This window comes from Telopea speciosissima, chromosome 10 (assembly GCF_018873765.1).
Source record: "Telopea speciosissima isolate NSW1024214 ecotype Mountain lineage chromosome 10, Tspe_v1, whole genome shotgun sequence".
Lineage (NCBI taxonomy): Eukaryota > Viridiplantae > Streptophyta > Magnoliopsida > Proteales > Proteaceae > Telopea > Telopea speciosissima.
In genome coordinates, this window is record NC_057925.1 from 40,058,341 (window position 1) to 40,130,429 (window position 72,089).

Here is a 72,089-nt window from a genome sequence, read left to right on the forward strand (position 1 = left end):
CCTAATGCAGCTAAAAAATAAACTAAAAAGCACAGAAGAGTTCTATTGCAAAGAAAAAAAAATAATAAAAAAGAAAAAAGTTACAAGATAACAAGGACCACTTAATTCAAAAGTTAAAGAGGACCACTTATTTCTAGAGTCATTTGCGGACTCATTCGTCACAATAGAACCTCAAACTCTAAGGGTGTAAAAAAACCCAGCCAGTCTGAGCCCGCTCTAACCTGGGCCGGGTCTATGTTTAATACAGTATCACATCCCAAACCACCCCCTGGGAGGATTAGGTAGGTGACCCAAATTGCATGACAGCAATCCGTCAAATTCCACGGATCTAAAAGCAGTTAATCCATTCACAGACATACACATCCACCATAATACATCATGTAATACTCAGAGTGCTGCGGAGACTATAATTTCATTAAAACATTTTAAAAGTAAGTAGTACAGGAAATGATAATATATACATAACTGCCTTTGATCATTCCCTCACTCACTCCCACAAAGAAAACAGTAAAACCTATATCTACCATATACAAAAAATATATACAGGGCAAGGTAACCCGAGCCCCAAAAAGAAGAAAGCTAGAAGATGAAACGGGGAAAAACTCCTGTCAAAAATAAAAAGGAGTCCCCAAGACAAAAAGCATCAACAACACCTTTCACGGGTCATCATCAGTAATCACCGAGAACACTCGCACCATCGGTATGACCTCCGTCTGGGTCCACACCAATATAGTCATAACCACCATGGCTCTCCTCTGGGTAATAAGTCTCCCCGCCACAATGACATCCACCTGCAGAATCATCTAACAAAAAACATGTATAACAGAATGTGAGCTCCACCGAGCCCATGAATGAAACACATCATCATGCATGCATATGCAATCACAACCATATGAGTCCTACATGAGGTGCAGTTCATTTTATTTATTAGCCACTTAACATCACAACTAAGGCAGGTTAGTGCTACTACAATCCCCAGCACATTTATCCCTGGTGCAGGCTTTTAACCCTTCCTGCGATACACCCATTGAGTTGTCGAAGAGGACCAGTCAGCTCCCGCATCAGTCACCAAGGTCAGCCCGACCAGCCCTCTGTGATTAATCGGTGAGGCATCCATCCTTTTTCATCACTTTTCTTTTCTCTGGCTTATAGCCCATAATTCACCTTTTCGGTGCAATAACATTTCTTTCTTTTCTTTTCTTTTCCTTTCTTTTCCTTTCTTTTCATTTTTTTTCTTTTTCTTTTCTCATTCATATGGTCACTCCCACAGGCATCCAACACCTTAACCCCTGTTGGCAAGGGTGCGTAGCACGAGTGATGAAACTCTAGCCCAAATGTCTATATGGCATCGTATGAGTCAGGTGGTGTCAACCGCATCCCATTCTACAGGTTACCACAAGCCTCATTTCCAAGCCAACTACGGGATCTAGTCTAACAATCACATACAACATACAATATCCAAACATGGATTCTAGCAGTCACCACATGGTTGTTTCCAGATTTCAAGATTTATGAATTTAAATATTCAGCACAATTTCATTATGTTATTATTCAATTCAGCATATTAGTTATGTTACACCTACATACACGATGACATTTCACTCACCTTGGTCTGGTCCTACAGGTTCAGTTGCTGGTTCAGTTCCGGCCGGTATCTGGCAGTGTACCTCGAGCATGGGATAATCCTAAAGTAATAAATCAAAAATATGTTATTTTAATTATTCAAAATTGTTTTGGATAACCTAGGGTTGGTCTAGGCTCACTGGTCTAACTCAGTGTTCAGTCTGGTGTCACTTGGAATTCTTCGGGCCTTGTACTGGGCCTTCGGGTCCATGTCCCGGTGCATCATCCGGAGATGTGGATCAGGGTCAAATCTGGTATTTACCAGTGTAATCATTTGTACATAGTCCTGATAGTCTTACAAATCAGTCCTCAGGTCAGCAGTTCAGCTAGAGCATCTCTGGCAGGGTTGCTAGGCCTTGTGGGGCCCACTTGGGTACCCAAGGTATGAATATCAATGAACTGATGTGAAAAGGGGTATTTTGGTCATTTACCACCTCCTCATAATGTATATGGCCCACTGGTGAAGGCCCACAGAGACAGGACAGCTATATAGTCCAAATTAAATCTCTGGGTGATTCACTGGGTGATAGGGCAATCGCCCAGTGCATCGCCCAGAGCCTGTTTGAGGTGTGAACAGGCTCAAATTCTTGGATTTTTCTGCATGGGCAGTGCCAAGGTCGATTCTTCTTGCATGTGGGGTTGTTGTGGGCCCCATTTGGATTGGAATCCAATGGTTCACATGGATCATGGCCTGGATCCACCATTTAGAAGCCAGGAGCTGTCCAGTCAGCTCAGAGAATAGCAGCCCAGCTGTGTTCCAGCTCAAGGCCACGTTTTGGGCTACATGCAAGGACAGATTTACGTATATAATCATGGCAGTAGGTTGTTCCTACATAAATCCAAGCAAGGGCTAGCTTGTATGCACAGATCCAAGCCCAGACTGCCTGTTCTGGGTGCAACTAGGTAGTGCAGTCTGGCACAGAGACTGATCTCAGTCTCAGATGCAAAATAGCAGGTATACAATGCATAAAACTTTCAAATCTTACCTGCAACCAGTTTGCATGTCAGATCTGAGGCAGCACAAGGCAGCCCCCAGGTGTTTTGGGCTGTCCTTGGCCAGTTTTACCCCCACAGAGCAGAGATCCTTAGGAGAATACAGGGAACAACAGCATATAGGGGTATAGATATATACCTAAGATTGGTTAGGCTGCAGCACATGGGCTAGATGCAGGGCAGTGCTGTGTCCTCCTTCCCCTCCTCTTCTTCTCCTTTCCTCCTTCTTCCTTTCCTTCTCTTTTCTCTCCTTTCTCTTCTTTCTATTCTCAGTTGGGGGCAGTAAACGAAATTTGGTACTGCTTCCCCTCCTATTTATAATGCTGGCCCCACTGGGGTCAGTTTGGCTGCCAACCCCTCCCCCAGAATGCATTTTTAAACTGATTTTGGGCCATTCTGGCAACTCAGGTGGGGTCCACAAGGGTCTAAGGGTAGGTAATGGTTTCTAAAATTCCCTTCTACCCCTAGAGGGTGTCCATGGTCTGTATGGGTGGTCCCCACATGTCTGGAGTCCAAAATAATCAATTCAGCCACTTTGGGTGATTCACTAGGTAATAGGTCCAATTGCCCAGTACATCACCCAGAGAATACAGCAAAGCTGTAATTCCTCTGTGCTTGCACAGAGGCTTGACCCAGGGCTTGAGCCTTGCATCCACATCACACCCAGAGCTTAATGCACATCTTTCCAGTTGTGGGCCCCACATTTATGGGTAGGAGAGAGAATACCTGGAGTTTATGCAGTACATTATGCTGTGGGCAGTGCAACTGCATGGGTCTGCAATCCATCTTCTGACAGGTATGTAGGAGGACATCCTTAGGGGTTCTCCATTAAATTCAATCACTGGAGTGATACTCCAAAGTGTGTTTGGATGTCTTGTTAGGGGTGCCTATCCTTCATTCAAAATTTGTAGCCAGTTAGAGGCAGGCTTGGCATTTCTCCCCACCTTACAAAAATTTCGTCCTCAAAATTGGCTTACCTTGTAGCTCAAATAGCTGGGGATACTTTTCCTTCATTTCCTCTTCGCGTTCCCACGATGCTTCCTCTATGGGATAGTTTCCCCATCGAACCTTGACGAATGCGATTGTGCAGTTACGGAGGTTATGTTCTTTTCTGTCCAATATCTCTGTAGGCTATTCTTTATAGGTCATATCCGCATCCAATTGTTCAGGTTCAACTGAGAGTACATGTGTCGGGTTGTTGATGTTCTTCCTTAGCATTGACACATGGAAAACATCATGGACGCCTTGCAAAGATGGCGGTAATGCCAGTCGATAAGCCACAGGTCCCACTCTGTTGAGGATTTCATAGGGACCAATAAATCTTGGGCTCAGTTTACCCTTCTTGTTGAAGCATAGCAATCCCTTCGTTGGAGACACTCGAAGGAATACCTTCTCTCCGACTCTAAATTCAATATTCTTCCTTCGATTATCGGCATAAATTTTCTGTCTTGATTGGACCACCTTAATCTTCTCTCTAATGATATCTACCTTCTCACAGGTTGCTTGTATCATTTCGGGCCCAAGGTACTTTCGTTCTCCGACTTCGTCCCAATATAACGGGGTCTGGCACTTCTGACCATAAAGAGCTTCATACGGTGCCATGCCAATGGTGGAGTGGTAGCTGTTGTTGTATGCAAATTCTACTAAGGGTATGTGGGCATCCCAACTATTGTTCATTTCCAATATACAGGCTCTGAGCATATCCTCCAGAGTCTGGATTGTTCTTTCAGACTATCCGTCCATCTGAGGATGGAAAGCCGTGCTGAGATTTAGTTGAGATCCCAGTGCCTTCTGTAGACTTTTCCAAAATCCTGAGGTAAATCGGCAATCCCTATCAAAGACAATGCTGACAGGCATGCCACATAAGTGGACTATATTTTCGATGTATAGTTGGGCAAGCTTTTCCATTGAATAGTTTATTCTGATGGGAATGAATTGAGCCACTTTCGTCAGTCCGTCCACAACCACCCAAATTGCATTCATCCCTTTCCTGGTGTTGGGTAAATTGGTTACAAAATCCATGGTAATTCTTTCCCATTTCCACTCAGGAATAGGGAGTGGCTACAACAATCCATATGGTCGATGTCTCTCCGCATTTATTTGCTGGCAAGTGAGGCATTCGGACACGTATATAGCTATGGTTTGCTTCATCCCAATCCACCAATAGTACTTCTTCTGGTCCTTGTACATCTTTGAGATTTCGGGGTGGATCGAGTAGGGTGAATTATGTGCCTCCTTAAGGATTCGGTCCTGTACCTCAAAATTGTCAGGCACGCACAATCTGTCTCTGAACTTTAACACCCCGTCATGGGCCAATGAAAAGTCTGGGTCCTTGTGGACACCATGCTGCACTTCCCAGATTATCTTGGCCAGTTCGGGGTCATAAGGCTGCTTTTTGATTATCTCTTCCAGGATCGACGGTTGTATATCTATGGCTGCTAGTTGCGTAGCTGTTCCTTTGATCATAAGCTCTAGATCAAACTTCTGAGCTTCTTCTATCAGTTGCTTGCTTACAACCAAGGAAGCGAGAGATGCGGTTTGGGATTTCTTGCTTAACGCATCCGCCACTACGTTGGCCTTATCAAGGTGGTACTAGATCTCACAGTCGTAGTCCTTCACCAACTCTAACCACCGTCTTTGTCTCATGTTCAGTTCCTTCTGGGTGAAGGGTGAAGAAATACTTCAGACTCTTGTGATCATTGAAGATCTCACTCTTTTCACCATAAAGATAATGTCGCCATATTTTCAATGCGAAGACTATCGCAGCCAACTCCAGGTCATGAGTGGGGTAGTTCTTTTTGTGTTCCTTCAATTGCCTTGAGGCATAGGCGACTACTTTACCTCTTCGCATTAAAACGCCACCCAATCCTGTCCGGGATGCGTCGGTGTATGCCACCATTCCTCCCGTGCCATTTGGAATGGTCAGAACTGGCGTCGTTAGCAATCAGTTCCTTAACTCTTGGAAGCTTTTCTCTCAAGCATCGTTCCACTCAAACTTTGCACCTTTCTTTGTTAGCTTTGTCAGGGGCACCGAGATGCGCGAGAAGTTCTCAATAAATCGGTGGTAGTATCCGGCTAAACCCAAGAAGCTTTGGATCTCAGTGGCATTCTTCGGAGTCTCCCACTCGAGAAGTGCCTTTACCTTGTATGGGTCTACCTTGATGCCATCTTTGGTAACGATGTTCCCAAAAATCCAATTTGGTGAAGCCAAAATTCACACTTGCTGAACTTGACGTACAATTGGTGCTCTCACAATCGCTGCAACACAAAGGTAAGGTGTCGAGCATGCTCCTCTTCACTCTTGGAGTATACCAGAATGTCGTCGATGAATACGATGATGAACTTGTCTAACACATCATGGAACACTCTATTCATCATATCCATAAATGCTGTCGGGGCGTTGGTTAACTCGAACGATAGTACAAGAAACTCATAATGTCCGTACCGAGTTCTAAACGCTGTCTTGTGGATATCACCGCTTTTGATCTTTAGTTGGTGGTATCCGGACCTAAGATCAATCTTGGAGAAAACTCTTGCTCCCTGCAGTTGATCAAATAGGTCATCGATGCACGACAACAGGTATCGATTCTTGATCGTCAGTTTATTCAATTCTCGATAGTCGAAGCATAGACACATACTACCATCCTTCTTCTTTACGAATAACACAGGTGCTCCATAGGGAGACACGTTAGGTCGTATGAATCCCTTCTTAAGCAAGTCTTATAGTTGGACCTACAGTTCTTTCAACTCAATAGGTGCCATTTGGTACGGTGCCTTGGAAACCGATATCGCACTAGGAATCAGATCGATTGTGAATTCTATCTTGCGATCAGGCGGTAGCTGGGTTAGATCTTCTGGAAAGACGTCAGAAAATTCTCTAACGTCAAGCTCTTCCAAAGGCTTTATCTTTGCCTCGGTATCCATTATCGTGGCCAAATAGCCTTGACACCCATCGTCCAGTAACTTCCGCTCTTGGAGAGCGGATAAGGTTATTCTCTTGGTCTTCCTCATCAGTTCACTTTGGTAGATGAAAATAGAGCCGTCATCTATCTTGAATGTGATCTTCTTCTCCACACACATAACATTCGCTCCATAGGCGGATAGCCAATCCATGCCTAGTATCACGTCAAAATCCTTCATATCGAACTTGATCAGCCATGCGGCCAAGTTCTTCCCATAAATTTCTACCAAACAGGGGTCATAGACTTTCTTCAGGCTCACGACATTACCAGTCGGTGTACTGACTACTAAATCGTGCCTGATGTCTCTTGGTTGTATAGTCATCCTACTTGCAAAGGCAGTGGAAACAAAAGAGTGGGATGCGTCCGAGTCGAATAATACTCATGGGGGGATGGATGAGACAATCAGAGTACCTAGGGTTTTGTATAGATTTTAAATCTCTTCCATATACCAGAGTATTTTCTAGAATTTAGTAGTGTTCAGTGGACTGACCTGTCATTACTTCAGGGTTCGCCTCCACTTTTTCATTAGTCAGCGCGAATACCTTTCCTCGAGTTCGATTGTCTCGTGGCTGAAAAGGTCGAGCGTGGGACTGGTTTGGTGAGTAAGTGTTGTATCCACGGTGCATGCATTCCCTGGCCATATGTCCTGCCTTGTGGCACACGTAGCATCTGTTGGACAGCACGACTGGTGATGAGGCTTGGCTCACTTGGCTAGTAGCGGGTCGGGCTGGAGAAGCTGTTGTTGTCGTTTGACTCGCAGTTGGTTGGGTAGGCCGGTTATGAGCGGGGTGGAAAAGGTTCTGGCCTACACCTGGCCTATGATACGGATTCGGATTGGGGCTCGAACTAGCTCCTCAGAAAACCTTGTTCGGCCAACCGAAGTTTTGGTAGTTGCTTGGCCTCTTACCCAATCCGGGCGACATTGTAGCTTTCTCTTTCTCTTTCAGCCTGTCTTCCATAGTCTTCGCCTTGTCGACCATTTGAGTGTAATCCCGAATATCCATAATTGACAAGACGGACTCGATCTCTGGTTTGAGTCCCTTCTAAAATTTCTTCATCTTACTGACTTCCCCTTTCAGGTGTTCCGGAGCAAAGTGGAACAGATCTTCGAACTTCTGCTGGTAGTCCAGCACTGACTTGGTTCCTTGCACAAGTGCAGAGAACTTAGCTTCCTTCCTGTCCCTAAAGCTCTCTGGGAAGTAGTTCTTGAAGAAAACATCTTTGAATTGTTCCCAGGTAGGATTCGGATGAGCGACTTCAAGATTGGGCTTGGTGGCCTTCCACCATGCTTTAGCCTCATTCTGTAGCTAATAACCTGCACATATCAGCTTCTGCACATCCATACATTCAAGCACGTCAAATGCCTTCTCCAGGGCACTAATCCACCGTTCCGGTTGCATTGGCTTAGAAGTTAACTTGGAAAACACGGGCGGTTGGAGTTTCTTGAACCTCTCCATCACCTTGGCTGTAGAGTTTTCCGCTAGGTGTTGAGGCACATGTGGTGGAAAAAGTATTGGCCAGTTGGGTGGTGGCGGTGGTACTGCTCGCTCCTGCATCATGGCCTCAAATTGTGTAGACATCTGGCCCAGTAGCTCTAGTTGTTGCTGCATGGTCCGCATCATGGTGGTCATGGAGGTATTCACCTCTCCAGCTGCTATACCTGGCTGAGGTGCAGCTGCAGTGGCTTGGGCAGCCATCAGTACCCTCGACAAGGTAGCCGACACTTCAAAATTTTGAGCTTCGGTTCTGTCCGGCAGCTCAACTTCCAGGACATTTCGAGGGCGTCTTCCTCGACGACCACCTCGGTTGGTTCTAGTGTTGACCATGATTGCTTTTCTAGAAGAAGCTACACATTCAATATTCCAACACTCTTATCGAGGTCAACATGTAATTTCTAACTATCACATGTACATTACCTATTCCACAATTCCAGTGAAAACATGTTATCATCCCAGTAAGGTGTGTTATTTATTTAATGTCTTATCTTTTTTTTTTTTTTTTGTTATTTGTTTTATGTCTGAGGAGTGCCTTATGCTATGATATATTATGCATGATATTATGTTGAAAATTTATTTTAACAAAAATTTCTAAATTTTATACCTGCGTCTAGCATGCAAGTCTCTCCAACTTCGTTCTGGTGATAAGAGCCTGCACGTAAAGGTATCCTATATCACCCCTAACCCTGTCAGCTAGGGAAAGGTAGATGGCTCGACCCTCGGGTCCACTAGTATCTACAACTACCAAGTAGACTACTAATTGGTTCTCGGCCCGGGACTGTATCTCTCGTATCCAAGCTAATCTCTTCCTTAGTCGTCTAATGTAGAGGATGTTGCTGGGGTCTCCAAGCCCGAACAATGCGATAAGGTCTTGTCATGAAGAATTTCTAAGTATCAGGTCACTATGGGTACTCAACTTAAATTTTAGTGCGACACTATAGGTAAATTAAGTAACTTAGGCAGGAAATTAAATAGGTCAGCTCGAGGTTGCACACAATGTTTTAGTACCTGTGGGGTTCTCATCTTGCTCGGCAGCCTATTAGGTCTAATCCTTGTTGAGCTAGGCTATGGGCATGGTAGGGCTTACTTATAAGCATAAAATTCTAGGTAAAGCCTAAGCTTTCCAAGATTCTACAACCACACAATTCAACATGCCCATGTATCTATGTTCAAGTTTGCACAGCATCACTCATATAGTGGTTCGTACACACACGCATATAACATCTAAATATTTAAATATATAAACTATATTTAAAACAAGCCATCTTAAAAGAAAATTCTAATTCCTCAAATCACTTATTGTTATTACATCTATATTTTTTTCTTACTTTGTATACCCTTATATAGTCTTACTTAATACTACTTTATTTATTCATGATTGTTTATTATATATATTTTTTATAATTTTGTTTTATTAAAATTTTTTTTTATAATTATTTGAATGCCGTATTTATGTTAATCATACTGTTTTAGGATGGAATCAACAAGTCCATAGTGTTTAGTTCAAAGCTGCTGCAGATTTCATTCTCTGGGCGTTAGGCCCCATCGCCCGGTGCATCGCCCAAAGAATCGGGGCCTAGGCTATTTCAATCCGAGAGTTGTCATTTTCAATGCATTTTCAATCCTAAGCCTCCCAAACCTCTAGGGCAAAGCTCCAAGGGCTTCCTTGACTATTTCTACACCAAATCCACGTGTTTTCACGGGTCCCCCGCGCTCCTACGCGAATCTAGAGTAAGTTTCTCACACTTTTCCCCAATTTTGGACTGTTGTCCATAGTTTTCTTGTCTTTTTGGTTTAAAACTACAAATTTTTATGCCCTAATTTTGTTTCTATTCTCTTTTCTTGCTTGCAGCACTATGTCCACAAGTGGTAGGCATAGTACGGCAAGGAAAGCAGTGACACGCAAGTGGCTGCGGTCTAATCCCGCACCTTCTTCACCATCTACGGTACCCGCTGCCTCACCAGGAGAGGATTCATCATCTGAGGAACCAGAGTTCGATCGCTTTTGGTTCTCTAGATTTGAGCACTCAAAGGACTGGGCAAAATTTAAGTCCAAAAACATAGTGAATGAGAGGATGGTGCAAGTGGATGACTTCCACCAGTACGGCAGTACGGGTTGTATGCTAGGTTTAATGCCCTAGGCTGGGCATCGATGCTGTCAGCCACATAGCCATGCTACCCGAATCTGGTTCGGTACTTTTACTGTAACCTTGTACCAGCCTCTGGGGTGCAAGGATTTGGTCTAGAGAGCAGGGTGAAGGGAGTTGACATGAGGTTCACCCCTGCCATCTTGGCAGAGATATTGGGACTGCCCAGCACAGGCGATAGATGTTATTACAAGCCTCGGGTAGATATCTCCGATATGTTTTCTCCGGAGACCAGGAGGATAGTGTTCAAGGCATTAACTGTGTTAGATGGGGTTCTAAAATCTGAGGCTGACTACAAGCCTACACCTAAGATTATTAGCAGATGCATCTCCTACAACATATATCCGAAGGGCTGTAACCGGGGTAGTATTTCTATGCTCCGGGCTTATATCACCTATTGTCTGTTGGGGGCTGGTAAGGGGGTCCGGTGATCAACCTCCCATATTTGTTGATGCAGGTGATGCTCTATCACGCGCAGAACCCATCTGATGGGAACCTACCCTATGGGAAGTTCCCAACCCTAGTGTTTCAGTATTTTGGAGTTCCTCTAACTGGAGAGTATATGGATGGGGACAGGTCAAGACCCATTAGCAAGACCTCGATCCAGAAGATGAAGATGCAGGGGGAGCCTGAGAGCAATCCGGAGGGTGGAGAGGAAATGGAGATGGAGCAGGAGCAGGAGCACAAGGTTGGCTTAGATGAGCAGGGTGATCTAGAGCGTACTGGGGTACAGTTTACAGATTTACCCTCCTATGAGCCGACTGGTGCTACTAGTTCCCAAGTGCCGGAGTCCTATGGGTGGTTTGACATGATGGCACAGTTTCAGGGCCTCCGCACCCAGCTTACACAGATGTCGACGCGAATGGATCAGGGCTTCACTTCCCTGGAGGGGAGAGTAGGTTTTGTGGAGCAGCACTTAGACTTCTAGGACTCCTACTATCGCATCGACTCTCTACAGACTCAGCCTCCACCGAGCGACATACCTCCCCAGGAGTAGCCTTCCAGCACGAGTTCATATTTAGCCTGACTTGATGTAGTTTCTCTTTTTTTTTTTTTATCATGACTTATGTAGTTTCTTTTTTTTTTTTTTTCCAGTAGATGTATTTGAAAGTAGTACTTCCACTAAACTTATGTAGTGGCTTCTGCCAGTTAACTTATTAATGTTCAATGTGTATGTTCGTCCTTTATTTACATGTACCCCCTTGTAGCTTTTAATTATTGTGTGTTTTATTTTCTTGCAATTTATTATTCCTATTCCGTGGTCTGTGAATGTAAAAAGAGCTTCTCGCTCTGATACCAAGCTCTGTCACACCCCAAACAACCCCCTGGGAGGATTAGGTAGGTGACCCGAATTGCATGACAGCAATCCGCCAAATCCCACGGATCTAAAAGCAGTTAATCCATTCACAGACATACACATCCACCATAATACATCATGTAATACTCAGAGTGCTGCGGAAACTATAATTTCATTAAAACATTTTAAAAGTAAAGTAGTATACGAAATGATAATATATACATAACTGTTTTTAATCATTCCCTCACTCACTCCCACAGAGAAAACAGTAAAACCTATATCTACCATATACAAGAAATATATACAGGGCAAGGTAACCCAAGCCCCAAAAAGAAGAAAGCTAGAAGATGAAACGGGGAAAAACTCCTGTCAAAAACAAAAAGGAGTCCCCAAGACAAAAAGCATCAACAACACCCTTCACGGGTCATCATCAGTAGTCATCGAGAATACTCGCACCATCGGTATGATCTCCGTCTGGGTCCACACCAATATAGTCATAACCACCATGGCTCTCCTCCGGGTAATAAGTCTCCCCATCATAGTGACATCCACTTGCAGAATCATCTAACAGAAAACATGTATAACAGAGTGTGAGCTCCATCGAGCTCATGAATGAAACACATCATCATGCATGCATATACAATCACAACCATATGAGTCCTACATGAGGTGCAATTCATTTTATTTATTAGCCACCTAACATTACAACTATGGCAGGTTAGTGCTACTACAATCCCCAATACATGTATCCCTGGTGCAGGCTTTTAACCCCTTCCTGCGATACATCCATTGAGTTGTCGAAGAGGACCAATCAGCTCCCGCATCAATCACCAAGGTCAGCCCGATCAGCCATTTGTGATTAACCTGTGAGGCATCCATCCTTTTTCATCACTTTTCTTTTCTCTGGCTTATAGCCCATAATTCACCTTTTCGGTGCAATGACATTTCTTTCTTTTCTTTTCCTTTCTTTTCATTTCTTTTCATTTCTTTTCTCATTCATATAGTCACTCCCATAGGCATCCAACACCTTAACCCCTGTTGGCAAGGGTGTGTAGCACGAGTGATGAAACTCTAGCTCAAATGTCTATATGGCATCGTATGAGTCGGGTGGTGTCAACCGCATCCCATTCTATGGGCTACCACAGGCCTCATTTCCAAGCCGACTACGACATCTAGTCTAACAATCACATACAACTTACAATATCCAAACATGGATTCCAGCAGTCAACACATGGTTGTTTCCAGATTCCAAGATTTATGAATTTAACTATTCAGCACAATTTCATTATGTTATAATCCAATTCAACATATTAGTTATGTTACACCTACATACACGATGTAATTTCACTCACCTTGGTTTGGTCCTACAGGTTCAGTTGCTGGTTCAGTTTCGGCCGGTGTCTGGCAGTGTACCTCGAGCGCGGGACCAAATCCTAAAGTAATAAATCAGAAATGTGTTTAATTATTCAAAACTGTTTTGGATAACCTAGTGTTGGTCTAGGCTCACTGGTCTGACTCGGTGTTCAGTCTGGTGTCACTTGGAATTCTCCAGGCCTTGCCAGGCCTTCGGGTCCATGTCCCGGTGTATCATCCGGAGATGTGGATCAGGGTCAAATCTGGTATTTACCAGTGTAATCATTTGTACATAGTCTTGATAGTCTTACAAATCAGTCCTCAGGTCAGTAGTTCAGCTGGAGCATCTCTGGCAGGGTTGCCAGGCCCTGTGGGGCCCACTTGGGTACCCAAGGTATGAATGTCAATGAACTGATGTGAAGAGGGGTATTTTGGTCATTTATCACCTCCTCATATTGTATATGGCCTACTGGTGAAGGCCCACAGAGACAGGACAACTGTATAGTCCAAATTAAATCTCTGGGAGACTCACTAGGAGATAGGGCAATCGCCCAGTGCATCGTCCAGAGCCTGTTTGAGGCGAGAAGAGGCTCAAATTCTTGGATTTTTCTGCATGGGCAGTGCCAAGGTCGATTCTTCTTGCATGTGGGGTTGTTGTGGGCCCCATTTTGAGTGGAATCCAATGGTCCACATGGATCATGGCCAGGATCCACCATTTGGAAGCCAGGAGTTGTCCAGTCAGCTCAGAGAACAGCAACCCAGCTGTGTTCCAAGTCAAGGCCACGTTTTGGGCTACATGCAAGGACAGATTTAGGTATATAATCATGGCAGTAGGCTATTCCTACATAAATCCGAGCAAGGGCTAGCTTGTATGCACAGATCCAAGCCCAGACTACCTGTTATGGGTGCAACTAGGCAGTGGAGTCTGGCACAGAGACTGATCTCAGTCTCAGATGCAAAACAACAGGTAAACAATGCATAAAATTCTTAGATCTTACATGCAACTAGTTTGCAGGTCAGATCTGAGGCAGCATAAGGCAGCCCCCAGGTGTCTTGGGCTGTCCTTGGCCAGTTTTACCTCCACAGTACAGAGATCCTTAGGAGAATACAGGGAACACTAGCAGCAACATATAGGGGTATAGATATATACCTGAGATTGGTTAGGCTGCAACACAGGGGCTGGATGCAGGGCAGTGCTGTGTCCTCCTTCCCCTCCTCTTCTTCTCCTTTCCTTCTTCTTCCTTTGCTTCTTCTCTCCTTCTCTTTTCTCTCCTTTCTCTTCTTTCTATTCTCAGCTGGGGGCAGTAAATGAAATTTGGTACTGCCCCCCCTATTTATAATGCTGGCCCCACTAGGGTCAGTTTGGTTGCTAGCCCCCTTCTCCAGAATGCATTTTTAAACTGATTCTGGACCATTCTGGCAACTCAGGTGGGGCCCACAGGGGTCCAAGGGTAGGTAATGGTTTCTAAAATTCCCTTCTACCCTTAGAGGGTGTCCATGGTCTGTATGGGTGGTCCCCACATGTCTGGAGTCCAAAATAATCAATTCAGCCACTATGGGCGATTCACTGGATGATAGGTCCAATCGCCCAGTGCATCACCCAGAGAATACAGCAAAATTGTAGTTCCTCTGTGCATGCACAGGTAAGGGTGTCAACCAGTACGGTTTCGATACGGTACAAAAAATAGGTACCTAATACCGTTACCGTACCGTACTGTTTAGGAATCTTATTTCCAATACCGTTACCGTACCACTAGGGTACGGTTTCGGTATGGTATATAAACGGTATGCAAAACGGTATGAAATCGGTTTTTAGAAAAATGGTATTAAAAAATGGTCTAAATATGGGATCTTTAAAACAAAGAATGCCATATTAGTATTAGTATTTAGTGTATCACCGTATGGTGTATACTCTTTTATTTTCCATTTTTACATGTTTATACCCCAAAACGGTACGGTTACGGTACAAATTCGATAAAACGGTACGGTTTTGGTACACGGTACAAATTCGGTAAAACGGTACGGTTTTGGTACATACCAACGGTATGAACGTAAAAACCGTTACTGTACCATATCGTGGTCAATACCGTTTGACCATACAGTACCGTACCATTTGTGCAACTGTGCGGTTTGGTACAGTTTTACGCGGGTGGTTTCGGTTCCAGATTGACACCCTTATGCACAGGGGCTTGACCCAGGGCTTGGGCCTTGCATCCACATCACACCCAGAGCTTAATGCACATCTTTCCAGGTGTGGGCCCCACATTTATGGGTAGGAGAGAGAATATCTGGAGTTTATGCAGTACATTATGCTGTGGGCAGTGCAATTGCATTGGTCTGCAATCTATCTTTTGACAGGTATGTAGGAGGACATCCTCGGGGGTTCTCCATTAAATTCAATCACTGGAGTGATACTCCAGAGTGTGTTTGGATGTCTTGTCAGGGGTCCCTGTCCTTAATTCAAAATTTCCAGTCAGTTAGGGGCAGACTTGACATATAGGGGTCGTGATTGGGCTTAGGTTTTGTGTTTTCCTGGCCAGCCTGGCCTTGTATTTTATATATATATATATTTATATATATATATATATCATAAAACCCGGGCTTTATTAAGTGGGTCGTGATTGGGCTTTATTAGTTCCACGACTCAATGGGCCAATATATTCAGGTTTAAGCAGGGCCAGGCCCAATATATATATATCATACTATATTATAGATGTAGAAACTCAAAAGTCATGGCAAATCTTTTCATACCAAAAATACCCTTCAACAATATCAATAAGCCCAAAAAAAATACCCATCATTAATTATTAATTATTAATTGTTATAGTTTTTAGTTAAATTAAATTCTTCCTCCATTAATAAACCCCCCTCAATGTTACATTAATTATTATTTTATAAAAATTAATGGACCAATCGTTTCCCTACTCAGTTTTCTCACGTTTTTTTAGATAAATTCAATAAGAGATAATTATTATTAATTATTAATTAGGAATTAAAAATTATAAAGAGAGAGTAAAATAATCCCATTTTTTGTTGAACAATGTATAAAACCCCACTTTCCAATGTATAAAATTATCCCATCTTATCTTACCAAAACAAAAAAAAAAATTACAATATTATCCATTATTCCTTGAACAATCGATAAACCCCCCTCAATTAATTGTTATAATTTTGAAAATACCCTTCATTAATTATTAATTATTAATTGTTATAATTTTCAGCTAAATTAAGTTCTTCCTCCATTAATAAACCCCCCTCAATGTTACATTAATTATTCTTTTATAAAAATTAAGGGACCAATCGTTTCCCTACTCAGTTTTCTCACGTTTTTTTCAGATAAATTCAATAAGAGATAATTATTATTAATTAGAAATTAGAAATTAGAAAGAGAGAGTAAAATAATCCCATTTTTCGTTGAAAATTCTATAAAACCCCACTTTCCAATGTATAAAATAATCCCATCTTATCTTACCAAAAGAAAAAAAAATTACAATATTATCCATTATTCCTTGAACAATCAATAAACCCCCCCCTCAATTAATTGTTATAATTTTCAGCTAAATTCAATTCTTCCTCCATTAATAACATCTTATCTTTAAAAAAAAAAAAAAAAAATATATATTACAATATTATCCATGATAAACCCCCTCAATGTTGCATTAATTATTCTTTTATAAAAATTAAGGTACCATTCGGTTCACTACTTAGTTTTCTCACGATTTTAAAGCTAAATTATTCTTTTTAAAAAATGGATTACTATAATGTTTATTTATATAAAAAAATTTATTATTGAAGTAAAACATCTAAAATGATGGGTGTTCATTTTGGTGATTCATACATGAAAAAAGCATATATATATATCACAAAGCCTGGGCTTTATTAAGTGGGTTGTGATTGGGCATTGTTAGTTCCACGACTCAATGGGCCAATACATTCACGTTTAAGCAGGGTCAGGCCCAATCAGGGTCAATCAGGGCCAGGCTGGCTTGGAAAAACCCTGCTAGGGTTGGGCTGAACTTGGGTTTAGATTAAGATATCTAGGGTTGGGCTGCCGTTTAGGCCAGGCCCGGCCTAGCCCAGCCCGTTGACATCCCTATCAAACTCAAATGGGGACTCATTCACTCAGGATTGGACCTCTCTCACCCCTAAAGTTACATTGGAAGCAAACTCTTCTTTTTCTTACAAACCAAAAGATCATATACTTAGGGAAAAGGGGGGGAAAAATTTAGTATAGAGCCATTGAAATAAAGTCGTTGGAATATAACCATTGGAGAGGAAGAGAAAAGTGGAGTCATGAGAAATTACTCATGATATCATGTTGATGTCATAATTTTCCCTTGCTTGAAAGAACTTATCCTCAAGTTTGAATTGACCTTTTTCGTCCAAGTCTTATGGTCAAGCTTCTTCAACTCATCATCTACCTCTCAGCACCATTGCTCAATAACCAGAACTTACTCACCGTAAGAATCAGAACTTGCTTCAATATCAAGTTTATGTAGCTCAAAAATAAACTAGAAAATACAGACTAATTCTATTGCAAAAATATGGAAAGTACAAGATAAAAAGGGTCAGAGAGGACCACTTAATTATGGGTCGCTTGAGAACTCACTTACAACAAGAGAACCTCAAAACTCAAATGAAGACTCACTCAACTCCTATTTTTCTTGCAAATCAAAACACACACACATTGAGGCATTGTAGAAATCTCATTTGGTCATCTTGGAAGTTGCTTTGATAATGATGAATATCCTTTGAGGCGTAGTGGTCTTATATCTATAGATTTGGGAGGTTTTCTACGTTTCCTAACACGTCTATAAATCGCCCATGAAAAATGACTACAATAGTTCTGGAAGGGAAAATCTGAAGTACCTGCTAATCTGATCCAAAAATTTGCCAATATATTTGAATGTCGAATTATTTTGTCATATCTCAATTTGGTATGAAAACAAGCTCATTTTCCCTTTATTAGGAGAAGATTCTATTTTGATGAGTGAAATTTACATTGGAGGCAGTCCTGACAGGCCAGTAGAGTCCCCAATTTCTGCAACAAATTGAAGTATGCAAAATATGTGAACAACGGATTTTGAATCATCCGAATCAGACATATAAAGCCTAAGATATAGACATTCCAAGATTCTAAACTAATACTGGATGGGTCAGACCCAACCTAGATCTATTTGAAACTGCCCAATTCAGAAGGGAACCAGCTAAAGCGACAAAAGAATACATGGACTTTGACTTTTCAGATGAAAGAAGACCTGCCTTTGTGTCGAGCCAAGCCTGATTGGTGTCAATTTCTGAGATTTTTTCTGAATACATGGACTCTGACTTTTTGGATTTTGATTGCTATTACGTGTTGAGACTCATCCTTGGAGGTCAGGCACCCATAGAAGTTCATTCATTGATCCCCAAGTCGTAGCTAAACACAATTATAATATTTGGCATCCAATTGCACCCTAGAGGAGTAACCAAATCAAAGGATGTATCTTGGACGATTTAGGTTGGGTCTAGTCATCCAAGTATGTGAAAAAGATTGGTAGACCTCCTAAAGTCTATATACAAGCCCTCTCACATTGAGAGGGGCTTTTGATCTTGGACTACCTTGAGCTTTGACTAGAAGTGGAGTCTTAGAGAGAGAAAGCAAAACCCTAAGTCCGGATAGTTGGAATTTGAGATTGGGCTTTTCTTGTGAGTCAAGAGCATACTCTAACCTTCCATTTTTCATGATTCTTCAATAAAGTAAGGTATTGAATCCCTTTTTCAAATTATTTCCATTGTGTTCTTCACTTCTTTGCTTGTTTTGCATACCAAAGGGTGTATGATCCTACCTCTTTAGATGGTGGTCATATACCCATGTTTGACTTTCTAATATGTTATTTAAGTTGTGTTCATGTCTTCTAATCATGCATATTGTTCTTTGTTTTTTCTCTTTGCATTCCTAGGTTAGGTTTTGCATGTTGATTCATAATCATATGCATGCTTAGGCTAGGTCATGTTTTTCATTCCTTTCATGATGATTCCATGGTAAAATCTTTAAATCCTTCATGTTGATACGTTATAGTCTCTCCATAGATGATGTGTTGGATATTTTGACATTAGAGGTTTGTCCGTCAAACATAGTTTAATGAGATTAAATTAATAAATTATAATTTTATTTTGTGTTTATTATAATTATTATTTTATTTGTAACTGCTCAATTGCTACATATTTGTTTTCAACTATGGACAAACTTGGGCACTCTATTCTAAGGTTGTCATATTATATATTTTCCTAATGGCTATTAGAATGGAAATATAAATATAGGCATATTAATGTGTTGAACACCGATCCATAAAAATTCCATAATGGCTCACTGCCTTTTTGGCAATAGGAATTTCTAATTGTTTCTTTTTCTTGTACCTGAGAGGCACTTATTGTTGCTGTCACACCCCGCCTTGGGCAGCCCAGGCATGGTATGAAGAAATACAATCTTGCACCCAACCTAACCAAAATCTCAATACAGCACAATTACCAGGCAAACACTACAGAGAAATAAAGCAACGAAAGATTATAAGAACTATAAATATATATATACAAAAGGAATCCGTTAAGGACTGAGTAGTAATTTATATATATAAAGTGTTTGCTGTTAACCCCAAGTTTCCATCTTTACATTTATCCAAAAGTTAATATTTACATATATAAAGTATCATGTATACAAAAAGAGTAATAACAAAAGAAAAGGCCTAAACCATAAGGCCTGCCTCTAAGAAGGCACACAGGTCACAAATGCAAGACCCATTGTGTTCCTCGGGCTCTTGATCTGCGAGCTCATCACCACCATCGTCCATTTACTTGTAAATAAGTAGTCCATCACCTACACAAACATCTAAAGAGAGGTTTTCCACGAGTGTGAGCTCCACTGAGCCCAATGAGAGGGGAAACACACAGCATTCAAATGATGCATGAAATATATATTATTAAATATAAATATCAATCACATGACATCCCACCTTTAACTTAATCACCTAGCAAGCATACTAAGTCACTAAATTCAAGCTACAGTACTGACATCGGGAAGCATCTTGGGTCACTTCTTTTTATCGCCGCTATGCCCCCTCAGCCAATACCGAAAGGAGTCCACCTCCACGCTTGGCACCCAGTACCAAACTTTCGGGCAGACCCTGATAATCAGCACACCCGATCCTTGTATATCCCTTACTTCAACCATCTAGTGTTTGATTACCCAGGATCTAAATCCCTATTGGTAAGGGCTGTAGCTTGGGGTTTCCAACCTAACCATGTATTCTAGGTGATGACATGCTGTATCCAAGAGTACACCGTGCTTCATATATACGTCCACTCAAGGACACAGGGTCTCACAAGCATACGTCAATGCATAAACCAATCATAGTAATTATCCACAATACATGAATCCACAACCAAACATCTGTAATAAAATAAACCATAAGAGAACTAGCATTTCATATCACATAATTTCAGCAAACATAATTAATCATCTCTGATAGTAATAACATAGCAATTGACATGAAGGAATTATAGGAAGGTGAATAAATTATAGAGAAAATTACTTGGACACCCCCTGTACTATGGCCATTGTGCTTACTATTACCAACGTTTGAAACAATTACTTGACAACCCCGAAAACTGACGGTGTTAGTCTGCTGTTAGTGTTTAATTGGAAATGTCCATTTTACCCTTAGCACCTATTCAACAGAAAATAGTGAAATTGACAGATTTACCCCCTTCTCCTTCTTCTTCTTCTTCTTCCTCATGCAACCCCACCGCCCCTACCCCTACTGATTTCAAACCCTAATTGATTTCAAACCCTAATCGATTTAGAAAATTTCTCTTTTCTTAAACAAATTTCAGATCAAAATAACGAAACCCTTAATCGATTTTCAGATTAAGGGTTCGAATATGATTTTTCCTTTTTCTCTTCTACAAGATGGAGTTTTGGAGAAACCAATCTGTTCTTAGACCAAACATTTCTCTCACTGCTGTCCAAACCACCTGAATCCATGAGAAGAATGGTTCTTGAGATAGAAACAACTTCAGAGGAGGTTCTTTTGTAGGTTTGGGATCGATGTCTGCACTAAGAGTGAGTTTAATCAATACATCATTAAATAAGCAGGAAAGGTCCACGGTCTCACCGCCACCGCTCATTAATCATTCACTGTATCTGAGACGTACAACTCGAATGCGTGGTGATTGGCGATTCATGGAATGGAACAGAGATGTGAGAAGATGACCAATAGCTAATTCAATTCAATAAGAGAATGCAGAAATCGGAATCATAAGTAGGAGTCCACTATGCACAACTCTTCAATCTATCTCCATTGTTGGCTCTCACAGAATCTCACCCTCCAGGAAGGAAGAAAGATGGAGCTCTGTATCAAAGCTCAGCCCTTTTGGGTTTTGGTGCCCTTGGTTCTGGGTTTCCTCCTAGTGCTCAAGTCTGCCTTAGACTCCCTCAAATGGGTTTACATCTACTTCTTGAGACCTGCAAAGGATCTCAAGAAATACGGTTCCAGGGCACTCGTGACCGGACCTACAGACAGCATCGGAAAGGGGTTGGCCTTGGAGTTGGCTCGAAAACACCTTAATTTGGTGTTGGTGGGTCGCAATCCTGAGAAGCTCAAGGACGTGTCCGATGCAATTAAGTCCAGATATGGTTGCAGGAAGAAGAAGACGAAGGAGGGGGTAAATCTATCTTTTTCTTTTTTTGTTTGTGGAAAAGGGGTAAATCTGTCACTTCAGTACCCTTTATGGGTAGTTTAGGCATTACAAAAAATTTAACCAATGACATCATCACTAAACTAACGAACTTGACCTACTTGAAAGAAATGGTAAACTGCAAGGGGTTCAAGTAATTGTTTCAAACGTTGGGAAGACTAAGTAATTAGACCATAGTACAGGGGGTGTCCAAGTAATTTTCTCTATATTATTGCCAATCAAGAAATCAGATTCAATGCTATTTAAGATAATGACTAAGAGTATCATATATAGTTATAGCATCAAGTACAAGAAATACAATCATGCAACAAAAACCCACTCACCTCAGGTTATGGAAGGGTCAAGCAAAGAGTAGAGTTCTCCAAACTTCAAGAGAAGGATCCAAAATAGTACAAAGGCCCTAAACATGTCATTACAGAGGGTTAGGAAGAGTCACACATGGCCAGTATACAAATCCAGCCCAAACTGGGTCAAAATCCACATTCAGCAGGGGGCCTGATCTTCAAGCCCAGCCCACACCCGGTTAACCTCCCTTGAAGATCCGGGTCCTGGAACAGAACCTAAATTTTGCAGGTTTTGCTGAGTTTGGCCTCCAAACTTAGAACAAGGGGTCCAGAGGGTTTGGGGAAGATGAAGTATACTTCATTTGGGTTGATTAGAACCATTTGCATGTATGATCAAAGGCATAAGAATCCCATCTTAAGATCAATTCAAGAATTAAGCCCAAAATTGGTAATTAGGTTGAAACAATTGAATTTCAGCAAGAGAAGAAAGAAGGAAGGGCTGTGGAGGGATGCATGCTTACCTCAATAGTCCAGAGGGGACTATATGCATGCATGATCAAAGAATCATACATGGAATTACAACTCCAAGTAAGAATTACAAAGAATTGAAGAGGACTTTGAGAGATTGAGTTGTAGGAACTCAAGAACTATGCATGCAAAGTTTAATTAGTGTCTAACAATAGAATTGAAAACCAAAATAGAGTTAGATGTTATCTATTGAAGAACCAACATGATCTAAGGAAGGATTGGTAGTTTGAACTCAAGCAAGGGAGATTTCCAAGCAACATCCTCTTAGGTCTTGTTCTTCTTCTTCCAAAATCGATTCTAACCTTAGCATTTGAGAAATGAATTCTCAAAGCTAAGCATGGCTATATATAATCCAACCCTAAAGGCATGTTTGGCTAGGGCGCTTATGAATAAGTTATTGTAAAGTGTTTATTAAGCTCTTAATAGATTCCGATACCGAATTAGAATATTTAGATCAAGGTATTATTTGGATCGTGTCGATATGCAACACGGGGTCTTAAACAAAAAAAGGATATGTGGGGCCCGTGGGGTAAAACAGAATATTGAGCCGGTACGACCAGTCTACAGTGGCAGTCCGATAAACATGACCGATTGGCTCGGATCCAAAAAAGGAATTTTGTTTAAATAATTAGAGAGGGTTTGTTCGTACTGGTCGACATCTGAAATTGACAGATTCTTTATATGCTCTGTCCCACGTATGGAAAATGTGCGAGGCTTAACTGAGCTCCCTGGATTCCACAAGGGCTATTATAGATGGTTCTCCAGAGTCTGGTATTAGTGAGACGGGGAATTGATCCATTTCCTCGACAGATAATGCCCACATCGTGGGGGCATATATAGTAGTTGAACTTGAACCATACGTCGCAAAAGTTTGGATTAGACCTGCTTTAGAGGTGGGTTTTACACTCCCCCCTCCTTATAAAAATTTCGTCCTCGAAAATATCATACTTGGCAAACTGGAAAGATGAGGGTATCCCTCCCACATGGAATCTTTCCACTCCTAGGAGCTTTAATGATTGTATTAAGTTTGAAGATTTGTCTTCAAAGTTGGTTTATGTACCTCATGTGATTAAAGTACAAATTATTCAAGTGCCTTTTTATTTATGTATTGCTGAGAGTTAATATAAAATATTCACTCCTACCCACGTATGTTTGGTATAGGAAATATCTTCGTTCTTCAATTCTACAGGCATCAGCCCAATCTAGCTGTTCTCAGTTGTCTCTTTGCTTCAGTGTTTAGATCTTTCAAGTTGAATTATTTTCCTTCAAATCTGATCATTAGTTTAACATAATATCTTAAAGACTTGCTCTCCTCGACAAATAGACTAACCAAAATTCCTGCGGTCCTGTCGCAAGCTAATTTCCCATTGGGTTTTACTGGTTTGAGATTAACATTGCCATAGAAAGATCATCAGGTTTTTTATCCAAACACTAAGGTTCCTAAGGCAAGCAATCACACCTACTATCTCAAAGAGTACTTTGCTAGACTATGATAATTATAGCTTTTTCCTCTATTTTATATTCAACTTGTTCTTCCTGTTCTTCTGTGTGCATTTCTTTTCTTCCTCTATCTTATTGTATTCTATTCGTGACATATTCTTATAATTTGATCGTTATACTCTTATCTATATTTTTGTGCTCTGTTCTATTAATACATTATTGCAAACCCCTTTTTCTCTTGAAATTCATCCTAACACCTACCACACTTGTCTGCTGGACTCAGAAATCAGTACGTTCACGGACCGCTCCACCAAAATTCTAGCCAGCTCCGACTTAAGAATTATTTAGTGATGTAGGACAATAATAGATGGAGGTTTATTTTAGTGAAAATAAGGTTTGGGATTGGGTTGCATATGTTTTGGCCTTTGGTCCAAGTAGTTGGCCTCTTTAATATGAGCCCAAATTATTGGTAGAAACTAGACTACGAGATTAGTCAAGTAAATTTTTTTTTGTGTCCAAATTTGTGGGGTTATTTGAGTCCCTTTTCATGTTAAAATTTAGCCAAGTCCTAGAATTATTAGAAACTTTAATCCAGATATCCTTCTAAATCTTTTTTTTTTTTTTAAGGTCTTAGTTGGAACACAAGGTCAAATACCAGTATGTTTTGGCTTTTTCAAGTAGTAGTTTGAGTATCAAGTCATTATAGAATTATTAAAGAATTAGTTTGACGAATCTATATATAGATGTAGTGGCTTATGTCCTTGCCGATAAGAAAAAATCAAATTCATACAACCCGACCATTGCCTATTGCAGAATGGCGGCTATTAGCCTATTAAACTTAAATCAAATATCCTATGGTACCAATAATTTCGCATGGTAGAGGTATTAAATCTGAAAATTTGAAGCTACAATATACCTCATCAACAACTTAAATGATCCTTATCTCTTGTAAGCAAGGAAAATTTTACAATGTGGATCCCAAATATCTTATTATAAAAGAGGTCTAATAAAATGATTTTTTTTTTTATCAAAACATGCACTGTTTACTAATTCATTGGAAGTGTTTCAGGGTGTGGGGTCCACAACAAGAGGGTCCCAAAACAAAAACTTGTCAAATTTCCCAATTCAGGCCATCCGGATCTTGAGACCCAGATCTTCTGGGTCGAGTGACCCGGACATCCGGACCTCCTGTACTGGGTTTAAAAAATTCAAGCCAGGGGCTCTTCTACCTTCTTATTTTCTCTTGTTTTCAACTCCCAAGAGCTCCAAACTTGGGGATTTCGACCTAAGGCATTTTAAACACATTTTCAAGGATCAAGGCTTCATTCCAAGGATCTAATCCTTCTTGGTAAGCTTTCCAACCCTCATTTCTTCGATCTTTTGAAATTTCTTGTTAATTTTCAGTAACTCCTTTTGTTTCCCAACTTTCTACCCTATGCCTGCTTTGTTTTTGAAATTCCCACTTTACATTTTACTGCATTTGCTATTTGGTTTGTCATTTAGTTGGTACTTGGATTACTTTAGACATTTGTACCTTCCAAAGGTAGTTTTAAGTAGAGATATTGCTTAACTAGAGGCTTTTATGCATTTTGGGAGTTCTTTATTGCTCATGCCCCTAAACTGTTTGATAAAATGCCTAACCAAATTTTAGAAACTTTTATGATGCCATTTTCAAGAATTGAAGTTAACCAAGTGTAGTCTTGACCCATATGTGTTTTCATGTAGTATTCATGCCTATTAACTTCACTTTCTTTACCCATATATCTTGTATTACATTCAATTTAGGTTCATATGTAAATTTCATTTTTTTTAATCAAAGCAAGACTACAAGCTTGATCATTTTACCACGTGAGTGTTTACTCTATATGCCTCCTTGGATTGATTACATAGGGTCTTTAAAGTTGTTGGGTACTCAACTTGTTAGACTCAACATGGTCTCATATGAATGGAGTGTTAAGAGTCTTGGGTAGACTACCTAAAAGTTATTGAATTTGTTTGAGGTTTCAATGGATCCTAGGTCTTAGATAAACCTAGCCTAATGATTCCAAATACTGTTTATTCATTTCTACACATCTCCTATGGCCTCTTGGGTTATTTTTATAGAGATTTAGTCACCTATGATGTTGTACTTTCTTTGGTTCAATTCTAATGCATTTTCTCATGAAGATAGACTAGTTCCTTGTAATTTCTGTTTAAGATTTTGTTGTACTTTATTTGGCAGCCCCATTTGAGCTTTGTTAAAATTTATATATGTTTCTTTCTTTATTAAACTCCTCATATTAGTTGTGGGATGAGTCCCCATTCATCCCAATGGATTTTTTTTTTTTTAACTTCCTTGATGAACATCTTTGTTTTATTTAGAAATTCCCTCCTAATGGTGCTTGTTTTATTTTAAGGTTCATCGCTACCAAGACATTGGTTTCCCTTGCTAAGCATCCATTGTTTGTAGCATCCATGATCTTTTGGTATATTATTTGTACTTATTTATATACTTAGTCTATGTAATAGGTGGTTCCCTTCATGGTGCACGAAATCTACGATGAGGAAAATCTCTAGACATGTGTCTAGGCAATTTGCATGTATAGCAGTGGCTAGGTCCAGCAGATGGGTAGACAGGTGCAGGACAGATATGCTGAGAAGAAGTCTGGCCTTCTAGACTCGATGTCAGATGAGGTGATAGAGTAGACTGGTTCGAAACATAGCGATAATACTGTGTAGACTGATCGAATGTTGGGCGAATGGGTTGATATGCTTGACCCATTTCAGGCCTACGGTATTGTGTCGAGTTAGGGCTTAAGCTAGATCCTCGGAAGGTCTTGTTGGGCCATTCTAAATTTTGGAAGGCATTGGGCCTCTTGCCTAGCCTTGATGACACTGTGGTCTTCTCCTTCAGTCTATCTTCCATAGTCTTGCCCTTATCGATCATCTGTGCATAGGTCTAAATATCCATGATTGACAGGATGGACCCGATCTCAGGCTTGAGAGTCCCTTTTCAAATGTCTTCATCATGCTAGCCTCCTCCCTCATATGTTCCAGTGCGAAATGGAACAAGTCCTCGAACTACTGTTGGTAATCCAGCACCGACATTGATCCTTGTACGAGGGTATAGAACTCAGCTTCCTTTCTATCTCTGAAACTTTTTGGAAAGTAATTCTTAAAGAAGACTTCCTTGAACTGATCCCAAGTAGGGTTGGAATGAGTCGCCTCCAGATTAGGTCGCGTCGACTTTGACCATGCTTCAGCCTCATTCTGCAATTGGTACCCTGCACATATCAACTTCTGGGCATCGGTACAGTCCAATATGGCAAAGGCTTTTTCCAAAGCATTAATCCATCTCTTCTGCTGCATTGCCTCCGAGCCGATCTTGGAAAAAGCGGGCGGCTGAAATTTCTTGAACCTCTCCATTACCCTAGCAGTGGAGTTGTCTACGGCATGCTAAGGCACAGGAGGTGGAAATTGTGGAGGCCGATTGGGTGGTGGCACCACTTGTTGTTGCATCATGGTCGTGAACTGAGCGGTCATATGGGCCAGCAATTCCTGTTGTTGTTGCATGGTATGCATCATGTTTGCCATGATGTTATTCATTTCACCGGCGGCCATAGCCAGAGGTGGTATGGTGGCAGGAGCCGGAGGGGTCGCAGGCACCGGGTTTGGAAGGTCCTCGGGCATCATTGCCAAAGTGACTAACACTTCAAAGTTTTGAGCTTCGACTCCATTTAGCAGTCCAACTTCTAGAACAAATCAAGGGCCTCTTCAATGACAACTACCTCGGTTGGATCTGGTGTTAACCATGGTTGTTTCTCTGATAATGGAACCTTGGGCATAAATAAATCTACATTTCCTAACTAAGGAAGATTCTAATTTGTACTTATGCGCACAAGTTAACATTTGCTATGGTACGACATAATAGTAAAACATCCCACGTATAGAGATGTGTAGCTAAAAACATGGGAATCATAAATAATACAATAGAAGTAAGCCCTAAGATAGGACGGGAAGTGTTTTGTACCTATAACTAGAAGGTATAACTAGAAGGCAAACTGTTCAAGTCTTTTTCTTGTTATCAGTTGTACTTTCCTTTCTTTAAGTTGTAGTTCGGAAGTAGTACTTCCAGTCTCAAACAAGGTCTAATGGCTTATGCTCTTTTGGTTTATGAAATCTTGTTATCTTTACATTATGTTAGTTCCTATGTTGTTTTATTTACAAGTTTATCTCATGTTTGTTTATCTATTTGTTCTCTTGGTTCTATGTTACTAGTTATCCTATCTCCACTATTTGTGAGTATAGAAAGAGCTTCTCATTCTGATACCACTTTGTCACACTCCAAATCACCCCCTAGGAGGATTGGGCAAGTGACCCGAAATGTATAACAACATCCACCAAATCCCCAGATCCAGAAGCAGTTAATATAACTCACAAACACACACACCCATAACAATGGATAATCAAAGAGATACAGAGTGTTGCGGGAGCTAAAGCTTATCATTAAACATTCAGATATACACCATATATTGTTTATTGTTCCATTTCACCACTTGATCACGCAGTCAATATTTTTCTAACCAATAGCTTTACAAAATACAAAAGAGGACTACAACATCAAGATCTCAAGTAAGTTATACAAAGAAGGGGGAGTTTAGTAGACCCCATCTACCCAAAAAGAGCCCCTAAAAGGTTAGACTAGTATGTTGCCCATCCCTCAAGGATCGTCTTCAAGGGTCACCCTGATCACCCGCACAAGAGGGATAATCTCCCTCAGGGTCCATTCCCAAATGGTCATAATCACCATCATCCTCAGCTCTATTTCTCCACTGGATTGATTCTAAATTTCAAGATAATTACATAAATTTACATCAACCCTATTATTTGAAATGACTCCACCATCACAACAGTATATCAAAGTGAATTGTGATACTAGTTTTTGTCAAAGAGCAACCAACGGTGGTCTTGGATTTATATTTCGGAATTCTGCAGGGGCATCTCTTCATGCTGTTTCTATACCATGTTGATTTACATCGGTGCTTGTTGGTGAAGCCATGTCTATTCGTTCGGCATTGTTAGAAGGTATTTCTGAAAGATATGAGCATTTGATGGTGGAGACGGATCATAGAGATTTGGTGTTTTATCTCCAACGTGGGTTATGTTACTCACCACTAGAAATAAAAACCATAGTAGATGATAATTTCCATTTGTCGTCCTATTTTACTTCTTGTTCGTTTATATATGTTCCAAGGAAGGTTAATAGTGTAGCTGACTCCTTGATGAGGAAGACGTTGTTGGTAACGTGCATAACAATCTGGCCAAATTCCGATCCATGGATCTAGAAGTTATGTTCAACTTCATCCATGTGTAATTTACGTTGATCTTAATAAAGTTTCTCAATATTTCTACAAAAAAAAAAAAAACCCATACTTTTAAGTAGTTGATTCCAATTATATCCTTAGCCCTATTTCTCCACTTGATTGATTCTGAATTTCAAGATAATTACAGAAATTTATATCAACCGTATAATTTGATAATTTGTGTTTTTTTTTTGGGTAGAAAACAGGGCTATTCATTCAAGGGCGCCCAACGCCAAAAGAAAGAAAACAAGAAACATAACACAGATAACTGACATGTGATACACAAGGTTTCAAAACCGACAAGGTTCAGAAACCAATGAGAGACATATGGTCCTGACATACATGTCATAGGTGGGACCGGTCGGGGGAGGGAATGGGTAACAACCACATCCTAAGGAAACACGCTGTAGACACAGCTTACATAATAAAGCGCATGCACGAACGTGCCATAAAAAAAGAATATATCAGCAAAAAACCAAAAGAATACATCATTTTTTATGCCGCATGCCAGACATGCCCCTGGGAGACAGGGAAAGTCACAGTATGCACGTGGCCCAATGAAGTTCTTGATGGTCGTTGCATCGATTCCACGACGCACCTTCCGAGTTGCTTCACCATCGCCGACGACGGTGACGGCCCAATCAGAAGGGAGAAGGGCTTCGATTCCGGCCAAATCCAAGAAGCCACTACCAGAGTCGGCCTCACCTGCAAACATATAAAAAAAGAAAAAAGAAAATCTTCCTTAACACGAAGCCCGTCGATGTTGTCCACATAGATCCCAAAACCTGAAACAAGTATTTGGATCACACAAACGGACAATATTTGCCCACAATGGCAAAAAATCCCAACAACCAACTGCATAATGGGGAGCTTCCTAGGAGGGGAAGGGGAAGGGGAAGGGGGTAGGGGAAGATGGAGCAAAATGGAAGCATGGCCGGGGGGGGGGGGTGTGGAGGGAGGGGAAGATGGAGCAAAATGGAATGGAGTTGGATCTGTCGATTCTTCATATGGAAACCCCTGGTTTCCCCCCTTCTCACAAGCTCTACCTGAATATGTGTGAGTTCATTGGACGGCAAAGGCGAAAATCCAGCAGCGGCAACCGTGGAGTGCGATACACTGGAGAGTATCTTAAACCAGAGATGGAGTACGATACACCGGAGATGGAAGGCGGTACACCGGAGAGTATAGAAGAAACGAAATCGCCGTCCCTAGGCAAGGTCGGCATCGTCATCGTCATCCGCATCGGCATCGTCTTCAGTGGCAAGGCTAATGATCATGGCAGAAAGCTGAGGAGGAGATGGGTAAAGTAAACCACGCACTACAGGCAGAGATAGGAACACGCACAAGAGGCGGAGATCAAAGGACGCACGGTGGCGGAGTTTACTCGTGGATTTTGAAGGTTTATGGTTCTAAACCAAACAAATATTAATTGATAATTTGTTACTTGTCAATTTAAGGGTTTTGGAACCCATGGCCGCAACATATGTACTTTATCGTAGATTCCTGTTTTACTTTGTGTAAAGTGTTAGATGAATTCCTAAAATACCTTAAAGAGAAAAGGTTGGGTATTCTGACGGTATACCATATGCTAGCATCCTATGTGTCTATCTCTCTTCCCCCTTAGAAAGGTAAGAGAATCAACTCAAAGGGGGGAAGACAGATAGACACATAGGGTGCTAGCATACCCATCCTTCTCCCATATTTTTTAAACATCAAATATTCTACTAATATTGAAAATTTTAAGTTTTCAGAGAATTTATGCTGAATGTAGTTTAAAATTCAAAGCTAGCAAGACCACCGGAATTTTAGAATCCTTAGGCTTGGAATATATAATCCATTATGAGGGCAGGCCTTGGTGCAATGGTAAGGTTGCTCCATTGTGACCAAGTGGTCATGGGTTTGAGTTTGGAAACAGCCTCTCTGTGAAAGCAGGGGTAAGGCTACGTATATTATGATCCTCCCCCGACCCTGCAGTGGCGAGAACCTCGTGCACTGGGTATACCCTTTAGGCTTGGAAGAGGTAGTGGTCACACAATGAAGACCCAGCTCTACACGTCGCAAGCGCTAGCCAGGGAAAAATTGATATTCGACGGGAAGCCCTTGAGGGCTTGACAGCGCCTCTGACCCATGAGAGGCCCAAAACTCTTGATAGAATGCCCGGAAATGCCCTTCAGAAAAGAATATTCAGCAGTGGGGCCAAAACAATAGGGAGAAGGTGTCTTGCTGTGTAGTCTAGAACAAGAGGTGAGTTGCTTTCATTACATGATCATGTAATCAAATATTCATTTTGTACCACAAGGAAGTACAAAAACTGTGTACGTAGAACAAGAGAGGACCTTCTCATGACAACAACATAAAAAATTTTTGGGAATCATTCTGGCCTGTCATTCTCCACTTTTGAGAATGAAGAAATGGATGAATTGTTGTAGGATCTTCCCCAGTTTCTCCCATCAAAATGCCTGATCTCAATGTGATCCAGTGTACCAGGTTCCACACACCTGACAGTCACAGCTATCCCATCAGGATTTGATCGTGGTATATAGAAGGAGGTTATGCCACAAACCTTGCAGAAGGTGTGCTTTGCCATGTGTGTGCCAAAGGTGTATGTTGTGAGAGACTCCTTCGACTCTCCTAACAATTCAAAGCATGTGGCAGGGACTATGAAATGAATGTTGCCTCTCATGTCGCAGTCAGAACAGTTGCACTTCCAAGCAACAACACTTTTTGGTGCTTGTACTTGCCATCTCACCTGCTTGCAATGACATCCTCCATTGTGCACCACTTTCTCAGAATCCATTTCCAAACAGTCCCACAAGCCGCTTAGAAGAGATGTAGTTCTTATAGCTGTGATCAGGGTAAAAGATGAAAAGATGCATATCTTATTGTTGCAACCCAAAAACAAAAAAAAAAATGTAGTGATTAATGAATTTGATATGACAATTCAAATTTGTCAGCAATTGTGATCACCTTTGTGATTACAGTTCAAATTCTCTCCAGGCAGGAATAAAATATGTCAATCTCTTACTGCAGTTAATTAAAAAACATATAGAAACTTTCCCTTTTTCCCTTCCTTAATTCCTAAAGAAAATGTTTAAATCATATTGACTGATCAATTCATGGAAGGGGGAGTGTATGTCAGATAGTTTCACCAACACAAATGAAGTTTGTAGGAGACCAAATAAGTTAGCTTCTCGATACGAGTATGAAGATAGCATGAATCCTCATTAATCACAATGAACAGTTAGATGGAAAATGCCACTCAGTGAGTCCCTACAAGATAAAACACAATAATGACAGAGATGGGTTTCTAGTCACCTCAGAATAGGGTTCAGAAATCCCAGAGAAAACCAAAATCGCAGGGATAGGAACAGTAAACCAGAAAAAAGTGATTTCCAATAACTAAGCAAAGACAAATCAGATGAGCAGATAATCCTGGCCGATAGTCCTAATCAAGTAGCAGAATATCTTAACAAAATTTGAAAAGACTCTAACGGACATATCAAGATTTTGAGGTTTCCTTCATGAGATAGGAAACTGAAAACTTAGGAAAAGTACAGAATCAATAGGCAGGTGTTAATACTTATAATCATAACTCAATTTATAATGTTAAGTTTTAACCGATGAATATGCAATAACAATGTACACAATCACTGAAAAGAAAACCAGATTGCAGTAAAATCAGAATTGAAGAGGTTAAATGGTAGTAGGACTCTTTAGAATCAATCTGGTTTTGAAATCAAGAACTGATTGGAAACTTAAGGATAGGAACAGCAGATTGAAGGTGGTAATAGCAATATTCAATCAATAATCAAGCTGTAACAGATCATGAAACATACACAGCTATGAAGTTCAGAAATTTCAGCAAAACAGGAAATCACAGGATAAGGGAATTAGAATAAACTGACATGTTATTGATTGAGAAGATAGAAGGTATTGGGATAAACATTCAGGAATCCACCATATCTAACAACCGAGTCCACAAATAGTCCACTTCTGAATCCACAGAAATTAAACTCTAAAATCCACCAGAGCCAGCTTGATATTCACAGACCAAAGTAGCAGCAAAGCCATTCTTTATTTCTGATAATCAATAGATAGGAAATAGCCTTTACATATATTTATAACTATGGCCTTAGACAGTTTCAGACACTGTAAAGGAAAGTCTGGAGCCAATCCTTGACTATAACAGGAAATAAGAAATAGAAAAAAAGATTGAATAAACTTTCCAGCCACAGGTTGTCTTGGAGAGTCCCTACTCCCTAATTAAATCACAAAAGCAATAACTCCCAAACTGAAAAAGGAAACCCCTTCCAGCCGCAGGCTGTGATTGGAATCAACAGTCCCAATAACTGAATAAAATAAACAATTAAGGTTGGACTTACAGTATCCCTAATTCAGTCAACTAAATACAATTTTAATAATAATAAATAAAGAGACAAGACTAGAGAAATTAACAGCCCAAGATATGGAGATTTTCTGAGTGAACCAGATCTGGACCAAGGGCAGGCTTGCACCAGAAAATTGATGCAGAATTTCAGTGAAAAGAAAGATGGGCCCATTGTTCTGGGTTTGGTTCACATTCTTGGGTCATGGTAGGCTAAATTTTGAATATGCAATGGGTTATTATGGGCCATGGGCTTAATATTTTTTATTTGCCTATTGTAATGGGCCAATTCTATAAGCCCAAGTATTAGGGATTTAGATCCTATACGGGACAGTATCTTTAGTTTCTAATTTTATTCCTTGATGTATAAGGCACCATCACTACATATGTGGGCCTATTTTTTGTAGTTTCTAATTAGTACTTTACTTTTTGGAGGTAGTAAACTCTTTCTATATTGTAAGAGCCATAGAGCCTCACTGACAATTTTATGAATGAAGATTGTTTTGGCTTTGTACCTTTGATTCTGTGAGAGACAATGAGCATGGTGAGATTCCTTGAAAAGCATGGAGAGATGCCATAGAGATAGTGAGAGAATGACCTAGGCCACAGGTGAGAGGCCTTGGTCATATCCTCCTATTTTTCCTTCTTCTCCCCTTGTTTCTATTTTGCAGCAATTCTGCCACTGCAAGTTCTGTCCAAAATCTGTTCGAAGCTGAGGTGTCTCCTGTTGATACTTGGAGTTGAGGTTCTGCTATCTGTAGGATCACATCAAGTGAATATATTTTTCTCCATCTTTCCTGTCTTGCGGCAGCCTTCTGTGGTGTTATATTGCAGCAGACATTCATCCTTCTACAACCTCAATTCTTGTCGTCAGAATCAACTATTGTTTTGAGGGTGTAGTCCTCCCTTTGAGACCTTCCATCGACCTGAACATCAGCCTCCTTTAATGGTTAGATCTACTTCAATCTGTAAATTGCCAAATCCGTCTTAGTTTCTAATTTCATATGTGGTATTATCTCCACATCTGGCCATCAGCTACCCAAGGAATTTCGAAGAGTTATACTACTGTTAGTACCCTGCCCCATCAACCTCAGTCAGTCACATCCCATTGTTGGATTCTGCTAGAAATATTAAGTTACTAATTTCAGTCCTTCCGGCTTTCATCATATCTATTAATCAAGCCTTCATCTTTCTGTGATATTTGGAGGTTTAACTCCATTGACCAAGCTCTACCATGGAACCAATTTTGGTATTGATCTACCCAATGGATTGCTAGTTTTGGTGTGTTAATAAATCTGTTGCCTACTTTCTATTTCTCTTCTACCTGTGACACCCATCGATCCAACCCTTGGATCATCACCAAAATTTATGGTATTATTCCCCTACCCTAGCTACCCTTTCAACCAGACTTTGGGCTTTCATCTGAACCCTGATCCTTTACCTACCGGTTTACTCTTGTTGCTAGAATTTCTGTTCTTCGGTCCTACCTGTGGGATGGATCTAATACTTGCTGTTTAGCGAGTTTAGCCCCATCGAAAAATGAACCAAATGTTCGAGATTTTGGTTTTTTCGATCAAAATCTCGTGAAATAATTCGGTTCGACAAAGGTCGAAACAAAATGGGCCTCAACTCACCAAGCATGCAAGATTTCTGTCAAAACTAATTGGTTTCAATCAAAATCTCAGCCTGTTTTGGGTTCAGTTTCAGTTCGACAGAAATATTATTTTTGTGTTAAATAAAAACCAAGTTTCAATCGAAATAGATTGCTGTTTCAACCAATTTCGTTAGTTTCCTCTGATTTTGACCTTGGGTGCCAGAAAACTCCATTTTTTGTGTTCTTTGCTAAATCACCTACAAATCTTGGTGGAACAACATGTTCAAGACTACTACAACACATCTGCAAAGTGATTTGCTGCATTTGAAAGAGATTTGTTGAATATTCAAACTTTGAGGCATACCCTTTTTCCCTAAAGTTAATTTTTGCCAAAAATAGGGTCAATTTTTACTTTTTAGTGGTTGGGCTTCAGTTTTTTATGTGTTAGATATCATCAGCCAGTCTACGACTTCACGGAGTTGGATTTCATTTTTGTTTTAAATTATTTTTAAAATTTTCTGGTTTAGAAAAGTGATCTTTTAAAACAAAATTTGAAAAAAAAAAAGAAAAAAGAGTTAATATATATATTTTGGGGATCAATTTAATATATGTAAGACAAAGTTGGCTGATCTACAGCTTCACGGTGACGTTTTTTTTTCTGCCTGAAACTTATTTTTTATTTCAGAAATTAAAAAATTAATTTACAAAACTCAAAAAAAATTACGAAAAAATAAGGAAAAATATTCTGTTTTGGTTTGGAAAAATCATTAAAAAAAATTTGGGTGTTTTCAAATCAAAATGGTGATTAATGTGTTGTTCCATACTTAAGTTTTGGTTAATTAGGGCATTATTATTTTAGAAACTATAAAAATTAGTTTTAATTAGGAAAAAAATATGAGTCAAGTAAGAATTAGGAAATAGCTTTATTATTGCCATAGGATATATAATTGAGGTAGACAAGTTAAACATGTGGCACTTTCTGTTGCAACAGTACAATAAGATTACATCATGACTACTCAAAGAGGAGATGGGGAAGACATAATGTGGAGAAATGGTGTACCCATTGGAAAAAATAAAAAGAAGTAACAATGCAACTATTGTGGGAAGAAGATCATCGGAAGTGGGACCACTAGACTAAGATGGCGTTTGGCAGGTGGATACAGGGATGTGGCCAAATGCCCAAGGGCCCCTATTGTGGTGTAGAAGACTATGGCTGCCCTCATGAAGGGAGGAATATAGAGGAGGTTAGATTAGCATAAGGTAAGGAAAGAGTTTGATGAGGTAGTGCTGGAGAGACAGCCAGGAGCAGGGGTATGACTCTGATTCTGATAGTGATGATGATTACATTTCTGCTGACTTGGAGATAGAGGCAAAGGTGAGACAGATACGACTTGCTAGGGCGGCAAGCCGAGTTACACATATTCAGGAGCAGGGTAGGTTAAGAGAGATGGGAAAAAGAGCTGGTTCCGCTACAGCAGCTTGTAGCAGAGGTTGGTGGTAGTGGTTCTTCTACAGGTAAGATGAAACAGAACCAAACGGGGTTGCCTACCAGAGAGCACAAATTTGTAACAGTTGTACACTTGTACATATACTTGTAACACTTGAAATTTTATAATATCAAATGGTTTTTCTTCATTTTATAATGTATATTTTAGTTGTTTTCATTGAATTTTATGTGTTATAGTACTAAATTATGTGTAGCATAGGCTATATTTGAGAAAGTATATAACAAGGTATGTCGTAAACTAACAAACTAGCATTTTGGGTGTATTTTTAACAATCTAAGAGTTTCATTATGTTTAGACATGTTTAATTAGGTTTTCCCAAACGTTTTGGGTTAAAATATTGCCATTTGACCACCGAAACATGTAGGGTTTAGGCCAGGTTTCGACTAATATTTCAGTTTCGAACCTTAATTGAACAAAGCTGACCCAAACGAAAATCGCAGGTTCTTTTCTGTCTATTCTTTCTACCAGCAGCTGGATACTCTATCATCCACCCTGTAGGCTTCTTTTTCGGACAATCAATATTACTGTTTACTGTATATAGTATGACACATAGATTAGATGGTTCTATTTAGCAGACCTTTAGTAGGACACACTTCTCTGGAAGTAAGCCACATAAAATACAAAGGAAATGGATGATCACTTTCATCAATGAACAACCAGTCACGCATAAGTGTTAGCATGGCAATATAAAACCCAGGAACACTTCTCAAAGAATTAACTTGTGGAAAAAACCTTGCAAGAGTGCTTTGATAGAACGGAGGAAGAAAAAGAACACCCAACAGTTTGCTAATATGTTGATGCATAGACGTTGGCCCTGACTTCCGGAAGGGTTGTTTCAAGCTGGGCATGGGTGATCTGTATGCTCCAGCTTGAGGGGGAGTATTAAAGCTTGTGTTTTGGGCCCATATGTACCATGAGGATACATATGTCTATGTACTTATGGCAGTAGACAAGTTAGATTAGATTCCCTAGTCTATCTTGGTTACTTACTTTAGTCTTTGATTTATGTTATGTTTCCTAGTTAAGTATATTCCTATTTTCCTAATTAGACAAGGACTTACTATCTTTGTATGATTGCAATAGCTAATATTATAAGTATATTGGATGTAGACTGCTAGAGACATCTGTTGAGATGTGTTACCCGATATTATAAGGGTATTTTGGGTTTTTTATTTATGCTTTATTTATGTACTTTTGAACAAGGGTAGGATTGTAATTTGGGCTGTGACATTGTTCACATGAACAGTGTCTTGAACAGTATCGTAAATAGTGCCGTGAACAGTGTTTCCCTTTGTAATCTCTTTTATTATTATTATTATAAATAGAGAGTTTGACTGATCTCATTGATCATTCAAGCCATTCACGAAATTCCTGTTTTGTTAACATGGCATCAGAGCCAAATACACTCTGATCTAGGTTTTCAAAACCCACCTCCCTCCCTTCGATTTTTTTCTCCTTCCCTCCATCGAGCTTCTTCCCTTCTTCTTTCTTCCTTTCTTTTGGTTCTTCTTCTCCCATTAGGGCAGCACTACTGAGGTGATCGTAATGATCTAGCTGCTGCCCCAATATACCTCCTTTTTTATGCCTCTTTTTTGGATCGAGTGGAGCTGAAGCACTGTCTGCGATTTGAAGATTCCTATTTTTTTTGGAGATCAGGCCTCTACATCTGTTTCGGCTGCATCTTCTATTGTGGGATCTTTATTTGATATTGTTCTCAGCCCCTATTCACTTCATCAGATTGGTTGAAGACCCCAGCCCCTTATCGATCTCTCTTCTCAGGGTTTTTTTCAAAACCCTGACATTAATCGATCTTGGGGTTGGGCTGCTGGTTCCTGCTGCATCTGATTGGCACCCTTGCTGCCTTCATTCAACATCATTCCCAGCCTACATATCTGAGATTTTTTGCTCCAATACAGCCCTTTTCTATTGGGGGTCGATTCCAGAATTTTTTGGATATTTTTGGCTGTTTTCGCTTCATTGAAGATTGGTTACTCTGAATGACTGGTTCAAATTCTTCTTCGGCCTCTTCGGCATTGATGGCCAGCCCGGACTGATTTTCTTCCCCTTGCTGGCCCAATCAAACTTGATGGCTCTAACTACCGAAGTGGTCTCGGTCTACCTATTTGTGATGGCTGGCCGTGGCCTCACTGGCCATCTTCTTGGGACAACAACTAAACCGTGGAAGAGGGTTCTTAGCTCAACAAGTGGTTATCGAATGATGCGATGGTGATGTCCTACTTGATCCATTCTATGCAAGGGGATATCTCAGACAATTTTCTTCTACTGGACACTGCCCATACTATCTGGAATGGTGCCAAAGAGACTTATGGTCGCACGGGGAATGATGCACAGGTCTATGAGATTAGAAAGAAGGCTAATGCCACTACCCAACAGGAGCTCTCTGTCTCCAAATACTATGCTGCCCTCAAGAACATGTGGTAGCAATTGGATCATTACTCGACTATCAGCCCTCATCACATCGATCGGCTGCCTATCGCAAACACGTTGACAAAATACGTGTCTATGATTTTTGGCTAGGCTAAATATGGAGTTTGATCCTATTCGGGTGCAAGTACTTGGGCAGTCCCTTTTTCCATCCCTAGAACAGGCCTTTGCCTTGGTTCATAATGAGGAATCTCGTCGGGCTGCTATGCTGCATTCCTCTACTGTTGATCGCTCCGCCTTGCAAGTTGCTTCCAATACTCCTTCTCTTACCACTACTGATGGTGGTACTGCTGTCCCTAAAGGTCCTGTCAAGTGTGAACACTGCAACAGGCTCTATCATACTAAAGCTCAATGCTGGAAGCTCCATGGGAAGCCTGCTGATTTTGAGGAAAAGAAAGCCCGTGGGAAGTTTAAGCCCAAGGCTCATATGGCTGATTCTCCTACTCCTGCAGCTGCTGCCCCTTCATCTGACATTGGGCTTACTCAGGATGAGCTCCTAGCTTTCCATCGCATGCTACAGGCCTCTTCCGCTGCCTCCACTACGGCATCTACACCTGTTGCCCCTCCTAGTTCTAATTTTGCCTCAAGTACTCCAGTCAGTAGTCTGTGTGCATCGGCTGTATCCAGTCCTTGGATTATAGATTCCGGTGCCACTGACCACATGACTGGCTCCTCCCATGTATTTCATCTTTATTCTCCATCTTCTGGCAAAGACAGTGTTCGAGTAGCTAATGGTTCCCTTTCTCCTATTAATGGGAAGGGTTCCATACGCTGCTCCCCTACCCTTTCATTAAAATTTGTTTTGCATGTTCCGTCCTTTTCTACCAACCTTCTCTCTATTAGTAGTCTCACTAGTCACTAGAGATCTGAACTGCAAACTGACTTTTTTCCCTTCTCATTGTGTCATACAGGATCTGGAGACGGGGCGTACGATTGGGGGTGGTAAGATGCAGGGTGGTCTCTACTTACTTGACCCGGGTCAGCCTTCTACTTTGCATTCGGCTTCCTCTACAACTCATCATTTACAGTCCACCTCGTCCCCTGACCTTCATCTCTGGCACTGCCGACTTGGTCATCCATCCCTTAGTACTTTGTCTCTTTTGTTTCCGAGCTTGATTAAGCATTGTAATAGGAATGAGTTTTTATGTGAGGCTTGTGTTTTGGCCAAATAGACTCGTTCTAGTTATTCTTCATTAAATAAAAGAAGTGAGTTTCCTTTTGCTTTGGTTCATTCTGATGTGTGGGGCCCTGCCCGTTGTACTTCCCTTTCTGGTCATCGATGGTTTGTCTCGTTTATTGATTGTTATACTCGTGCACTGGGTGTACATGATGAGCCATAAAAGTGAGGTCTTCCGCTGTTTTCGGTTATTTCATCGTATGGTTCAGACCCAATTCAATGCCACCTTGCGCATTTTACGCAGTGATAATGGCGAGAGAGTACATGGAGGGTCGGTTCCAACTTTATTTGGCTGCACATGGTATTGTCCATCGGACCAGTTGTGTTGACACACGCAGAATGGGGTTCTTGAAAGGAAAAATAGACATCTCCTTGAGGTCGCCGGGCCATTATGTTTGCACGGCAGTTCCTTCTCACTCTTGGGGTGATGCCATTCTTACCTGCTTATCTCATCAACCGTGTGCCTACCGTGTCCTTGATGGTCGTTCCCCCGTTGATCTCCTCCAGGGTTCCTCCTCCTTTGTGGTTCCCCCCAAAGTTTTTGGTTGTGTTGGCTATGTCCGCAATCATCATCCTCATGGGAAATTTGATCCACGGAGCATTCGGTGTATTTTTTTGGGCTATTCTGCGACCCAGAAAGGATACAGGTGTTACCATCCACCTTCTCGTTGTACTTTTGTCTCCATGGATATTGTCTTCCATGAGTCCTTGTCATATTATTCCCAGACACCTCTTCAGGGGGAGCAGGATCAGGGTTTTGAAGATGTGTCTGCTATTCTTCCGGATTCTATTCAGGGGGAGCCCTCTGTAACTTCAGCTCCTATAGTGGCTCCTATTTAGAGGGAGCGTAGACCAGTTAGTCAAATCCCTGTTGATAAGGTATATACCCGGGAGCGCACAGACAAGTTGAGACTACCACCACCACCATACCACCTCCACAATCGCTCGCACTTGATCCAGATCCGGACCTACTACATCATCCGGTAAGGATCCTTCCTCGACTTACCTATCGCTGTTCGTAAAGGCGTTAGGTCATGCACCCAACACCTCATCTCCAATGTTGTTTCCTATGATGCTTTATCTCCTTCCTATCGTGCATTTGTTTCTTCTCTTTCCTCTGTTTCTATTCCTCAGAAATGGCAGGAGGCGATTGCAGATCCAAAGTGGAAAGCAGCTATGATGGAAGAAATGACGGCCTTACTTAAAAATGAGACATGGGTGCTAGTTGTTCTTCCTTCGGGTAAGAAACCAGTCGGGTGCAAATGGGTATTTGTTGTCAAGCAGAAGCCAGATGGAACAGTAGATAGATATAAAGCCAGGCTTGTGGCCAGAGGCTTCACTCAGACTTATGGGATCGACTACCAAGAGACATTTGCCCCTGTTGCAAAGTTGAACACTGTCCGGGTCTTACTGTCTTGTGCTGTCAACTTTGGCTGGGACCTACAGCAGCTGGATGTAAAAAATGCATTTCTTCATGGGGAGTTGGAAGAGGAGGTTTATATGGATGTTCCTCCGGGTTTTTCCTCTGACAAGACCCATGGGAAAGTTTGTAAGCTCAAAAGGGCACTCTATGGGTTGAAGTAATCTCCACGGGCATGGTTTGGTAGGTTTCATAAAGCCATGGTCTCCTGTGGATACAAACAAAGTCATGCTGATCACACTCTATTCATCAAGCAAAAGGGAGAAAAGGTCACTCTTCTCATAGTTTATGTTGATGACATAGTTGTGACTGGTAATGATACAGATGAAGTTTCTCACCTGAAGGCTTTCTTGGGACGGGAATTTGACATAAAAGATCTAGGACAGCTAAGATATTTTCTTGGGATTGAAGTTGCCCGTTCTCCAAAAGGCATCTTTCTCTCCCAGAGAAAGTATGTTCTAGATTTACTATCAGAGACTGGTTTGCTTGGTTGTCATCCTTGTGACACTCCCTTGGAAGCTACTACCCGTCTGCAAGAGAAGGATGGTGAACCTGTTGATAAGGGCAGATATCAACGATTGGTGGGCAAGCTAATTTATCTCTCCCACACCAGGCGGATATTGCCATTCTTTGTGAGTCTTGTGAGCCAGTTCATGCATGATCTTTATTCCACTCACATGGCTGCTGTTCTTCGTATTCTCCATTACTTGAAGTCAGCTCCAGGAAAGGGGATCCTTTTGTCTCCTCATGACCATCTTCGCATTGAGGCTTACACAGATGCTGACTGGGGTGGTAACCCTGACAGGAAATCTACCTCCGGCTATTGTACTTTTGTTGGAGGAAATCTAGTCACATGGCGGAGTAAAAAGCAAAATGTTGTGGCAAGATCTAGCGCTGAAGCTGAATTCCATGCTATGGCCCAGGGCATATGTGAGTTACTGTGGCTTCAGAGTTTACTCCTTGATATTCGTGGTTCTGTTCATCTTCCAATGATGTTGTACTGTGACAATAAAGCAGCAATTAGCATTGCCCATAATCCAATGCAACATGACCGTACCAAACATGTGGAGATTGACAGACACTTCATCAAGGAGAAGTTAGAGAGTGGGCAGATTTGTATTCCTTTTGTGAAGTCTGGAGATCAACTGGCTGATGTCTTCACCAAAGGGTTGAGTGGGAAGTTGTTTTATCCTAGTCTAGTCAAGTTGGGCATGTGTGATATCTATGCCCCAACTTGAGGGGGAGTGTTGAGATGTGTTACCCGATATTATAAGGGTATTTTGGGTTTTTTATTTATGCTTTATTTATGTACTTTTGAACAAGGGTAGGATTGTAATTTGGGCTGTGACACTGTTCACGTGAACAGTGTCATGAACAGTATCATGAATAGTGCCGTGAACAGTGTTTCCCTTTGTAATCTCTTTTATCATTATTATTATAAATAGAGAGTTTGACTGATCTCATTGATCATTCGAGCCATTCACGAAATTCCTGTTTTGTTAACAACATCGATTCTGAAACTCTCTAACAGTCTCGGTTTCTTCTCCCTCTGTTTTCTTCTCTTCTTCTTCTTTCTCTATTTGTTTGATTATTGGTTCTTAGTGTCTGACATTGTTACAATATCCAAGTGGAAGAGCCTTGAATTATATATATATATATATATTCCAGATCAAAGTGAACCAAAATAGGTCTCTCGCTTCATTGGAGCCACAACGGTTTTGTATGGAAACAAGTTGATGAAGCCACAAAACTAAGAAAGCTGTTGAAAGGTATTTTAAATGAGAAAGAGCCAGTGAGGTTAAGCAAACCAAATTCTCAAATCAGACTCAAGGCAGAGAAAAAATATCCTTCAATTTTTTTAACTTCTTTAAAATTTCTGAACTAGAGCAGCATGCCATAGCAAAGATGAGAGCATCGAAAGAGTTAGTTTACTAAATCAGGGGACCTGCAACTGAAGAATATTTTATCCTTACTAATGAACAATAGACTAAATAACCCACATCACACCTAATTAAAGGCAATAGGACAGGTGAAGACTACTTGCAAATGAACTTCTATCAATAAATGACACTGAGTCTACATGCTTGAACACAATCCACCACATGTATACCATCTCTAATTACTCTGAATTGTGAAATGTTAGATTGTTCGGTTCAATAGGAATCACTGACACATTTTCTTATCTGCAATGTTCAAGCCTTCCAAACCCATCCACACCCCCTCTCCCCCCCCCCCCCCCACGCAGAAATCTCACTAGGTTTACTAAATTCTTCTTAGGGTTGCTGGGCTGCTGGAATACTGGGGCAGTTGTTTCGATAAGCCTTAACAAGACCCAACATGAAAAAGGATGGGATTGACCAGTCAAAAGCTGGAGAATTTGAGCGTACTCAAGAAGGCTCGCAGGTCAGATTAAAAATTGCCAGTTCTATTTCTTCACACACTATTGGATCATACAAAGAATCTGCAAGGAATGAACTTCCCCCCCCCCCCCCCCCTTTTCTCTCTTTGGCAACCAAGCAGGGCATGAACCAATAAACAAAATTCTAAACCTTTTTAAGGCCATGGGCTTTAACCACTTGCATAGTTAGTGTGAAGGAGATGGATTTTCCAAGCCTCCAAGGTTCATCAACAGCACAATAGGTATGATGATATGATGACTTAATTTGATGGTAGTACATAGGAAGCTTAGGTATGTCTGACATTGCAATAATATCTTAGAGAGGATAAGAGCGCCTTTACAAAAGAACTCAGAAGATAATTTAGGATTAAGAGCAAAAGCAAAGAAGAAAAACTATGTGAAGATTTTTCACTTGGGTTTCTTGGTCTCTGTCATCCGCTCGATGGTGATTATTCTAATACAATGATTCGATTCTGCAAAGATTATGCACTGCCACAACAAGGAACTATGCAAATTTCAATATAGATGAGACCTGCAATTTTCTGATAGATTGAGATCAACAGCTCACCATGGCTTTAAAGCTCCTAAAAAGAAGAGAAGAGTAGAAAGCAAATGGTCTAAACTAATTCTAACACCACCATGACATCATAAAACAGTTCCAATTTCATCAGTCACATTGCACCAAAATATTCCATGAAATGATCATTGGGATTTACTAAGTGACTTAATTTGGTGCAGTTCAGTGTGAAAGGAAAGATGTTATGGCAGGTGTCTCCCTCTGTTGTAACTTGGTTACTTTGGAAGGGAAGAAATGTTCGACTCTTTGATGGTAAGGGAAAGTCTCTTGGGCCTATGTAAAGTTGAATGTTTTATATAGAAGGCATGAGCAAAGACAAGAGCAAGGATAGAGTTAGAGGATTCATCAATTTGAATATGGATTCCATACTTTGATTCATGAGTAAGATATGTAAACGGTGCTAATTGGTACAGTTTGATTCGTTTCCTTTGTTTTGGCCTGTTGGCAATTTTCCAAGGTACTAAGAGGTTGTATAATTACAAATTCTTTTATTAATGAAATCATTTCTCTTTTCCTCTATAAAGAAAACTATGGATTATCATTCACATTGCTAAGCCCCAAATACAGAAATCTCCAACCACAATCATGTGCAAACTAGCTTCGTTTTTTTTTTTTTTTGGGATAAATTGAGCAAACTAGCGTTGTATCAGAGATAGTTTTACTTTCACTTTTCCATTCTTCTCAGGCCAGTTTGACTAGAAACTACACAGTAAAGGTTATATTATCCTTATGATCAAAGGATTAAGGGAAAATATGTTTACGGCTCAGGAAATAGAGAAAGAAAAGTCACGATAGCCAAATAGCAGTTTAAGATCAATTTCTGGTTAAAGAGAAAACCTCCAAAATAAAAAGATTTCTGGGCTTCCGATAGATTAGATACTCATCATATCCAGATAGAAAATTTAAAGAAATGAGATGTCAAAGTTCAAACACTGAAAATTTAGGGCAAAGATCAATCAAGATTTCAAAGTACATAAACTTACATCAAGGAAGTTGGGCTTTTCTTCTCCGACCACTCTGCTCCTTCTAGGTTGCTTCGCAAGCATCATTAATTAGTGAGAGAGACCTTATAAGAAACAGGAAAAGAGACCAATATTTTTTACTATTAAAGGGTACTCCTGTAAAAAGAGCATTGGCCTTTCCACGTGTAAAGTAACGCGCCAAGAGTACCTCCGTCACCCCTGGATTGTGCGACTTTTCTTACGGATTGTGAGTTGCTACTTGCGATGACAGTTGAAATCCAGTTGAAATATTGTTTTCAAATCCAAATCTCAGAAATAACCTTAGGATACTCTTTTCTGTATAATGATTGGCTTCATCCATTCTCTTTGTTTGTCATCTATTAAAATCCATTTTGCCATTTCCTCTCATTTTTACCGCGAAGACGAAGCGCGGGAATAGCAAAGTAGCTTCCACAGGTACGCTCTGGTTTTCTCAGCTCTCACCTCAGGTCTCAGGTATACAATGAACACCTCACAAATAGTTTGATCCATTACAGTTTTAATCATATTTTTTCATCTGATTTTAATCCAATCCGAGGAACTCTGCAATGTATCATTTAGGGTTTGATATTCGATTACAGTTTTCACCATTCATCTGATTTGAAACTTGTAATGCATTGAACAGGTGAAGATGAAAGGGAGAAAGCGCCGAAAAAGAAGCAAAGAGACTTGCGATAGAATCAGCCATCTTCCAGAGCCAATTCTGCGCCATATTGTCTCTTTTCTATCAACCAAAGATGCCCTCAGAACAAACTTCTTGTCCAAGAGCTGGAGAAATCTTTGGACTTGTATTCCTGTTCTAGACTTCCATGAACCCAACTTTTATAATGAAGAACTAATGGTTTATTTCCACTTTGGGCTGATAAATTATAGAGATGACTACAAGATGCGGAAATCGAAGAAGCAATTTGCGGATTTGGTTGATAGAGCCTTACTACTTCATGAGAGCCAAAACTTTCGCGAACTTAAGATAAGTTTCCACTATCTTGATCATTATGACCTTACAACTCGTGCTGATCAATGGGTTCGCTTTGCACTGACAAATGCCCCAATGGTCGAAATGAACTTCTCTGGTTGTGATCGTAATCCGAACCCTTCTCCTGATAAGGGTCTGGGAAAACTTTACCAGTTGCCTCCTTGTCCTTATCCATCTAAATTGTTGAAAGTTATGAAATCAAACTTTTGTCTGTTTAAGCCATCAGAGCACAAGAGTTTTCCTTATTTAGAGACTGTGATTCTAACAGAAGTTAAATTACCTGATACGTCGGTTCAAGATCTAATTGCTATTTGTCCTCACCTGGAATTCCTACATCTGAAAAGGTGTTATCTTCCGGGGGAACTTACTATTCACGCTCCACAGTCACAACTCAAGCACTTATGGATGGATTCATGCATAGGTCATACGGGATATAGTGTTTTTCAGTACCATATAAACGTTCCAAGTCTTTTGCACTTTCAGTTTGTGGGGAGGATGGTGGATGGATTCTCTTTAAAGAATTTATCAAAGCTGATTGATGCAAGCTTGGAGTTTCCACAGGATCTTCTCTTTACAAATCACGGTGAAATGCTCTGCGAACTTCTAGAGGATATGGATCATGCCAGGGCTTTGACACTGTCAAGCTGGTGTCTTCAGGTATGTTCTTACTGGTTCATTGAGGTTGCTTTGTCATCTAGTCTCAAAATCTTGTTCTATAAGATGTGATGAAAGTATTAAACTAAGATGAACCATGCTCCAAACAACATCATTACTCTTAATGGAGTGAAGAACTGAATAGTGCTTTCTAGCTTCTGCGTCTTACAAATGAAACTAATCTTGATTTATCTACTGATTCAAAATTTTGTTAATAGAAGAGAGAAACTAATATACAGAACACAGAGGAAAGTTAACAGATATATGACAACATCTACATTACACAAATGCACAATCTGATACAAATAGTCCATTCGAGTTTCTCTGGTCATTGGCTAAGGTAGCTGTATTCTAATTTGCTTCCTAATGAGTATGACTTTCAGCTGCAAAAAGAGACTGCTATAGGAAATACACCTTACACTATTCAACTAGGATCCCCCTGATGGAGTGCACTAGTAATTTTTTTCAAGACCTAATGCTACAACTTCTGCCATAAATGATGAAAGTACAAATTTAATTGATGAGATGATAAATAGCATAGACAGTGATTCAGAGAAAAGGGCATTGGAAACCATCCTACAAGTTCCACCAGGCCTCTTGTAAAGCTTTTGGTCTGTGCGGCTCACAAGGGGTGCTACTGGGGTTGGACTTTATGTCATTTGATAGAGCTTAACACGCAGCATATGGGATAAAATGGTTTTTATAGGTAAAGTAGATTAGAAGTTATAATCAGTCAAAGTTGAGTGCAGTGGCAGTTCTTTAATTAAGTAGATGTAAGGGCTTTTTCAGTTTCTTGTTTCTTTTGTGGTTTATTTATTGTTTTATAATTATTAAGCTTCTCTAGGCTGGTCATTTTCTTTAGAAGAGGTTTCTACTTTCAGTTTTACTCTTTGGTTGATTAGGAGTTGGGACTAGGCATCACAATGTCCTTGTAGACATAGGACAGGCTTGGGGGTGGGATGGATTGGATGTTATGGACTTGTTCTAAGACTGTCTTTTCCTTTGTTCAGATTGGGAATGCTAGTTTCTACCTAGCCCTATCTTTATTTGAATAAAAATAATGTATAATTATTGTGGATGGGATTGTATAATTTCTGTATAAGATTATAAAACATGATCTTTGTGCAACCTGTTTAGGAAGGGGTTCTTGTGGTACTCACTTTCATTGTGCCACATGAATAGATGATATTGCTATTCCGACTGTTGGATAGAGGGGACATTGTCTGGATTAGCCACATGTCAAATTTCAGAGCATAATTCAATCAAAAACCCTCCCGTGTATTGGCTAGCATCCTCATGTGTGGACACACGTGCTTACTGTACTCAGACCACTACTGTGCACTCTTTCATTGTCCGGATGTTTCAAAGCTCTAGTTTGCCACATGAAAAACTCTGTTTGGGATGAAATTTGATATGTGAGAGGGGGACCTTGGGGACCTACCTGTCCATAAAATATAGACCCCAACTGAGCTATGTGCCAGATATTTGGGCAGCGCAGGAATCCCTTCCTAGGTCGGTCACACAGAAAATCATAAGTGTTTGTCTAAAATCTTATTATTATCTTTTCTTATAACCCTTGTATGAAATTTTACATTTCTACAGCTAGCTTCATTTTAATGTACTGGACTAACCCTCCACTTGAACAAGTATATTATGATGTGTTGTACTAGAAAAAGACAGATTACTTTCCCTTAAAGGAAAGGCAATATGTTATGTTATGAAAATGTTTTAATTCCCTTTTAATGCTTTTTTTTTTTTTTTTTTTTGATAGTTAAGGGGGGGGGGGGGGGAGGGAAGATGTAAACCCAAGACCTCCTGGTTGCAATGGGCTTTTACGCAGCACAAGCTACCAAGTGCACTAGGCACTTGTTCACTCTTTTTAAAGCTTGCATCTCCATATTATGGAAATAGCACGTGGATACCAATACTTTGCAATTTTATTTAGATAAACATGGTTCTCTTGTTAGAGTAACCAATGCTCTAGTTGACCAACGTAGGACTCCAGGGAGAACAGATTGGTCATCAAAGAGTCCAGATGATGTAAATCAGGCATATTGTTGCTCATAAATTTTATTGTTTCTACAATTGTACCTGCTTCTTACCATGTGCATGAGCTCAATTATGATGCTTTTGCCACCAATTATGGAGATAGTGATGCTGAACCATTTATGTTTAAGTACTTGGTTTTTTATCAACGAAGTTTGGACTAATGATTTGTTGATGGGAAATATTTAGGAAATTAAGCCATGGGAGAAATACGTTGCTTGTGGTTTTTCTTATTGTTACTGGAACAAGTTCTAATGTTTTCATGTATTGACTCTCCTTTCATATCAAAGGCTCTGCCAATTGTGGATGACCTCGATGGGTTGCGAGAAAGTTTGCCTTCTCCACTCCACAATCTAAAGCATTTAACACTTCAAACAGGTTTGGACAACTATGGACTTGTTGGGTTAGCTTGCTTGTTGAGGAGCTCTCCTAATCTGGAGGCTCTTTCAATAGATATTGGTTACTCTATTGACATGAATTGGGTAAGGAAAATTAACTCTAGTTTCTTCCATCTTATCCGAAGCCTATTGATGCAATGCTTATGTCTAATTGAATAGTTTCTGATGTGACTTTGTAGGACTACATAGACGAACCTGAATACTTAGATATTTTTGATTTTGATGGGGGAAAATTTTGGGAGTCACAGCTGCTTCTCTTTCATTGTTTAACTCATCATCTTAAGAAAGTTGTGATCAATGGCTTTATGGGACGAAACCGTGAAATAGGGCTAGTAAAATTTTTGCTCAAGGGATCATTGATTTTGAAGGAAATGGTTATCACCCATATCAATTGCTTACGTGTTACCATGCAGTTCTTAAAGCTAAAGTTTAATATTGGTCGAAAGTTATTAGCTCTCCCAAGAGCTTGTCCTTATGCTGAGATAAAATTTTCATAGAACATCTTGGATTTTTTGTATAGACTGTTAACATCCAGGGTATGTAGTAATTCTACGGTGATGTAATTTTGTATACTGCTAGAGCTTAGCACTGTCAATGCTCAACACTTCCTTTTTTCTTTATCTTTTTTTGGGTTTTCCTGTGCATGTAATATGTATTTTTGTTTCTCCTGTAAGTGAGACCATTGCAAATTGAATAGCACTACCAAAGGTTTCGTAATGAAACCCTAGGAACCTGCCTGTGTTTGTACATGTGGGTCCCACAAAATTTTAATTCTTATTGTTGGATAGCTCGAACATGCGTTGGATTAGCTACTTGTCAAATGTTGAAACCTAAGTTCAATCACATAACCTCTCTTTTGAATTTCCATGCACACTCACAATACTCACACCACTATTGTGCACTCTACCACAATTTTGATTTTCAAATTTTCTATTTTGCCATGTGGCAAACTCTTTTTACATGTGAGCAGAGGACCTTGAAGTCTAATTGCCCACAAAATTAGGATCTTATTCATGTGGCAAATATTTGGACCACCTTGATAAGATAAGTTTTGCCCTAATTTGGACTACACTCCAAAGACATGTAATAAATAGAAATTGCATGTAACATTAGATGTTGTTATGATCCTATCATTAACTTCTTGAATCACAGTCATATTGGTATGAGCATATTATAATGAATGCCGGATATGACCCCATTCATGAACAACATTCATTCATCACGGATTGAAGATGCCATGCGTTCCAACTCCCAATTACCTATTATTAGTGATTTTGATGGTTTCTTGGGTTTGTGCATTCTGATTTTTGCTAGAGATCTGTTTGTAACTGTCACTCAGTTTTGTAATGACTAGTTTCATTCACGGATGAAGTGCTTCTGCAAATACCAGCAGCGGGATCAAGGGGGTCAGATTTGTACAATACACACAAATTTCCATCCATTTTTTAACTAGTCACCTATTTTGAGGGCTAGAGTTGAAAGCTTGAAAGTGCTAGTCGATTAGACAATGTTTAGATCTAATAATCTCTATGGGCTTGAGGTCCATCAAGTCTGGAAATGGTAAATCGGTAGCTAGGAATCTTGATTCTGTCCTTTTAACCCTATGTTATAAAAATTGCAGCCATTAGCCACTGTTGTGGCAGAAAAACTGCAGTGGAGATTATACGACATGCGGACGTGGGCAGACCTGCAATATTCACAAAAGAGATACCAGAGATGACCAGAGCGGACTCTGAGGGGGATTCTCAGATGCATAAGTCAGTTTTTTGGCAACAATGAAGAATTATAGAGTGCACAAGTAAGAGTTTGATCCATACCTGTTCGAGTGAGGTCTTTTTTATAGTGAAGTGCCTTGTGTCATGAGGTTGTGGTGAGAATCCCTCTTTGGTTCATCGTCTTGCCCAAGCTAGTAGTTTCCTTTTGGGAGACGTAGTAGGCATGGAGAATCCTCCATGTGTTGAGCTTCGATATTCAAAGGTCGTGGGGGAGATTCTCTTGCCAATTTGGGGATTGAATCCGTGGTACATCGAGCCTTCTTAGGCTGTTGAGATACCACTGAATAGGTTTCCTATTCCGAGTAAGGCACGATTAGTAAGTGCCTGATTTAGAGTTGGTTTTTATTTTGGGGAGTCATGACCTGCCTCAATGGATCCATGTGTTGTGCTGTGAATGGACAGTTGTAGTTCTTCCAGGTCATCAAGTATGAGTTGCATGGTACTCCCATATCTGGGCCATCCCGTGTATTTCGTCATGCCACGAGGAAGGAATCAAAGAGATGGTGGTTGTCTTGGGAACTCGTGAAGCTTTGAGCGGAAGTTGGAGCTTTTCAAATTTTGGGTTCTAGGTTTTTGCACCTGTCATTTCCGTACGCTTCCACTGCTTCTCGGGGAGTCGAAGGGAAATTGACACGTCGTCACGATCCCGTGATATCTGGGATAAGCATATCTTAACTGTTTGTGTGAGTGCATCCAGGCCTTTCAAATCCGCTGTATAATGAGAACTTTAGCTTCCTTTTCAAGTTTTTATTCCTACATTTCGTCCTTGTAGATTCTTTCTTCTGGTTCCCGTCTTCTCCGGAGGTCGTAGTGAGAGGAATTTGTTCCCTTTCCATTGTTCTTCTTGAGTTGAGCCAATCAGTAGTGTTTCTCTTCTTCCTTTTTTCTAGAAATGTCTGGGTCTATTGATTCCATTTCCACTAGAGGGTTGGCTAAGGATGATCCTAATCATATCCATGGTATGAGTTCAGAGCCTGATTATGAGAGAACCCTATCCTCATCTACTTCTTCTACTAGTAGTCCTGAAGTTTGAGTGCTTGAGAATCCCAGCCCTGTTGTAGGAGAGAAATCTTTGGTGAAGCGCCCTAAAGTGGACGACAGTGATCGCCCTAAGGTGGGCGGTGATACTGGTACTCCTGCTAGGTTGATTCTTGCTGCTAGGTCGTCTGTGGTCTTTGAGATTAAGATTTCTATGAATAAGTTTCTCTTGGGGATCTTATGGATATGTATCAGATTCCCCTTGGGGTTAGTTTTAAAGTTCCTCGACCCCAAAAAAATGCATGTAAGGCCAAGGCAGGGGGAGGTCTACTTGTACGAGCACATGTTCGAAGTTGGCCTCCGCTTCTTGGTCTACGAGCACAATCCTTGTCATAGCAAACATCTCGAAATGGATACCGATTGATTCACATTGTGTTTTTTTGTGGATCCTGTGTCGAATCCCTACTGGCATATTTTTCTATCATATGAATGGGTTAAATGAATCTGGGCTGCGAGTCTGTTGGGACTAAGAACGAAATTCCTCCTCTCCCTCTTTGGAAAAACTTTGCATCTTTATTTTAGCTGCTAGGCAGTTGGACAAACAATCTCTTCGTTGGTTCTTCTTTGTGGCTATTATTAGTAATATGTAATTGCAATAATTAACCATTAATGGTTTTACACAATAGATTGCTACTTAATTTGAAAACAATGAAAGTCAAACATGGATTTGGTAGAAGTGTATATGTGGAATTTGTAAAAAAAAATAATTGGGTTGGATTCATTCAAATACATTAGTATAATAGTATTCAATGTTTCTATGAATATTTTGGCTTCTCTTTGAATTAGAATTCTGTCATTTTCAACGTGGCTTGTTGAGTACATCTAGCAAGCATTTAAATTCGGTGTAAAATAGGGAAACCGTTTAGGAACCAAGTATCCAAGACTCTGACCGAAACCATTTAAGGCAGATAAACCTAAACCTTTTAAAAACCGAAAAACCAAAACCGTGTACTAAATGGTTTTGGTTTCGATAATTGAAACCGTTTAATAAACGATTTGGTTTTGGTTTCACCTAAAAATCCTTGCACTGAACCAAGCCTAACCAATTACACCAAAACAAACCATTTAACACCCTTAATAATACTTACGATAAGTTTTCTAGTTGGCAAAACAAAGATGGGATATTTTGGTTTGTTGAAAATGGAATAAACTCTACTTCCATGAGATTAAGTGTCTGAAATACCCTCACAATAATTATTTTTATCCCTCATGTATCCCCAAACTACCGTGGCCTATCAAACTAGAGAATCCTTCCCCTAATACTTAAATGGGAAAAGGTTGGGCACATCGCCCACGAATAATAAGCTAGGTCCCATTGTGTCTATCTCTCCCTCCCTCTCCCCACCTTCCTTTTGAACCCCTCCTATATGCCTATCCCTCTCCCTACTTTACAGAATTGCATCAAACATAATGGTTGTCAGGCCAATCAGTGCCGGATTGGATTGAACTGAGCCCAACATGACTGGTCTTAGGCTGAGATATCCAAGTCCGATCTCGGACTGGGCTAGGCCTGGGCTGTGTAATGGAATCAAAGTCCACCGCTCCCATCTATAATGTGTCATCGTGCATCATCAGCAAACACAGTCCAAGAAAGGCATCTTGAGGGTACTTCTGTAAAAAGAGCATTACTCTTGCCACGTGTAACGGATGCGCCAAGAGTGCTCTGTCACGTTAATTCGCAACCCAAATGCATTCTCGTTCTTTTTGTCATCCGTCAAAACCCATTTCCCTCCTCATTTTAACCGCGAAGACGAAGCGCGGGAATAGCAAAGTAGCTTCAACAGGTACGCTCTGGTATCTCAGGTCTCACCTCAGGTCTCAGGTATACAACGAACACCTCACAAATCATTTGATCCTTTACAGTTCTAATCACATTTTTTAATCTGATCTTAATCCAATCCAAGGAACTCTGCAATGCATCATTTAGGTTTTGCTACTCGATTACAGTTTTCACCATTCATCTCATTTGAAACTTGTTATGCACAGAACAGGTGAAGATGAAAGAGAGAAATCGCCGAAAAAGAAACAAAGAGACTTGTGATAGGATCAGTCATCTCCCAGAGCCAATTCTGCGCCATATTGTCTCTCTTCTCTCAACCAAAGATGCCCTCAGAACAAGCTTCTTGTCCAAGAGTTGGAGAAACCTCTGGACTTGTATTCCTGTTCTAGACTTCCATGAACCCAACTTTTATAATGAAGAAATAATTAGGTATTTCTTTGAACTGGTAAAAGATAGAGATTACTACAAGATGTGGAAATGGAAGAAGCAATTTGCGGATTTGGTTGATAGATCCTTACTATTTCATGAGAGCCAAAACATTCGTGAACTCAGGATAAAATTTCACTGTCTTGATTATTATGACCTTTCGACTCGTGCTGATCAATGGGTTCGCTTTGCACTGACAAATGTCCCTGTGATCGATCTTAACTTCTCCGGTCGATGTCATGATCAAGACCATTGTCCTGAAAAACTTTACCAATTGCCTCCATGTCCTTATCCATCCAAATTGTTGAAAGCTATGAAATTAAACTTTTGTTTGTTTAAGTCATCAGAGCACAAGAGTTTTCCTTATCTAGAGACTGTGATTCTGACAGAAGTTAAATTACCTGATACGTCGGTTCAAGATCTAATTGCTATTTGTCCTCACCTGGAATTCCTACATCTGAAGAGGTGTTATCTTCCTGAGGAACTTACTATTCACGCTCCACAGTCACAACTCAAGCACTTATGGATGGATTCATGCAAAAGTCATACGGGATATCCGGTTTTTGAGTACCATATAAACATTCCAAGTCTTTTGCACTTTCAGTTTGTGGGGAGGTTGCTGGATGGATTATCTTTAAAGAATTTATCAAAGCTGATTGATGCAAGATTGGAGTTTCCACAGGATGTTCTCTTTACAAATCACGGTGAAATGCTCTGTGAGCTTCTAGAGGATATGGATCATGCCAGGGCTTTGACACTGTCAAGCTGGTGTCTCCAGGTATGTTCTTACTGTTTCATTGAGGTTGCTTTGACTTCTAGTATCAAAATCTTGTTCTAGAAGATATGATGAAAGTATAAAACCAAGATGGACCATGCTCCAACTACAACATCATTACTTTCTAAATGGAGTGAAGAACTGAATAGTGCTTTCTAGCTTCTGCATCTTACAAATGAAACTAATCTTGATTTATCTACTGATTCAAAATTTTATTAATAGAAGAGAGAACCTAATATGCAGAAGACAGTGAAAAGTTTACAGAGAAAGGGTTCTTTATGAAAAACATCTGCAAAACACAATCCAATACAAATAGTCCATTCCAGTTTCTCTAATTTGCTTCCTAAGGAGTATGGGTTTCAGCTGCAAAGAGAGACTGCTATAGGAATAGACCCTCCACTCTTCAACTAGGATCCCCTGATGGAGTACACTAGAAAATTTTTCAAGGCCTAATGCTACCCCTTCCATAAATGATTAAAGTACAAATTTAATTGATGAGATGATAAATAGCATTGACAATAATGCAGAGAAAAGGATAATGAAAACCATCCTACAAGTTCCACCAGGCCACTTTTAGAGCTTTTGGTCTGGGTGGTTCACAAAGGGGTACTACTGGGATTAAAATTTATGTCATTAGATAGAGCTTAACCCGCAACATATGGGATTAAAACAGTTTCATTATAGGTCAAGTAGATTAGAAGTTATAATCACTCCAAGTTGAGTGCAGTGGCAGTTCTTTAATTAAGTAGATGTAAGGGTATTTTCAGAATTCTTGTTTCTTTTGTAGTTTATTTGTTGTTCTATACTTAGCAGGCCTCTCTAGGCTGGTCATTTTCTTTAGAAGAGGTTTCTACTTTCAGTTTTACTCTATTTGGTGAATTAAAAGTTGGGACTAGGTATTACAATGTCCTACTAGTCATAGGACAGGCTTGGGGGCGGGATGGATTGGATGTTATGGACTTGTTCTAAAACTGTCTTTTTCTTTGTTCAGATTGGGAATGCTAGTTTCTACCTACCCCTTATCTTTATTTGTATAAAAATAATGTATAGTTATGGTGGATGCGATTGTACAATTTCTGTATACGATTAGAAAACATGATCTTTTATGCAGCCTGCTTAGGAAGGGGTTCTTGCAGTACTCACTTTCATTGTCCCACATGGATAGAAATTGTTATTCCGACTGTTGGATAGAGGGGACATTGCCTGGATTAGCCACATATCAAATTTCAGAGCATAATTCAATAAGAAACCCTCCTATACATTGGCAAGCATCCTCATGTATGGACACACACGCTTACTGTACTCAGACCACTAGTGTGCACTCTTTCATTGTCCGGATTTTTCAAAGCTCTAGTTTGCCACATGGAAAACTCTGTTTGGGATGAAATTTAATATGTGAGAAGGGGAGCTTGGGGACCTACCTGTCCACAAAATATAGACCCCAACTGAGCTATGTACCAGATATTTGGGCAGCGCAGGAATCCCTTCCTAGGTCAGTCACACAGAAAATCATAAGCGTTTGTCTAAAATCTTATTATTATCCTTTCTTACAACCCTTGTCTGCAATTTTACATTTCTACAGCAAGCTTCATTTTAATGTTCGGGACTAACCCTCCACTTGAACAAGTATATTGCGATGTGTTGTACTAGAAAAAGACAGGTTACTCTCCCTTAAAGGAAAGGCAATATGTTATGTTATGAAAAAGTTTTAATTTCTTTTTAACGATTTCATCTTCATATTATGGAAATAGCACGTGAATACCAATACTTTGCAATTTTCTTTAGATAAACACAGTTCTCAATTTAGGGTAATCAACGCTCTGGTTGACCAACATAGGACTCCAGGGAAAACAGAATGGTCATCAAAGAGTCCAGATTATGTAAATCAGGCATGTTGCTCATAAATTTTCTGGTTTCTACAATTGTACCTGCTTCTTACCATGTGCATGAGCTCAATTATCATGGTTTTGCCACCAATTATGGAGATAGTGATGCTGAACCATTTATTTTTGAGTACTTGGTTTTTTATCAATGAATTTTGGACTAATGATTTGTTGATGGGAAATATTTAGGAAATTAAGCCATGGGAGATATACATTGCTTGTGGTTTTTCTTAATGTTACTAGAACAAGTTCTAATGTTTTCATATTTTGACTCTCCTTTCATATCCAAGGCTCTGCCAATTGTGGAGGACCTCGATGGGTTTCGAGAAAGTTTGCCTTCTCCACTCCACAATCTAAAGCATTTAACACTGCAAACAGGTTTGGACAACTATGGACTAGTTGGGTTAGCTTGCTTGTTGAGGAGCTCTCCTAATCTGGAGGCTCTTTCAATAGATATTGGTGACTCTATTGACATGAATTGGGTAAGGAAAATTAACTCTAGTTTCTTCCATTTTATCCGAAGCCTATTGATGCATTGCTTATGTCTAACTGAATAGTTTCTGATGTGACTTTGTAGGACTACATAGAAGAACCTGAATACTTAGATATTTTTGATTTTGATGGGGAAAATTTTTGGGAGTCACAGCTGCTTCTCTTTCATTGTTTAACTCATCATCTTAAGAAAGTTGAGATCAATGGCTTTATGGGACGAAACCGTGAAATAGGGCTAGTAAAATTTTTGCTCAAGGAATCATTGATTTTGAAGGAAATGGTTATCACCCATGTCGAATGCTTCCTTGTTACCCTGAACTTCTTAAAGCGAAAGTTTCTAATTGCTCGAAAGTTGATAGCTCTCCCAAGAGCTTGTCCTTATGCTGAGATAAAATTTTCATAGAACATCTTGGATTTTTTGTATAGACTGTTAGCATCCAGGGTATATAGTAATTCAACGGTGATGTAATTTTGTATACTGTTAGAGCTTAGCACTGTCAATGCTCAACTCTTTCTTTTTTGGGGTTTTCCTGTGTATGTAATATGTACTTTTGTTTTTCCTTTAGTTTTTTTCAAGGAATGGATCAATCTTTCAAATTTTATGTAAGAGCTTAGCACTCTTGCAATACTCACACCACTATTGTGCACTCAGCCGTAATCTTGATTTTCAAACTTCTATTTTGTCATGTGACAAACTCTATTTACATGTGAGCAGGGACCTTGAGGTCTATGAGGTCTACCTATCGATAAAATTGGGATCTTATCCATGTAGCAAATATTTGGATTGACTTGATAAGTTAAGTTTTTCCCTAATTTGGACTTACACTCCAAAGACATGTAATAAGAATTGCATGTAACAGTAGAGGTTGTGGCAAATATCTTGGGTTTGGCCTTAACGACTTAGTAAAAGGATCCAATTAGCCACTGATATTTGGCCTTAACGACTTAGTAACAATTAACCATATATTGGACCTCATGGGCCCCATTATTTTAGTCTAAAACTCTAAATGCCCTGAAATCATACAATGTTAAACTCTATGACAATAGTAGTCCAACTAACTCAGGATAGCAAATTCTCTTAGGTTGTGTTTGGTTGGAGGTTTCTTCGGAGACGGATTCTGATTTTGGATCGGATTCTTATGAATCTGGGTCTAGTGGATTCGTAGGTGAGGAGAAAAAAAACTGTTTGGTTACTATGGTTCTGTCAGATGGAATACTTCTGAAAACCTGTTTGTTTACCCAGAGTCTGGCAGTTGGATTCTTGTTGAATCCATATTAAAAACTGTTTGGTTACCCTGAGTCTGTCAGTTGGATTATCAAAATAAATAGTCTTTCCCAATTTTTCATGTATCCAAATTTCAAAATTAGAACTAATTGGTGTTATGTTACTTCAACCAAGCAAAACTCAGTATTTATTTAATTTAAGTATATACATATGGTCAAAAATCTATATCCATTTTATTTAAGTACATATATATAATAACATTACTCCCACTACTTATGTGAGAGAAAAAGATAATGGAAAACACCACTTGAAATTGTGTAGATTATTGCCATAACTAACTATGCTATGAACAGTTGAATAATAAGGGCTTTGGTGGATTCGAACCACCATCGCCTGGAACGTGCTCATGTTCCAAGTGCTCTACCAATTTGAGCTAAAGACCCATCAAGTGGAACTTGGAATTTACAAATAACTAAAATAAAAGAAAAGACTAACAGAAAACAAATCATATGCTACCACCATACTCATTCAAATCCTTTCCAAGTTAATTCTCCAATTTTGAATTGAAGACCACAGATCACAAGAACCATTGGTCCAGTAAGTCCAGAAAGGAAGAGAGAGCAGCCACTTGATTACAATAAGCCACTATTTAAGCTTTTAAGCAGCACCCAATCACATGTCACAGAGATGTAAGAAGATTTAAGAAGATTAAGAAAAGAATGTATTCCCTTCTGTTGATAATGTTTAGAGAACCTGGTTTTATTTGAACCATGTCTGTTCCAAGTTTCAAACTACAGTTTCAATCTAAGCTAACTTCACCCCTATTGCTCAATTGTTTTTTTTAAGCAAATGGACTACTTCTACTGTGAAACATTTCTTTTCCATGCCAGATGAGCTGAATTTGTTTGTTCCATGGTGCAATGTGGTGTTATTGAGTGTCCCAACAAAAAAGAATTTAAAAAAAAAAGTGAAATTTTCAGGTGCTGGTAACATATTTTAGCTGGATCACTGATCGGGTATCAGACCCTACTGATCAAATCCATTAACAGCACAAGTAGAAAACAGAGGCAGCTTTGGTATATGCTTGCAGTTTGTGATGGGTCTGTAAGCTAGCCATTAAATTTTCAGAAATGGAAACCTCACACAGAAGGTAAAAATCATATTTATCTTTTCTCTAATCCCCAATTTTACAAGATGTCCATTGTACATTATCCCATGTGGGTTTGGAATCCTCAGATTGGGGGGGAGGGTGAGCTAACTTTGGTTAATTAATAACCAGATCATTTTGAACTTTTCTATAACAATTAGAACAGGTAATTGAAGATCTTCCCCTCCTCAGTATATGGTAAATAATTCGAAAGACCTCTTGGACTTTGGTGGAGTTGACAACAGCATCCTTCATTTCAAGTAATGCATCTTCAAAACATTTGGCCAGAAGCTTAGGATTAGGAATGATGTCTTTGGCCACAAGGATATGCATCTCTGCCTTTCCTGCATAACTCACCATGTGCATTGTAATTGCCTGCAGCATTGATATGATAGTAATCTCAGCTTCCCCTTCAAAATACTCTCTCTTTCTCTCTCTTTCTCTGTATGTGTGTGTGTATCACCGCAGAGGGGGGGGGGATGTATGTCTATATAAATTTGTAAAACAGAAGGAATGTAAAGAAGAGCAAACATGTTGGAAGCTTTACATGAGCCGAGGCAGACATATTCACCCAAATGTAAGTGATAGGATTCCCAGCCACCATAATCTCCTCTTGTGGCCCAAGAACATTCGACATTGTGAATGTAGTATTACAGATAATCCTGTTGTTGAGATACACCGCTACCTACCAGAAACAGCAACCAGAGAAAGTAAAATAAAACTGAACAAAACTGGAAGTTTATGGTGTTTCTTTCATCTTGTGATTTTGGTCTGAGTCTTAACAATGCAGGTTTGGTCTTCTGATGTTGATTAGAAATTAGAAAGATGTTTTACCTTTGGGCCCAAAAGGGACAATGCTAATGCTCCAAGCCTGTATGAGAAGTGTGCTTCCAAAGAAAGCTTCTTCTTGTCAATCATAGCTTTAGCTCTCTTTACATACTGAAGAGGATCATTGACTTCTCTATGATAATAAACAGGAAGAATCATATACCCAAATTACTTCTTCTATGTCAGCAGAAATAAAAATGCTCAAATGACGAATCAAAATTAAGAAAAAGTATCTAAGCAAGAAAAGGTAAAGATACTTTATAGTAGGTGGTTATGGTAGGTGGTCATTGTCATATGAGAAAGAAAGTTATTTGAAAATTTTCAACCAAGGATGGTAGCCATGAGTTAAGAAAACAAGGAAATTTCAAGAATAGAAGAAAACTCGATTCAGATATGGGAACACAATAGACCACACCACAGCAAATAGGTTGAAGAGTATGTGTGGCTCAAACATTTTGAACAGCCACTGTCCAACAACACCAAGCAATTTCTTATCACCTCCAATAATAAGAAAGAAAGAAAATTCGGAAGAATCTCTGTATCGATTGGACCGGTAGTGATTGTTTTTCGCTTGCCGCTACAGCAACTGCGAAGATAAGCAATGGCAACCACAAGGCATTTGTGACAGTCGTTCCCTGATAAATCAGGGCTGCACTGTGGAAAAAGTGTCGGCAGTTCTTCGATCGAATTTCACTACCCCTTCCGGTGGTGGTTCAAGAGATGATATCTTGCTCTGTCCGATTTGGGGATAAACATAGTTAAATTTGAAACAGCACAACTGGTTGTGTTCCTGCAAGAAGCATGAAGATCAACGAATCCAACAAGTCATGGAATCAGTGAAGCAAAGAAGCAGAAGCGAGAAAGCTTTCATCGTCTTCTACTTCTTAGAAGCCAAAAAAGCGATGGAATCTGTGATGGAAACGGTATTGTCGATCGGCCTGGAAAACCCTAGAATGGAGCAATGGATTTTTGTCGTCTTCTTCTTCTAACCACTTTCTCTCAAAATCCAAATCCCATATCTCAAAACCCTCCACCTCACAGCACCACATATCCCATTTCTCTTTGGCCTTCCATTCCCCTCCAAGACCCACCGACCGAAACCTCTCTTCTCTCCATTAAAACCCAGTTTCCTCCTTCCTTGAACGACCACCGGAGGAAGGTTACCTAGAGAGAGAGAGAGAGAGGGGGGCGGGGAGAGAAGGTTACCTAGGTTAGGGACGATCGGCAGAGGAGCTAAAGGTTAGGGACGATCGGGAACCCAGCATCGAGAAAGAGAGAATCCATTTTTACTTTCAAAATATATGCCTGGGTTCAGAATCCTGGATTCGTTTTAGATAGTGGATTCTAAAATTACACCGTAAAATGGATTTTCATGGATTCTTAGGGTATGTATGGCAACCATTTTGTTTCAAAAAAATGATTCGGAGTCAGAATTGATTTTTTTTGTTTCTAGATTTTTGGAGTAATTCTGTACCAACAAATGTTGTATGGTAAAAAATTGATTTTGTTATTACGGAGAAACAGAAACATGTATGGATTATCATTTTAACAGAAACAATTTTCTCTTCTAATTCTATCAAATTACATAAAAATCTCATCCCTTAGGCATAATTTTCATAACACAAATGAATGAAAATTGTTAATTGATTTCACTTGCCGCACAAGGGATTATAGATTTATAGTTGGATTTCAGACAATTGAGAAGGTCACCATCATTTCGGAGCCAATAATGCTAAACCCAAGATCCAACCAAGCTAAAGCTTTCAACCCAGATCGTAATGAAAAGTAATCACCAATTGTATGGTATTGAATGAGAATGGGCTGTAGAAGTAGAACTTCCTATAAGAATGAAGCTAAGCTGAGCCCACCCAAAAGATGTATAACTACTAGCAAGGTTTGGCATGATTCATATATTAATTGTTCCATGTAGGAAATAATTTGGGTAAACAAAAAAGAACTATACACTTCCTATTTCATGTATAACAAGAGCGAAGCCAAATTATATCTAAGTATTTGCTTTGATTTCATTGAAGCTTGCAGGGATTATTCAAAATGAACAAAGCCCAACTGTCCAAGAGAGCTAAAACAACCGAGACACTACTCTCAAATTACAGAACCCACAAGGGCAAGTATACACAAAGAACTAATTCAAAACAGAGCATCTTCTCCCCTTGGCTTTTTAAAAATAAAAATTACTTTCTTCAATCAACCTCTTCAATCTTGGGCGCACAACTACTGCTACAAGACTTCTCGTCCTTAATGGTATTTCTCATGTTATAAACGTAGTTCTCAAGCAATCCAATGATTGCTGAATCTGAGTTCACATAACACAAAAAAATAGAAACTTGTTCAGTAGCAGGTTCTTTTTCAGATAGAATGTAGACTTTAGAAAAAAGGGATAGGAATTCTAACCTCATGGGCATGCTAGATATGGCAAATGATCCCAAGGCAACAATACCTAAAATCTTAAAAGGTTGAAATCTAACAAGGATGACCCATTCCAACTGCAACAAAGAATAAGAATTAGAGGTTTGTCATTTGACAATGAGCAAAGCAAAGACTTGGCCAAAAGATATGGGGAAAAAGGGGGCAAAGGAAGAGCAAACTCTTATCCGATTCTAGCTTTTAAATATTTGTGACAACAATAGTTCTAGAACAAAATGATCCAGCTAAAACTGTTAACTCATTGGAAAACCATTACAATAATGCCACTGGAAAACCGAACTGAGTTGTATAATAATATACTGAAGATCAAATATGACCAAGAAATACTAGGAATGTGGATTAAGGACATTCTGGCAAGAGTAATTCATCTTCCAGGTTTAGTACTTATGAGCAGGACCATTCACTGTTGGCTCTAGGACTCAATTAATTAAGTATTTGAACTCAAAATATAAAGCAGGACCTAGAGAATGTCATCCAGGTGGACATGAAACAAGAACAAATTCAGGCACCTGAGTTAATAATTTCCAGCTTGGAATGTTTCACTGTGCCCAATTGGCAGAACTCATAGCTTACAAGAACAGCAATGCTAACTTATTCTATCAGAAATACTACACTTGTTACAATATTCTATCTTAATAAATAAAAAAAAAGGCACTAAGTAGATGGTTAATATCCTACATTTTTCCATGAACAAAGAAGGGATGGCAATCAAACCTGGTCTTGTCAGCAACATTGGCCTTCCATGATGGTCCCAGCTCCCAATTCCCACTCAGCCTAAATGATATGAAACTGACAAAGAAATCCCACCCTGATAGCAACTGGTGAATCAACATCAACCACAAAAAGAAAACTGATAAGCATTAGAGCTATAGGGTATGGAAGGTACCATTATGGATGTCAGGGTTCTCCAATTTACCTCTATAAGATACACTCTCCCATTTGGAAGGTCCTTTTGTTTTATTAACAATCTCAGGAAACAATGCTTTTTGCACTCCTCCTTGTACTCCATGATCCTCCCAACTGCAACAGTACTAAGACCCAGCTTGAACTCAACAAAAAAAATCTCAACCCATCTTTCACCTCTGGGAAAGACACAAGTGTTCACTCTTTAGAGACTTTCAATAAACCCATTCTCAAATGATTGTCAAAGGATACAACCATCACAGTCCATCCCTTTACCAACTCATTGTTCATACCCTCACAGTCCATCCCCTTACCAAACACAAGTGTTCACTGTGTATAACCAGGTTTTATTAGTGTATATTGGCATTACAATCATGACATCAGAGCAGTGTATACAAGGATCAACAGACCCTACAGTTGGGCCACAGTTTGGCGGTCTGAACCACACACAAAAAGGGTAAATGAAGAACAGTGTTCGTGGAACATTCAAATTTGGATCATAGTCCAGGCAATTGGATACCATGAAAAAAAATAAAAAATGAGAAACCCAATTAATAATGGACAGAAATTAATTAAGCGGAACGAATGAAGGAGAGAAATTGAAATGAAGAAACAAACAAGTGCAGGGAAGGTGAGGAGTAAAGCTGTGAAAGACTTGTGAGAGTGTCCAACTCTTGTGGATTATCCATTCTACCAACTACGACTTGAGGAGGAGGAGGAGGAGGTTAATTAAACTATAACCAGTTGACAAAGGGAGAATCAAAATCATCGAAGGAAGAAGGGGCAAAAGAAAAGAATGAATGGAATTAGGGTAATTACATACCTAAGTGTTGAGCTGACGAATGAAGCTGGAAAAGTTGCTGTGCTTGAAGTATTTGGGAAAGAGAGTACTGGATAACTTGTGGGAATCCCAAACGACGAAGCTATTTCAAGCTCTGCTCTAGGACACAATGGAATCGGTGGAGGGATCCTCTACCATTTCGAATGTCTTGGTTAGGCAAGGAGGAGGTCCAGTGTCATGCAAACCCTCAATTGGTTGAGGTGGAAATGCGTGAGATGATAACATGAAGACGATGAAGGCAACACTACAAGAAATTGGTGCAATGGCGGCACTTTGGGTTGAGTTATTGTGGCATATTTTATAAATGTCGTCATGTGTGAAGATATACCCACATTTTATTAAAAATGCCGTCATAATGTCGACATTTTATCTCGCGAGGAACCACCGCCACCGCCGACAATGACCACCACCTCCTTCTCCTCCTCTTCTTCAACCTTTATCCATTCCATGACGTCGTCTCTTCTCCTCTCCTGCAACAACTGATGAAAGGTTATTTTTAGGTTTTGTTATGTTTTGATTGAAATTTCCAAAAATGCCCTCTTTAACTTAAACGTCGATGTTGTTTCCTGATTTTTTGTAGAATGGATTCTAAAATGTGAGAAACACCATTTTGGTGTTTCTCAAAAGCTTGCTAGAATCAATTATATCACCTGGTCGATTTCAAAAAATCACAGAAACAGATCGGACAATCCATACGTAATCTGTTTCAATTTTGTTCCTAGAATCAGCCATTTTTTGAAAGGTTACCATACATATCCTTATAAGTAGGGCTGTAAATGGATAATCGAAAATCCGAATTCGATCCGCATCCATATCCATTTAGGGGCATTCGTATTCGATTAGAGATATCCGAAAAAAAATCCGAATACTCCGATAAAAATCCGAATCTGAATACTTAATTATAAAAAATTAAGTAAATAATGATCTTGAGGGTCTTTGAAGATTCAACAGGTTATAGAATATGAGGAGAAGAGAATCATGATCTAAAACTATGGATTGAGAGTGAATTGTATCCACTAGGGGGAGGAAGGTTCGGGTTACACAAGGCAGAGGTGTAAATGGATGGTCGAAAATCCGAATTTGATCCGCATCCGAATCCATTCAAATCTGTTTAGAGGTATCCGTATTCGACCAGGAAATATCCGAATCCGATTACATCCGATCTGTATCCAAGCCGAATCCGTTCCGTTTACAATCCTACTTATAAGCCACCACGAAACCGGGTTCCGAGAAATTAAACACAAAAAAAAAATAAAGATTTTGGATCCTGTCGAATCCGCCTCCAAAGAAACCTCCAACCAAACACAACCTTAAGATTCTCATCTAATAAACTCTATGAGCTTGAGGTCTGTTATGAAGTTTGGGAAGAACAAGTCGGTAGCTAGGAGTCTTGATTCTTTCTCTTTAACCCTATGATATAAAAGTTGCAAACATTAGCCACATTTTTCCAATTTCAAAATCACATTTGGAAATTGGAAGACAGCTTTAGTGGTTGGCTTGGGCATCTATGAAGAAGACGAAAAGAAGATGAAACTCTCACGAAATGGTTTTTGACCTCTGCATCAATGGCAAGGTCACATTCAGCTCGTCTTTCTCTTCTTCTTGTTTGAAAAAATGCCACTATATATCCACCGAAAAGGAGCCATGGGATGAGGCCAAAAGTTCCAACTTTGTCTCACCTCTGAACTTCATGGAATGCATCTATGTACAAGGATCACACTCTATAGTGATAAAAGCATAAGCCGTGAAATAATCATTGGCAAAGCATGAGGTTTTTTAGCTCTCTTGGGTCGTTTTTGGTAAACCTTGAGTTTCAGCTTCTAGTTCTATAGTATGATGTTTATCAGCTTCATCAATATCGGTCAATCATTTTACATTAGGTTGATTTTGAATTTCTCTAAAAGATTCAGGTTCAAATATTTGTGGCAAGTAAGAACTTGTTAGTTCTTTGTCTTTCTGTAGCAATTCGTCATTAAAGATAATGTCTTAGCTAATAATCAACTTGTGGGCAGTGGCCTATTACGACTTTTTCTATCTTTGCTCCTTCTGCGTAGCTAAGATAAAATACATTTTCTGGATCACCTTGTATCAAGTTTAGTCCTTCGTTCTTTAGGAACCCACTTAAAATAGCACAACCAAAAATATAGAGAAACTTATAATTACATTTTTGCTAGACCATACCTCTTTAGGAATTTATCATTCAGAGTAGTTGTTGTTAGGAATTTTCCAAATACGATGTGTGGGCTTAATTAATTATCGGGTTGATCATTGATGGAGATCAAGAAATACAAGGGTTGACGTGGCTTGCTATTATTTTATTGAGATGGACCGGACCGGCCTGACCCATTGTGGAAGTGGGTTAGGGTTTGGGGAGTATTATAAATACTAATGACGAGGAGTCCATGTAGTCACTATTCTCTTTTCTCTTTTCTCCACGAGAAAGGGAACTCTATGGGAGAGTCTAGGAGACTGTCGAAGATCCCCATCACGGTTGTCCAAGATTATTCGAGGACTTGCAATCATTATCTGACAGATCACTATTGCTATTGGGTGCATTCTTATTTGTTCTTCATCAACATACGTGGGTGCCAGGTACACTTTATTTCCCTGTTCTTTTATTCAATCGTGTTCTAGATCTTTGTATGGGGATGGATTCGGGTTTGACAAAACCCATAGATTATTCTAACAAGTGATATCAGAGCCATCCATACAGACCTAGAATCGATTGATTGTCTATTTTTTCAACAAAAAATGTATTTTTTGATCGGATTTTTGACGAAACCGCACGTTTTGGCCGATGTCGGATTTTTCCATCGGAGAAAATTAAATTTTTTTTATATGGGTGCGTAGTGCTCGTCGAGGCGATCACGGTGATGTGTGGATCATCACGGCTGACCGCCAGACGCGTCGGCACGCGCTGGCACGCGTCGGCCAAAGTTGCGAGTGAGATCCACACGCCGGCAACGGTTATTAATATATATATTCGTAGCGATTATGACGTCATCTAACGTCATAGGGCTGACATCACGATGATGTCAGCAGATGCTTGTGGGTCACGTTTGACCTGATCTGACCTGGACCCGACCCGTGTCAATGTTGACCCAGACCCGGTCAAAGATTCATGACCCGATCAACGGTGACTCGACCCGGTCCGAGGTCCGACGTTTGACCCATTTTTGTTACCCGGTGGCCTGATTGGGTGGATCGGTGGTCCGACCCAGATGAACCAATTTTGGTCCGATTTGGTTCTTTATTTCCTGTTCGGATTGGTTTAAACCGGTTCGGTTCGATCTTAAAACGAAAAAACAAAAAAAAGGAAAAATGACCAGAAAACTTCAAATGGCCCGTGTGGGTTCGTTTGGATGAATTTTGAGGTGCAACTTTTTTCTGGTGTGTCTGTTTTTTCATACCCTTCGTTTTGATATGCAATTTGGTATATCTTGGGTATACAGAGACCATGGTTTTGGCAGTTTTGCATTTTCCAATAATCTTGAATGCATGGTATAATTGACGTGGAGCATCAATTTGAGGTCCGATTTGGACCGATGTGTCCGGTTTTCAAAAGTGTATTTTGAGTATCCTATTTGAATAATTTTGTTGAACTTATGGGACCCGTTAATGACGATTGTGTTACCTTCTAGTGACAAAATGGGCGAATGGAGCATTGGATTGGGCTCTGGTTGGTCTTGTTTCGTTCGTAATTCAAGACCTACCTGCTGGTACCTGGCTTTGGGACGTTTAATACTTCCAGGGACCTGTTTTGGATGATTATGCTATTTTGAGTATATTTGGACTATTTTGGGTTGACCACTGCCACTTGGACGATGAATGTGCATATCACAACACATTATGGACGATCAATGTATTTACTTCCACATATATTGCTGCATATCAGGTTGAGGAATTATGAGAGGGTAAAATAGTGATCCACCAAAGTGGCCCATTGAATCCTTTTATGATTCTGTCAAGGCAGTGGAATAGGTAACATTAGCCCAAAGGCGGTGTTGCCAAAGATTGACGAGGTGATGTGCACATAGATTGGAAGGGATAGTAGTTTAAGGGTTTCAGATGCCCAAAAGTGCTGGAATTTTTGAAAACTACTAATCTTTTCAAAGAAAGGCAGTGTGTCCATCCAAAGATAGTATACTCAAAGAATTTGGGATGCGTGGCCTAGGGGTTTTCTTATGTCCCAAAGGTGGAGGAAAAATTTTGAAAGTCATTGACATCTCGCGGTATTTGCAGTGCGATAAATAATTATGAAATTGAGGTGCATAATCTAGGGGTTTCTCTATCACCCAAAGGTGGAGGGAGATTTTTGAAAGTTGTTGCTATCTCGCGGTACTTGCAGTGCAACAGAGATGTGTGTATTTGACCCGAAAGGGTAAGAATGCAATATTGTGAAGAAGTATTGTTGATTGATATTTATCATCTAGATTCTATGCATACATGTATTTGGTGTGTTGATGATGATAAAAGTATAGAACCACTGATTTTATGGTAGTACGCTGATACATGTTTGAATGATAAATGGATACGTGATGGTTAAAGAACATGTTGATTTGTGCGATATAGAAACCCTTGATATTATGACGTTGTGTTTTTATATGTTGATGAAAAGTTATGTTATTGACGAATGATAACTTATTATGGTAGATGAAATAATAAGTAAATGATTTTGGGAACTGACGGTTAACCAACGTGCATAATGAACCATCAATGAAATAATCCATCAATAAGAATTGAAATGATGAAAGATTATTTTAAAATCAATTTGTGAACCTTGGGGTATAACAGGCCTTGAGCCTTTTGATGGAAGCTACTTCGGTAGCATAGATTGAAAGTATATTAATAGCATGGAATGATAAAGCTAAACACTGAAATAAAATAAGAAATAATAAAAGAAATGAATGAGCGAATAAAATTACGAAAAACATATTAAAGAAATTGATGCACTTAACAAACTACGATTATACCCTTGAAGGAATTGATATCTAATTATGCGAAAGAAAAAAAGGAAGAATCTTGAGAATGATGACTTGACTGAGAACAAAATAAGTAATCAGTTCAAGTAGTTTGATAGTTTTGTTTGCTTTATGCGGAGTTTATGGATTGAATTTTACTTTCAAACTTGGCTGATTCGGTTTGTTCGATTCTCTTGATCAGTGGGAGTACTTCTTTACATGATTGATCTATTTGTGGATTGAGAGTTCTTCTCATTTTGATTGATATGCCTGTTGAGTGGGAAAACTTAAAGGATATATGTTTCGTTTTGATTATGATGCTTCTACTTGATGTGGTGAATAGCATTTGCATGCATGCATATGTCGTTTGATATGCTGAAGGTCTTTTTGGTCTAAGAATGTTCGATTGGTGACGAGCCAAGTCGTTCAGCTATTTTAGCCATGGATGTTCGATTGGTGATAAACCAAGTCGATCGATTACCAACGAATATGACGATATTCAAAGGTAATCTATGAGTCGTACGATGGTCGTGATACATTCAAGGACCCACAAGGAATGATGACGATATTTATGTGATCACAGACATGTACGACATTCCTTGTACAAAATTATCTCAAGGCGGTTCATGTTAGTAAGTAAATCTTTGTTTGTAGCTGACAGAAAGTGATATGCCGTATGTTAAGGTGTATTTTCTGCTGTTGCTTGACATCGATATATTTGCTAACTGGATCAAGGTTTAGTAGCATTATTGTTGTATTGAGATTATTCCATGGCCACATCTGATAATGATGACCTTATAATTAATCTAGCCCAAGTAAGAGATTGTTAGGAATTTTCTAAATGCGATGTGTGGGCTTAATTAATTATCGGATCGATCATTGATGGGGATCAAGAAATACAAGGGCTGACGTGGCTTGCTACTATTTTATTGAGATGGATCAGACCGGCCTAGCCCATTGTGGAAGTGAGTTAGGGTTTGGGGGATATTATAAATACTAATGATGAGGGGTCCCTGCAGTCACTATTCTCTTTTCTCTTTTCTCCACAAGAAAGAGAACTCTGTGAGAGTCTAGGAGACTGTAGAAGATCCCCATCGCGGTTGTCCAAGATTATTCGAGGACCTGCAATCATTATCTGACAGATCGCTATTACTATTGGGTGCATTCTTATTTGTTCTTCATCAACATACGTGGGTGTCAGGTACACTTTATTTCCCTATTCTTTTATTCAATCGTGTTCTAGATCTTTATATGGGGATGGATTCGGGTTTGACAAAACCCATTGATTGTTCTAACAGTTGTAGTAGAGGATTCACCATGTAACAAGATGTAGATATAGCTTCAGTCCAAAAATGTTGGCTAGCCCAACACAACTCAACATACTTCTAATATGGAGTCGTGTAGTATATTTGAATGCCATGTTCAATGCAAAAATTCTTTAAATTATTGCATAAGCGTATTTTCTTCCATTATCGGTTCTCAAACACTTTATGTTTGTTTCTTTCTAACTTTCCATCAAGACTTTAATCTTAAAAGAAGCAATAGGAGCTTCCCAAGTGTTAAAATGTATCAAATTAGGAATTCTTACTACTGACAGTGGAACGAGAAAAGGGAGCTCTATGGAGCTTTCTAGATAGACAATCATCACAAAAATATAAATTAATAGACTTTAAACCTAGAAGAAGGTCAATATCAAGAAGTATCTTTAGTTCTTGGTTGCTTATGTGTCTTAAGTGCTTGTGCCTATGGCAGATAGTAGCAGACTCTGTCAAAGCATTGGTAACAATAGTT

General features: G+C 39.8%; 4 protein-coding genes and 1 long non-coding RNA gene across 6 annotated transcripts; 2 read left to right on the forward strand and 3 right to left on the reverse strand.

The window, feature by feature from the left end:
* Positions 1–31,432: 31,432 nt before the first annotated feature.
* Positions 31,433–45,733, reverse strand: LOC122642928 (centromere protein V). Of its 2 annotated transcripts, XM_043836544.1 has the most exons (3): positions 45,688–45,733; positions 34,210–34,215; positions 31,433–32,066 (listed from the first exon to the last, which is right to left on the reverse strand). In XM_043836544.1, the coding sequence occupies exon 3, from the start codon at positions 31,996–31,998 to the stop codon at positions 31,573–31,575; it is 426 nt and encodes a 141-aa protein (XP_043692479.1). In that variant the 5' UTR covers positions 31,999–32,066; positions 34,210–34,215; positions 45,688–45,733; the 3' UTR covers positions 31,433–31,572. The 2 variants fall into 2 exon arrangements, with proteins under 2 accessions (XP_043692479.1, XP_043692478.1); XM_043836543.1 differs by lacking the exon at positions 34,210–34,215 and having other exon boundaries at positions 31,433–32,079; positions 45,687–45,704.
* Positions 45,734–46,583: 850 nt separating this feature from the next.
* On the forward strand, positions 46,584–50,304 carry LOC122642927 (putative F-box/LRR-repeat protein At5g54820). Its single transcript, XM_043836542.1, has 3 exons — positions 46,584–47,338; positions 49,672–49,863; positions 49,959–50,304. The coding sequence occupies exons 1-3, from the start codon at positions 46,592–46,594 to the stop codon at positions 50,274–50,276; spliced, it is 1,257 nt and encodes a 418-aa protein (XP_043692477.1). The 5' UTR covers positions 46,584–46,591; the 3' UTR covers positions 50,277–50,304.
* Positions 48,808–49,658, reverse strand: LOC122642929. Its single transcript, XR_006330131.1, has 3 exons — positions 49,532–49,658; positions 49,141–49,150; positions 48,808–48,843 (listed from the first exon to the last, which is right to left on the reverse strand). It is a non-coding gene; the product is annotated as an uncharacterized LOC122642929 (long non-coding RNA).
* A 2,142-nt stretch (positions 50,305–52,446) lies between the features above and the next one.
* On the forward strand, positions 52,447–58,351 carry LOC122643551 (putative F-box protein At1g49610). Its single transcript, XM_043837165.1, has 5 exons — positions 52,447–52,513; positions 52,616–52,725; positions 54,584–55,576; positions 57,747–57,938; positions 58,034–58,351. Exons 1-5 carry the CDS (start codon positions 52,447–52,449, stop codon positions 58,349–58,351), a joined length of 1,680 nt encoding a protein of 559 aa, XP_043693100.1.
* A 2,456-nt stretch (positions 58,352–60,807) lies between these two features.
* On the reverse strand, positions 60,808–61,313 carry LOC122643552 (wax ester synthase/diacylglycerol acyltransferase 11-like). Its single transcript, XM_043837166.1, has 2 exons — positions 61,155–61,313; positions 60,808–61,005 (listed from the first exon to the last, which is right to left on the reverse strand). The coding sequence occupies exons 1-2, from the start codon at positions 61,305–61,307 to the stop codon at positions 60,808–60,810; spliced, it is 351 nt and encodes a 116-aa protein (XP_043693101.1). The 5' UTR covers positions 61,308–61,313.
* Positions 61,314–72,089: the final 10,776 nt, after the last annotated feature.

Coding starts and splice junctions, on each gene's coding strand:
- LOC122642927 (XM_043836542.1), top strand. CDS start 46,592: ATGCGGAAATCGAAGAAGCAATTTGCGGATTTGGTTGATAGAGCCTTA. Junction 47,339..49,671: donor TGTCAAGCTGGTGTCTTCAG/GTATGTTCTTAC, acceptor TTCATATCAAAG/GCTCTGCCAATTGTGGATGA. Junction 49,864..49,958: donor ACTCTATTGACATGAATTGG/GTAAGGAAAATT, acceptor GTGACTTTGTAG/GACTACATAGACGAACCTGA.
- LOC122643551 (XM_043837165.1), top strand. CDS start 52,447: ATGTCTGGGTCTATTGATTCCATTTCCACTAGAGGGTTGGCTAAGGAT. Junction 55,577..57,746: donor TGTCAAGCTGGTGTCTCCAG/GTATGTTCTTAC, acceptor TTCATATCCAAG/GCTCTGCCAATTGTGGAGGA. Junction 57,939..58,033: donor ACTCTATTGACATGAATTGG/GTAAGGAAAATT, acceptor GTGACTTTGTAG/GACTACATAGAAGAACCTGA.
- LOC122643552 (XM_043837166.1), bottom strand. CDS start 61,307: ATGATTCTTCCTGTTTATTATCATAGAGAAGTCAATGATCCTCTTCAG. Junction 61,006..61,154: donor TGTCCCTTTTGGGCCCAAAG/GTAAAACATCTT, acceptor TGTTTCTGGTAG/GTAGCGGTGTATCTCAACAA.